We start from the raw sequence: 72089 nt of genomic DNA on the forward strand, positions 1-72089 counted from the left end.
TTAACCTTTCTAGTCGAATTCATTGTCATTGACATAGAAGAGGACTCAAACGTTCCTCTAATTTTAGGTCGACCATTCTTAGCGTCCACCGGGGCGTTATTTGATGTAAGAAAGGGTAGAATGACACTTAGTAATGATGAGAAATCGATCACCTTTATGATTCGAAAGTCTAAATATCCACAAACCAAAACCGTTGAACCGACAAAAACGATTGGTAAGAACCATGTTGTTTTACCAACTCCAACGGTAATGCTTAACAATAATAGAATGCCTAAGTGTGGGGAAAATGAAGTAACACCTAATGATGACTTGATAATAAAGAACCCCATAGTTGATACGAAATTAAATGACCCCGTTATTAACAGTTCAATGAAGAAACTTTTTAAACGGGTTATTGATGCTAAAAGTAAGGGGAACTTTAAGTTATATAACCGGTTAGTATCCAATCTGTCACCTAAAGAAAAGGCGAAGCTAGTTGAATTTGTGGATATTACGGAAAAAGCTGGTCACTGGCTTAAAGCAAGAGTCACAGATATGCAAGTTGATTATGGTCCAAGAGAAATTGACGATGAAGTTAATCACAATTTCGACACCACATCTACCTAAGTGTGAGGAGATTCAAATATTCTAAAAAGAAAATGCTGTTTGGAGTTAGTTGTTCTGTTCTCGTGTAGTTCCGAGAATGGAATCCAATTGGTCTTTTCCACTAGCAGACACTAAAGAACTAGTTTTCTCCCCCCATTCTGAATTTTTTTGTTTTTTAGGTTTTATATGAAATTAATATGTTTTCTTTTTAAGTTTTGTGTGAATTTAAAAACAAAAATTTACTTTATTTCATTAAGTTGAAAAAAAAATGATTTCTAAAATTCGTCGTGAGTTGAAGACTAGGTCGTTGAGCCGAAATTACTTTACCCGAGGGCGGGGCGAAAAATTTTGTCATCATTATTTTTAATTTTATTGATTTAAAGTATGCAAAAAAAAATATTTGATTTTATAAATTTTTGAACGTGGGGTAATATACCCAACTTTAAAAATATGTATATATGTTTGTATTTTATCATGTAAACAACAGGGTAAAACAACGCACTTTCAAAGACTAACATTAAGTTCAGCAAAAGCTACTGATTTTGACGACAAGATGCAAAACAACAAATGTGATATAATAAATGAAGGAATGAACGATGAGGCGCGCCATCTATCATTCGACGAGCTTTGTAATTACAAACTGGGTATTTTTAATCACTTTCCTACACTAATCACCCTCTTGAATTTATAATTATAGTCTGATTTCATGCAAATGAGGGCATTGCATGATCTCAAGTGTGGGGAAGGGTTATAAATTCTCTCGGGTTTACACTTAGTTTAATTGCCAAATTTTGTGAAAATTTGAAAAATTTTCAACTAAATGAACTCAAAATCATGTTTGTACATATTTATGAACGATAAAACTAGGTGATAATACCGAAGTTATTGTTACCTCGGAAAGGACATAAATTGAGAAACAACCCAAAACGCTTGAATTCATTTATAATGGAATAGAAGAGAATAAAAAGGCAAAGAAAGAAATAAATAAAAGCTGAGTGTGGGAAGAATTCACCAAGTTCTTTAAAACATATATCACATATCTGTACAAGATTATTGCAGGTACTTTTGTTTTGGACGATAATAATCAGTTTTACCCGATTTATTGTAATACTTTTGAAAGAAAGATGGATCTACACGACGAATCAATTCCATCATTAAAAAGGAAGTAAAGTCTTCCGAAAAAAACACGCGCTTCTTGATTTAGGTCAAGAAGTTGTCGTCCAGACCAGCTGTAGGTTGACGAAAAATCTAGAAAAGTCATCTCTAAAATCAGCAGTGTAATGACCCAACCCGTTAACCAACCAAAAACGCGGAAAAAAAAATTTAAAACTGATCTGGAGGGTGTGCGGCGCGCACCACTGCCTATGCGCAGCGCGCACAAGGCCTGAGACAGTTCTGATCAAAATGTCCATTTTTCGCGAAAAGATCTTCGACTTCCCGACACTTTTAGACCATACGCTTTTCACAACAAACTTATATATGTAAAACTAACACGAATCAAACATAAAAATGACGTTTTACAAGCGGGGCCCACACGACCCAAAATACAAGTTTAATACAAGTTTAGAGTTTCGACCACCAAAAAGTTTAAGTTCCAAACTACACAATGAGCATGGCGTTTGGGATTAAACTACCCAACTGCCGGTCAAACTCCAAGAGCTACTAAAGCCAAAAGCGTCCCCTAGTATCAAGCGGGATCTCTAGTCCAATACGATGCCCTTACCCTTGTCCAAAACCGAACCTATAAAATGGTAAACAACGAGAGGGTAAGCAAAGCTTAGTGAATGCAATAATTATACGAATACATATATAATTATACCTACTTGCATACACTTACACCAACCGCAAACATGCTATTAACACAATTAGCTTATCGTCACATTAACAAGCTATAATCTCCAATACCACAAGCTAGCAACAACCGCATAATAATATAACTCGAAATGATATAATATGCTTACAACACAAGTAACCATGGTCGACCAATAGTACAAGGGAACGGCGCTTCTCGAAAACGCCATCGGTGTTCATAACATCCATTAGGGCACTTAACACCTCGCACCACTAACCCCTAGGGTGGCACCTTAACACCTCGGTACATCACCCCGAGTGGCATCTTAACACCTCGATGCAACACTCATTATTTTACGGAGTGGTGTCTTAACACCTCGACACTACACTCCTAGGTGGCATCTTAACACCTCGATGCTACACCCGAGTGGCATCTTAACACCTCGATGCTACACCCTTCACGTGAAACGTGGTGTCTTAACACCTCGACACTACACATTTCACGCTACAACAAATAGATACATTATATACCTACGCATATAATTATTCCACTCACCTTAACAATTAGATGACGATTTCAACCTCCACAAGCTTCAAAGCAAAGTACCTAATATAATAAGTACTTGATCAACACACAAGCTAAGTGGACTCAATACTAACACTTACACATGAGCATTTAATGACTTAATGTATTAAATCGCTCATTTATACCAAAACCGCCCAATTAAAGTCAAGACCACCACTAATCACTTTAAAGCTAGTGATTAAGGTCCAACAACACCAACTAATACATAATTAGGGTAATTCATACCCATCTTTCCAAACTAGGTCAATTTATTACCCAAATAACCATTTTAAGACGACACACCCATTTCGGGTCATCCACTAACTAACCAACACCCATTTACTAAATAACTAGGTGTGTTAGCAATTAACTCACCAATTAGGGTTCATAAACATCATTTAATACTTTGAAACCCTAGACTAGTCACCAATTAGTATTCAAGACTCAATTTTACCCAAGAGCACCCAAAATCACCAATAATGGGTTTTGTGTTCATCATTTACTCAAACCCTAACCCTTACACTAAATCAAAGTAAGGAAAATAAAATTAGAACATACCACAACTACCACAACGAAGCTAGAGATAAGATGAACGACTTTAATGCTTGAACTTTAACCCAAAACAAGCTCCTTCCTCTTGGATTTAAGCTTTCTCACACTTGAATCACACTCTCTCACTAGGATTTAAGTGGATGAAGTTTGGTGGTTAGAAATGGAGTAATGAGGCTCAACCAAACTGATCTAGGGCCTTTAATTCGTCCATAAGTGAATTTACCAAAATGCCCATCAAAATATCTGATTTAAAAAGCTGGAACCCGGCTACAGTAAGGGGTGCGCGGCGCGCTCCCTTTAGTGTGCGCGGCGCGCACTAGGCTCAGCTCACTCAGTGACTTCTGTTTAACAGCACAACATCACCCACACTCTATGTAACATATTTACACTGCTGTACAAACTGATTAGGGTCTTACAACTCTCCCCCACTTATTCGGATTGCGTCCTCGCAATCCAAGCCGCATGACAAGAGGGAAGATATACCAACACGAACTCTTCGGGCTCCCAAGTAAACTCGGAACCTATACTTCGATGCCATTGGACTTTAAAAGCCCTCACCTCTTTATTTCTCAATTTCTTAACCTTTTCATCGAGTATAGCAACCGGCTCCTCAACATACTCCAACTTGTTATTTAGCTCAATCTCGTCTAACGACACCCAAGATGAATCATCCGCAAGACACTTACGGAGATGGGAAACATGAAAGGTATTATGGATCCCCGCAAGTTCTTCGGGTAATTCCAAACGATACGCGACTTCACCAATACGAGCTAAAACTTTAAAGGGACCAATAAACCGAGGAGCTAACTTTCCCCGTTTTCGAAATCGAATAATACCCTTCCATGGCGAAACCTTAAGCATCACCATATCGCCTTCTTGAAATTCGATCGTTCGTCTACGTTTGTCGGCATATGACTTTTGTCTATCTTGAGCCTTTCTCAAATGTTCCCGAATAATATCAATCTTGTTATTCGTCTCTAAAACCAAATCGGTACTCCCGATTTCTCTTTGACCCACTTCTCCCCAACAAATGGGAGTTCGACACCTCCGTCCATATAGCATCTCATAAGGTGGCATCCCGATACTAGTGTGATAACTATTATTGTACGAGAATTCCACCAAAGGCAAATGCTCGTCCCAACTACCACCGAAATCAATAATGCACGCCCGTAACATATCTTCCAAAGTTTGATTCGTACGTTCGGTTTGACCGTCCGTTTGAGGATGATACGCCATGCTCAACTTCAATTGTGTACCCATATCCTCATGAAACTTTTCCCAAAATCGAGATGTAAAACGGGTATCTCGATCCGAAATAATAGATATAGGAACCCCATGTCGAGCGACCACTTCCTTGATAAACAACTTAGCCAAGGTCTCCGACGATATCGCTTCTTTAATGGGAAGAAACAAGGCACTTTTCATCAACCGGTCAACTATCACCCAAATCGTATCAAATTGGGTTCTCGCCGTCTTAGGTAACTTTGTTATGAAATCCATGGTAATGTGCTCCCATTTCCATTTCGGAATTTCTAACGGTTGCAATTTACCATACGGATTTTGGTGTTCAGCTTTTACTTGCAAACACGTGACGCATTGCTCAACATACTTCACAACATCACGCTTCATGCCCGACCACCAATAATCTTTCTTCAAGTCAAGATACATTTTCGTCGCGCCCGGATGAATGGAATATTTTGACTTATGTGCTTCATCAAGTAGCACTCGTCGGTAATCACCCATCTTAGGCACCCACACCCTTCCTTGGAAAGACAACAAACCACGCGGACCCATAGTAATAAACTCCGATTAGCCCACGATTCGCTCTGTATACTTGTTGTGAACATAAGCCTCTATTTGAATCTCACCAAGCTTTTCAAGAAAATCGTTGGTAATAATCAAATGTAACGATCCAACTCGTATCGCCGGATGTTGACTTTTTCGACTCAACGCATCCGCGACCACATTCGCCTTACCCGGATGATAAAGTATTTCACAATCGTAGTCTTTCACCACATCCATCCACCTACGTTGGTGATAATTCAAATCTCGTTGATTAAAGAGATGTTTCAAACTCTTATGATCCGAATAAATCGTACACTTGACACCATACAAGTAATGGCGCCAAATTTTCAACGCATGCACAACCGCCGCCAACTCAAGATCATGAGTCGGATACCTCGTTTCATGTTCCTTTAATTGTCGAGAGGCATAAGCGATGACTTTACCTCTTTGCATTAGAACACACCCGAGACCATTTAAGGAAGCATCACAATAAACCACCATGTCTTCAACACCTTCCGGTAACACTAACACCGGAGCTTGACACAACTTCTCTTTTAACAATTGAAAAGCAATTTCTTGCTCGTTCTCCCAAACAAACCTCGCATTATTCCTTGTCAATTTCGTCAACGAAGAAGCGATCTTAGAAAAATCTTGGATAAACCGACGATAATAACCGGCCAATCCGAGAAAACTTCGGATTTCCGTAGGCGTAGTCGGTCGTCCCCAACTCTTCACCGTTTCGATCTTCCCCGGATCTACTTGAATACCGTTTTCGTTCACAATATGACCAAGGAATTGAACTTCCCTTAGCCAAAATTCACATTTGGAGAACTTTGCATACAACTTCTCCTTTCGTAGCGTCTTCAATACTTCACGCAAATGATGTTCATGTTCGTTCATACTTTTCGAGTAGACTAGTATGTCGTCAATGAACACTATTACCGACTTGTCCAACATAGGTTGGCACACTCGGTTCATAAGATCCATGAATACTGCCGGTGCATTCGTAAGACCAAAGGGCATAACTACAAACTCATAATGCCCGTAACGCGTTCGAAAAGCCGTTTTCTCTATGTCTTCCTCACGGACCCGCATTTGGTGATAGCCGGACCGTAGGTCGATCTTAGAGAAATACGTTGCACCTTAAAGTTGATCAAATAAATCGTCAATCCTAGGTAATGGATAACGATTCTTGATCGTCACTTTATTCAACTCACGGTAATCAATGCACATACGCATACTACCATCTTTCTTCTTCACAAATAACACCGGTGCGCCCCATGGCGAAGCACTCGGTCGAATAAAACCCTTCTCGAGCAACTCTTGGGTTTGATTTAACAACTCTTGCATTTCCGTTGGTGCTAAACGATAAGGAGTTTTAGCAATGGGAGTAGCTCCCGGAACCAACTCAATACGAAACTCAACTTGTCTTTCCGCCGGAACACCCGGTAATTCGTCCGGAAAAACGTCTTCGAATTCACTAACAACCGGAATTTCACGAATAGGTGGTGGCTCATTGCGAGTATCAACAACATGAGCAAGGAAAGCCATGCCACCGGTAACAACAAAACGACGTGCCCGTGCAAAAGTGCATATCGGCACCGATCTCCTTCGCTTATCACCATGAATAATTAACTCTCTCCCACTTAGGGTCTTCACACGAATAAACTTATCATGGCATGCCATATCGGCTCTATAACGATCGAGCCAATCCACACCAACGACAATATCAAAGTCGCCCAAGGTCATTGGAATAAGATCAATTTTAAAGGTTTCGGCACCAAAAACAACATCACAATTTTCACACACATCAACCACTAGCACCGTCTTGCCGTCCGCTATTTCGACTTCTATCAGACGACTTAACTTAGCTAACGGTCTATTAAGTTTAGGCACAAATTTAGGAGACACAAACGACAAATTTGCACCGCTATCGAAAAGAATCCTTGCCGGATTAGAATTAACCATGTAAGTACCTGAGACAACTTCGTGCGATTGTTTGGCTTCATCATTGGTCATCAAATAGTTGCGACCCCTAGCCGTACCCGCCGCCTTCTCTAACCGCTTCACATTGTCGTTTCGCAAGTCGGGACACTCCGGCTTCTTATGCCCTTCTTTGCTGCAATTAAAACAAGTGACTTTGTTTCCGGAAGATGGTTTCGGACACTCACGAGCCATATGACCCGGTTGCCCACAATTATAGCACGTATAAGAAAACCCACCGGTAGTGCCCTTCTTTGCACTATTGACACTTTCGGCCCCCCTCTTGCTCTTGCTCTTCTTGCTTGAGGCGTTAGAGTAACTAAAACCTTCAAACTTTCTTTTGGAAAACATGAAATCACTCTTTCTTGGAACCTCCGGCTCAAAACCCCGAGCCAACTCAAACAATTCATTAAAAGTCTTAGCCATACCCCGAATAATCTTCCCCTTGTACTCATCATTCAAAGTACGGTAGAAATCCTTCATGAGTTTATGATCATCACCAACATATTCCGGGCAAAAACGAGTCTTTGCCAAGAATGTAGACTTGAGGGTAACCAAATCCATGAAACCTTGTTGCAAATGGTGCAACTCGTCCCGGATTCTATCGAGGTCGGAAGAAGTTCGGTATTCTTTGAAAAACTCTTTCTTGAAGTCTTCCCAAGTCAAACCCATACATTGTTCTTCACCATACAAGTTGATTTTATCGTCCCACCACAACTTAGCTTCTTCGCGTAACATGCTAGAACCATACCTCGTCTTCTTTTCGGGAGGACATTCCGCGGTACGGAATGCTCCCTCAATATCGGAGATCCAACATGTACTTTTCAAGGGATCTCGCACCCCATTAAACATCGGGGGTTGAGCATCCTTGAAGTTCTTGTAGTGGAAGTCCCGCCTTCCTTCGCCTCCTTCACCGCGAGGATAGATATTCCTAGCGTCAAGGGCCTCTTCGATAGTGGCCTTCATTCGTTCATTTATCAAATCGGTCACCTGCCCATCGACCGAATCTTGAAAGACCTTTCGGACGTCCGTAAGAAAATCCGCTTTTAACTTTTTAAAGACGGCCTCAACCTTGGCCGAAAACTTGGCGTCCTCGCTTGTACTTCCGTTATCATGATCGGGACCGTTTCTCGTCTTCATTCTATAAAACGAAATAGGTTAAACCACAAAAACGAAAGGACAATTACATGTGTATATACATATATGCCACACTACTCCATCTCGCTCAACAATCGTCGTACATTGCTTGTTTAACACGATTTGCGCCCGTAACAATGGTAGCTAATCATTGTTACGCGAGCACGTCGCATTAACTTGCTAGTACAACGTCCATCTCGCTCGATGCCCGCTAAACATACATAACAAATAGCGCATGATTAGTTTACATAAACCTATGCACAAACCAATCCCGATCCGACCCAAAGTCCTACAAGTCCCGCATAACGCACACACAAAAAGTCTAAGTCTAGGCGCCTATCTCAAGTCACCTAAATTCCTTAGACCATGCTCTGATACCACTTGTAACGACCCAACCCGTTAACCAACCAAAAACGCGGGAAAAAAAATTTAAAACTGATCTGGAGGGTGCGCGGCGCGCACCACTGCCTATGCGCAGCGCGCACAAGGCCTGAGACAGTTCTGATCAAAATGTCCATTTTTCGCGAAAAGATCTTCGACTTCCAGACACTTTTAGACCAAACGCTTTTCACAACAAACTTATATATGTAAAACTAACACGAATCAAACATAAAAATGACGTTTTACAAGCGGGGCCCACACGACCCAAAATACAAGTTTAATACAAGTTTAGAGTTTCGACCACCAAAAAGTTTAAGTTCCAAACTACACAATGAGCATGGCGTTTGGGATTAAACTACCCAACTACCGGTCAAACTTCAAGAGCTACTAAAGCCAAAAGCGTCCCCTAGTATCAAGCGGGATCTCTAGTCCAATACGATGCCCTTACCCTTGTCCAAAACCGAACCTATAAAATGGTAAACAACGAGAGGGTAAGCAAAGCTTAGTGAATGCAATAATTATACGAATACATATATAATTATACCTACTTGCATACACTTACACCAACCGCAAACATGCTAGCAACACAATTAGCTTATCATCACATTAACAAGCTATAATCTCCAATACCACAAGCTAGCAACAACCGCATAATAATATAACTCGAAATGATATAATATGCTTACAACACAAGTAACCATGGTCGACCAATAGTACAAGGGAACGGCGCTCGCGAAAACGCCATCGGTGTTCATAACATCCATTAGGGCACTTAACACCTCGCACCACTAACCCCTAGGGTGGCACCTTAACACCTCGGCACATCACCCCGAGTGGCATCTTAACACCTCGATGCAACACTCATTATTTTACGGAGTGGTGTCTTAACACCTCGACACTACACTCCTAGGTGGCATCTTAACACCTCGATGCTACACCCGAGTGGCATCTTAACACCTCGATGCTACACTCTTCACGTGAAACGTGGTGTCTTAACACCTCGACACTACACATTTCACGCTACAACAAATAGATACATTATATACCTACGCATATAATTATTCCACTCACCTTAACAATTAGATGACGATTTCAACCTCCACAAGCTTCAAAGCAAAGTACCTAATATAATAAGTACTTGATCAACACACAAGCTAAGTGGACTCAATACTAACACTTACACATGAGCATTTAATGACTTAATGAATTAAATCGCTCATTTATACCAAAACCGCCCAATTAAAGTCAAGACCACCACTAATCACTTTAAAGCTAGTGATTAAGGTCCAACAACACCAACTAATACATAATTAGGGTAATTCATACCCATCTTTCCAAACTAGGTCAATTTATTACCCAAATAACCATTTTAAGACGACACACCCATTTCGGGTCATCTACTAACTAACCAACACCCATTTACTAAATAACTAGGTGTGTTAGCAATTAACTCACCAATTAGGGTTCATAAACATCATTTAATACTTTGAAACCCTAGACTAGTCACCAATTAGTATTCAAGACTCAATTTTACCCAAGAACACCCAAAATCACCAATAATGGGTTTTGTGTTCATCATTTACTCAAACCCTAACCCTTACACTAAATCAAAGTAAGGAAAATAAAATTAGAACATACCACAACTACCACAACGAACCTAGAGATAAGATGAACGACTTTAATGCTTGAACTTTAACCCAAAACAAGCTCCTTCCTCTTGGATTTAAGCTTTCTCACACTTGAATCACACTCTCTCACTAGGATTTAAGTGGATGAAGTTTGGTGGTTAGAAATGGAGTAATGAGGCTCAACCAAACTGATCTAGGGCCTTTAATTCGTCCATAAGTGAATTTACCAAAATGCCAATCAAAATATCTGATTTAAAAAGCTGGAACCCAGCTACAGTAAGGGGTGCGCGGCGCACTCCCTTTAGTGTGTGCGGCGCGCACTAGGCTCAGCTCACTCAGTGACTTCTGTTTAACAGCACAACATCACCCACACTCTATGTAACATATTTACACTGCTGTACAAACTGATTAGGGTCTTACAAGCAGGAAATCCACGGACCTCAACATCAAACAGGGTCGCCAAGTGGTCAGATTTATCCTAACCATGAGAAGGATTTATCTCGTACAATGGGGGGCACCGTGCAAATTAGCTTGATAAGACTAATGAATCAAATCTCCAGAAAGGATAATCTCCTTAAAGATCAAAAATCAGCTTTTAAGACTGATATTACTCAATCCTAGAGATTGACCTTAAATATTGAGAATTACAAACTCATGGAATTCAATGATATCTAAACTCGAGCTTGAACGAGAAAATATTTTGATCAAAAATAAAACCGATTTGTTTTCTGAAAACCTATTTTCAATGCGTTCATTACCATTGAACGTAAAATCCTGAGAATTCATCAGAATTCATTAGGTCACCTGAACCAAATCGGGTGTCAACCGTAAGAAACGGTGGTTGCATAGCATGGTCGGAGACAGGACCTTGTGCCAGACCAAAAAATCATAGGATGATCTTTACTATTGCTCCTACAAAGGATAGTACTAGCGTCCGACACGTTTTAAGACCATAATCAAATGCATGTCATTAGACATTGCCTTAACAGTTTCTTGTTCATCGCTTTCCTTTACAACCGGACGGTAGTTTGCCGAAAGGTAATATACGGGACAAGTAAACTGGACGTGTTGCTTTCCCAATACAAAGTTAGCAAGTGGGTAACACAAAACCACAAGTGTTGAGCTAAAATTTTCAAATCTGAAACCCACACAACCCACAAAAATATTTTGCAAACACCAGTGAAGGGTTATTCCGGAAAACTTATCTAGGGTAAAAGCTAGATTAAATTTTCAAAAAGATCAAATGTTTTCATAAAGATCCAATTTCCTTAAGGATCTACATTTTCATAGTCATGTGGAACTGTAAACCGCCTTTCAAATGTGCACTTTGCTTTGGAAATCGAAAGTAAATCGGCTATTTGATTGCAAGTGTCGTTGACCTAAACCCGAGGCAACTGTGGATGACACACCCACCTTTAACCATGGTTATATCGTTACTATCATTGTTTATACCACCATATCAAAATCACTAATGTACAAAGTGTGATGAATAAAAAAGTGATTCATGTATGTTTTTATTTCAAGTTCTGTATTGCTTGAGGACAAGCAACGCTCAAGTGTGGGGATATTTGATAAGGCTAAAAAGGAACATATATTTCATAGCAATATCCCTTCTAAATAATAGGTTTTCATATGTAATTGTATTATATTTTCATTGTAATTGTTTAAATAAATAAGTACGAAGACAAAAGGCGAAAACGAAGATTTGAAGACACAAACGTCCAAAAAGCTCAAATGTACAAGATACAATTCAAAAGGTTCAATTTATTGATGAGAAACGTCTAAAAATGACAAGAGTACAAGTTACAAAACGCAAAGTACAAGATATTAAAATATACGAAAGGACGTTCGAAAATCCGGAACCGATACCCGAGCCAACTATCAACGCTCGACGCAACGGAGCTGAAAGTACAAGTCAACTATACACAAGAATATAATATAATATTTAAATAATTCATAATAAGAATAATAATAAATAATAAAAAGTTGTTAATTGAGCATAGTTAAGGGGTCATAAGTGAAAATTTCAATTCAATATTTGCCTATAAAAGGCAATTCATTTGATCGATTTATGTACACATTTTCTTCTTTCTTTCTCTTTACATGTAATATATATATTTATAATTATAATTTTAATTTTAGTTTAAGTTTAATAATAATTGGGTTATTGTAAGGAATGTTTTATGGGTTTTAAAGTCGAAACTCTGTCCGTGTAACGCTACACGATTAATAATCACTGTAAGTTATGTTCTTCCTTTTTAAATTAATGTCTCGTAACTAAGTTATTATTATGCTTATTTAAGCCGAAGTAATCGTGATGTTTGACTAAATATTAAGATGGGGTTATTGGATTTTGTACCATAATTAAGGTTTGGGCAAAAGACCGACACTTGTGGAAATTGGACTATTGACTATTAATAGATGGGGGGTATTGTCTAATTGAGTGACAACTCATTAAAGTCTGTCGAACCTATCTTCAAATTAATTATCCTAATAATTAATAATGATTATGGTTGTCCTATTTAGTGACGTTCATATGGAATCTATTATAATCATTTAATTAATTATTCGGGTTGGGTAATTGATTATTCAAACTGATCAAGTGGGTAAATTAATATTCATATCTAATCAAAACAGGGGTGGATTACATACAGTGATAACTGGTGTAATTGTTGACAAAAGTGATAACTGCGTCACAGTTTAAATCCTTAATTAGTTGGAATATTTGACTTCGGGTATAAGGGTAATTTGACGAGGACACTCGCACTTTATATTTATGACCGATGGACTATTATGGACAAAAACCAGATAGGTATCAAATAAACCATGACAAAGGACAATTAACCCGAGTAACAATTAATTAAAATCAAAACGTTAAACATCATGATTACGGAAGTTTAAATAAGCATAATCCTTTTATTTCATATTCTATCGCAATTTTATTTATTGTTATTTTATTTATCGTCATTTATTTATTTTACGCACTTTAATTATTGTCATTTATCTTTACGCTTAAAAATATAAAATCGACAAACCGGTCATTAAACGGTAAAAATCCCCCTTTTATAATAATATTACTACTTATATATATATATATATATTTAAATAAATATAGTTTTATAAAAATATAGTACGTAATCACTAGCTCCCTGTGGAACGAACCGGACTTACTAAAAACTACACTACTCTACGATTAGGTACACTGCCTATAGTGTTGTAGCAAGGTTTAGCTATATCCCATCCGTAAATTAATAAAACTTGTGTAAAATTTTGTAGTATTTTGTATTAAAAATAATACTATTTCTATACCCCCGCTACCACATCAAGAGGTCAAGTACCTCACTATGTAACCAACTATTGTGAATCGTTTGTAATCGATATGGACATTGTCCGGATGGATTAGGACGGGTCATGAAATACACCTACTCATTTCACTCTTTTGTGGTAGCTTCACTCGTACTCTTCACATAAACACATTGTCTTATCCATCTTACTTAATGACAATAAAATTCTAATTTCCAACTCATAAGAGTCATGAAAACATACTTATTGTCAGCCATGACCATCCCAATCAAATTTCGGGACGAAATTTCTTTAACGGGTAGGTACTGTGACAACCCGGAAATTTCCGACCAATTTTAACCTTGATCTTTATATGTTTCCGACACGATAAGCAAAGTCTGTAATGTTGAAATCTCAAAAACTTTGAACTGTGTTCATGTATTCATTTACCCATCGACTGCTCTTGACGATTCACGAACAATTATGTGTAAAACGACCCGGATTTTTCCGTTAATATATATGAGATTAATATTTACACAATTAAATGTTTCGAACATGTTAAGCAATCAAACTTGTTAAGACTTGATTAATTGAAACGGAATTTATGTAAACGTTAGACCACTCTTTTATTCTTACGATTCACGAACGTCATAACTTGTATTAATTATATATATATGTGTATACATATATATATATATATGTATATATATGTATGTATATATATATATATATATATATATATATATATATATATATATATATATATATATAGAGAGAGAGAGAGAGAGATTTAACTTGAAAATATGATAATTAAATATTTCATTAAGTATATTAACAAAGTATTATATATATATTTTTATACTACTAATTTAAAGAGTTTTTGAACAATATATATGTTACTATTTAAATGACATAATTAACTTATGTTATAATGTATTTATATATAAAGTATTACGAGTGTAAATACATCCTTACAAGTATTAAATACACTTTATAATATACCAGTACATATAAAGGATAACTATACTCGTATTTTCGTTCAATTTCCTCAAGAATTCTACTCGCATTCATGCGGTATTTTTACCCGTATTATACACAGCTTCTAGAAGTATTTACTATTGGTATATACCAATAGAAATCTGTAATTATTTGTGTAATATGTCATCCATGACCTAATCAATTTAATATGTCATCCATGACTTAATACATTTTAACTTATCTTAGATATTTTCAATAAAAACCAAATTTTCAAGCCTATAAATAAGCACCATTTCTAACTCATTTTTACACATTCATTTTCCAAATTTTACTTCCAATTTTCACACACACTTGCAAGAACTCTCTCAAGTTTTGTTCTACTACTTCTTTCCAGCAACTTTACATTCTAAACTTGAGATAAAAACTCTACTTCAACTCTTGTTCAATTCATATGTTTATAGCTATCTATATAAGAGTTTATAAACTAGAACATAGTTTAGTTGATTCTAAACTTGTTTGAAGAACTAATCTAATCTTTCTAACTTAACTCTAATAACACTTATTTATATGTATTATGATGTTATATTAAGTTAATATAAGAACTTATAACTTGTACATATGAAGAACACCTTGAAACTTAACATATACCGTTTAATCTCCATTCGGTAAAAAGCGGGCTGTTTTGGGTTGGGAATTAAAAACCTATCTTAGACTTTGAGTTCGAGGATAAGACTTTGGAAATATGTTAATTTATGTAAATAAGACTTCCAATATTTTTTTTCATGATTTTAGACAAAGTGAAAGTATTTTATCAAAAATCATATATTGGGTGGGTGCCGGGATTCTTCCAAATCTGTCCACCGGCACAAAAAGAGGGTAAAACTCTGAATATTAATACATGGGCTGAACTTTTCAAATTGTTTTTGAAAAATTAACTTCTTAAGGAATCCATAGCAATTTGATTCACTTTAAACGGAGTTGTAATTTATATTTGGCGAGCAAAACAAAATCTGCTAAAATTAACGTTGTATGGACGAAATTTATATTGTAAAAACTATATTAACCATATCCTTGCTAACTTTTCTTATATCCTATATATATTTGGACATGTTATCATTAGTATAACAAAATATTATAATCTTAGTTAATTCCGAGATTGTATATATATATATAATAATCTTGGTACATTCCATGACAATAAGTATACAATACGTTTTGATAAATTCTAAGACAATAAGTATACAATACGTTTTGATAAATTCTAAGACAATACATATACAATACGTCTCTGGGTTGATGCAAAGACAATACGTATACAATACGTCGTGGGGGTAATTCTAAGATTATATATATACCGATTATTGGACTGTTGAACATTTCAGACTATTTTGGACTACTAACAAAGGACTACTAACATAAAAATATTAAAAATTAATATATAAGTATTCTATGAACTTGTTTTATTTTATTCACATGTCGTATTATTATCTGAAACATTATTATTGTTATAGGTTCGTGAATCCAAGAACGACGGCCATATTTTTAATAAGCTGAAAACTTATTATTAATATACTTTTACTACCGTGAGTATATAGTCCCATTTTTAAACTCTAAAAATATTTTGGGATGAGAATACATGCATTTTATATTTTACGCTATGGACACAAGTACTTAAAATATATTCTACGTTGAGTTGTACCACCTTGCATATCTTCCCTAATAGCTTGATAACTAATATTTACATGTTGTAAGAACATGTAAGCGCGAATCCTATTGATAGATCTATCGGGTTTGACAACCCCAACTGGGCTAGTTTCTCTAGTATCGTAAACAGTTGCATAGTACTTCGTTTTTACTACACTTGGTACAGTGTAGGGAGATTTCATAATTTAGGGAATATGCTACATTTATGGTTAAGTATGATTACCGAAGCGCTCAACAACTTATAGAATACTTTTATACACTTGCGAGTGTACATATATTTATAACTATGAAATCTTGTGGTCTATATTTATATCGATGCTAAACTTATATATCTCACCAACCTTTGTGTTGACTGTTTAAGCATGTTTATTCTCAGATCTTTAAGAAAGTCTTCCGCTGTTGCATTATCTGAGCAAGCTGTGCATGGAGTCTCATGCTTTTGTTTAAATGAAGTGTTGCATTCAATAAAACCTTTGTCATGTATTATATTCGACAGTTATGTCATGTGTGTAGTATTTGGTAACTGATGTATCATGGGGATTATTTCTTAAATAATCGTCCACTTGTTTAAAACATGCATTATGTATAATAATGGTGTGCTTTTTATGAAATGAATGCAATATTTTTTTAAAACGTATCATATAGAGGTCAAATACCTCGCTATGGGACCAATGAATAACGTACTGCATTTATAGTAATATGGACGGGTCGTTTCAGCTTGCCCTTCAGTCTGCTACAGAAGGTACTATGACCTACCATGCAACTAAAGGTAAAGTGTTGAAAACAGAGTGGAAGACCTTTGCTGCTCACCCTGTTTAGTGTTTGGAACAGACTTTAGTAAGATACCTTCATCTTATTTCTGAACGTATTGATTATGGGATTGAAGATTCAGATACTAAGGCGATTAAGATATTGAAGGAAGGTTTGCCAGAGAAGTGGGATACGATAATAGACCAAATTCAGACTAAGTCTACGACCTCATCTCGTCCGTTAACTCTGTCTACTCTCACTTCCAAACTTATGGAAAAGGAAGTCGAATTAGAAGCTAAAAGAAGACCTCTTGAAACACCACAAACATCCTACTTTATATAAAGCTCCTGAAATTATCTTCAAGTCATGCTCCATTGCAGACTGCTTTTATTTCATGTAACGCATCACATAATTCTCCATAGCAGGTTCAACCAACAAGTCAGACTATAGACTCAACACCATCAAGTCAAACTATAGACTCAACACAGTAGGTTTAACCAACTGTACCGAAGACAGACAACATCAGGAAAAGGCCTCTTGAGCTTATTCAAGAAGACATGGCATTGGCTGCTTTAGTCGTGAATTCTTATAATAATATGATAAGTCAGATTCTTAATGGTCACCTGAAGAATGAGGATTACGAACAAATTGATGAAGATGAGCTCGAAAGGATGGATATCTTATGAGCTATGAATAGTGTGGTTAAAAAGGCTGAAAGTACTTGAAAATGACAGGTCACAAGAATTTGAGTGTTTCCAAAAACACCAACTATACCCCATAAAATAAAAAAATGCTCATTATAAAAGTAAGTAAAGATATACATATTTTCCGCGAAAGAAATATCTAGTGAACCTCCTTACTCACAAGTAACTTCACCGGCATCCAAAACGACAGTTACACAAAAACCACCGCTTTCAACCGCCACCGCCACCGCCACCGACGCGATGATAATCAAACTTCCAGAAGCATCTATAACTTCCTCTTACTATCACTACTCATCTTCTGCTAAAACCTCTCCGTTTCAATTGAAATCAATATCAATTAACTATCAACGAATACCTAAATTTACGTGCTGTATCGATAATGGAGATGCTTCTACTAATTCTCGTTTGCAGAATAATAAAAGTAAGCAGTTACATCAAACTCTGAAATTGTTTATTTCTATTTTAGTATCCGGCCCGTATCAAATTATATCTAGATATCTCTGGTATCAAAATTTCATTTATTGCTTTTGTATGGTCATCGGTGGCTATTATCTAATTTTGTGTAAAAGTCTGATACATTTTCATAAAATTAAATAAAAAATAGTATTGATTTGATTTTGTTTTTGTAAGTCATCCTCTTTTTTATTATAATGAGCTATTGAGCTGCCGAATAAGTTCTTATAAGTATGCATGTTGTTAATGTGTTAGATATAAATATGCTGTGTTCATTAAACATTTATTGTTAATGTGTTACATATAAGGTTGTGAAGAGGTGATCATGACGTTTGTTTGAGAAAATTGCAGGGCCGTTGAGTTTGACGGGTATTACTGGTTCGTTAAAGGATGGAGCTGGAACTCGAGTGGCTTACCAGGCATGAGAATATTGTATACTGTGTGGTTTGTTTTAGCTTCATGATAATGTCATTAACAAATTGGTTAACAGTAAATAAAATTATAAATAATGTATTCCTGTTATATGAATTGAGCTCTGTTTTGAAGGGTGTTAGCGGGGCGTACAGTGAATCGGCTGCAGAGAAAGCATATCCAAACTGTGAAACTGTCCCCTGTGAGCAGTTTGATATCGCCTTTCAGGTGAGACCATATTTTCAGACGCTCTTCTTTTGTCTAAGATTTTGATTTGAAAAAAAATCCAAATTGACACATGTATATGAATATGAATCAAAATTCCCACCTTTTAAGCATCAGTGATCCTCATTTAGTTTCCTTGATACAGGCGGTTGAGAACTGGATTGCAGACAAGGCAGTTTTGCCTATTGAAAATTCTCTGGGAGGTAGCATCCACAGAAACTATGACCTTTTACTTCGTCACAAGTTACATATTGTTGGAGAGGTGCAACTTTCTGTCAGACACTGTTTGTTGGCCAATCATGGTGTTAAAATTGAAGATCTGACAAGGGTTATTAGTCATCCACAAGTACGTTTCACATGTTCACTTTTTCTAATTTTAGCTTAATAACTGATATAGATATGCAATGAATATTTGCAGGCACTTGCACAATGTGAGCAAAGATTGACTGGGCTAAGAGTGGCTAGGGAAGCTGTTGATGATACAGCTGGTGCTGCACAGGTAACTGATACATCACATTTGGAGGTGACAAAATGAGCGGTTGGGCGGGTTGGGAACTTCTTAAACGATATGTTATTACCTTTTTTCAGTGCTGATTATGCACTTTTCAGTTTGTTTCTCTGCATAAACTTAAAGACACAGGTGCAGTTGCTAGTATAAATGCTGCCAGGATATATGATTTGAATGTTCTAGCTGAAGATATACAGGTTCTAATTGCATACTGTGATATGAAATACTTTCACACAGATCATTTGTTTAGATTTGTTATGGTTTTAATGTTTGTAGGATGATTCAGACAATATCACTCGCTTTCTAATGCTGGCAAGAGATCCAGTTATGGCAGGCACTGGTAGACCCTTTAAAGTGAGTGATTTTTTCAACCATACTATACAAATAAGACATCATTTTCTAATAGCAGAGTTATTTAATATTTGTCTTTAATTATATACAGACAAGCATAGTTTTTTCACTAGATGAGGGTCCTGGTATGCTTTCCATGGCGCTTGCTGTGTTTTCAATGAGAAATATCAATCTGACAAAGGTAATATTCAATGGGGGATGATTCTCACACACTGTTTTTTGATACTCACACACCCTTTTACCCTATTATTAGGGAGGAGTTCAAGTAAATTGGTGTGTGAGGATCAAAAAACAGTGTGTGAGAATCATCCCCCATATTCAATCTATACTGCATTTTAGTGCTGGCAGAGTGGTGGGTCGAGTTAGGGGTCAAAACGGCCATTTATATGGTCAAAACCTGCAACATATTTTGAATTGATGTGATAGACATGGCTACAAATACTTTGACTTCCCCCTAAAAGACAATTTTAGTGGCTACAAACAATGCTTTATTATAATAATAGTTATAGTGATTTATTCTTTTAGATATAGTGTGTTAGAACTTAGAAGTTTGTATACGTTAAATTGGTACTTTGGGCGACTGTAAGCCATTTGACCCATTTCCCTTAAAGCTAAATTTTCCAATTTACTCACTTGTATCTTTATAGATAAAAGATAACCCAAATTGACCCATTCATAAGTAATGGGTTAAGATGGTAACTCTGCTATATACTGTATAAATAATGTTGAAGTTCAGTTTTGCACCTGATGTAAGACCGTTTGCTTTACCACTCTTATCATCTTTGTTTGTTTTCATGTGATTAGATTGAAAGTCGTCCTCAGCGGAAACGTCCTCTTTTACAGCCTATTGGAAACCCTGATGGTTCAAAGTAAGTTTAATACAACATCTTGAGGGGAGACCATGAAAACATTTTTTATTAATGCCGAAAGTCAAAGTCTAAACAAGTTATCTACATGAAACTAAATGCTAATCTAAACATATTAAGAAAAAAATAAAGGGCAAATTATCCAAAAAAAAAAGAAATGAACTATCGGCCTCTTTTAGATTCTTGAAAGCAACTATCACAATGAGTATAATTGAAATCAACTTTCAATTTTGTCGCAGTTCTAGTAATATTGTACATACATGTCACACTTTTCCTGAATTTTGAGGTAACATTTTACATTTTTACTAGAATTATGACAATTGAAAGTTGGTTTCTATTATTGATTATTTCTAAGAGTTGCTTTCTAGAGTCTAAAATCAGTCAATACTTCGTTTCTATTTTATTAGATCATTTCCCCAAAAATAAAGGGAGGAAATGGTCCGGTCTGGCTGGTTGGGTAACAGGTCTTGACTCTTGACCATATATTTGATATTTATAGAACTCAACATAGCTGTGATTTTCTTTATGTGATGCTAATAGGGCAAGTTATTTGTGAATTGAATCTACAGGCATTTCGATTACCTCTTCTATTGTGATTTCGAAGCCTCTACTGCTGACCACAATGCCCAAAACGCTCTTAGACATTTAAAGGTGATAGTAAACCTTTCTCTTGTCGACTTTTAAAACCACTAACACAAAGATCATTTATATTCTGGCAGGAGTTCGCAACATTTTTGAGAGTTTTGGGGAGCTATCCCATGGACATCAACTTGTACTAAAAAGTTTGGAGTAATGCGGTCAACCTATTGACTGTCCTATTTAGGAAGCCACTTGATAAACATCGATTCAGATGACTTTCATACACTGTAGAAACCAGCCCGAATAGTTATGAGGGTGATATCTGATCAACTGCTAGTGAAATCCATGCCTTGTTTTTGTGGTGAAGTTTCTTTAGTTACTTGGCGAAAGAGGGTTTTGTTTTGCCAAATAGTTCAACTTTAAACTATTGAAGATAGGATATGTATAGTTTTAATAATAGAAGTTTTGTTGTTTCAGCACATTTTTGTAGGTTTTTGTTTTGGCAATATATTAATTTACATAAACTTATCGATCCTTTTCAGATTTACTTCATAAAATATCAGACAGTGATAGCTTATCTTTTACTCAACATTGATAATTAACAAGTATTGGTTTAGCCCCCGTTGTGGCGGCGCCCTAAAAAAAATAACAAAAAAAAAGTTAAAAAAAACCACTACCAAGACTCGAACCTGAGACCGTCAGGTAGCAATAAGATGCACCAAACCACCCGAGACACTTTTGATAACTTTTGATATATGATTAGAAATGATATTTATCTATTCGAACATGTCCTTGCATAAAATGATCAGTTTTCAAACCCCCGACTACCCATTTAACAGACATGCGCTTAACTACTCCAAAAATGCTTTTATGTTATAATTAGCGCATTATTTATTTATTATGTAAAAAATTCGAATTTATTGAGGTAAAATATTGTGATGAATAGTAAATGACATGTTTTTTTTTTCCCGGCGAAAATATATATATATATATATATATATATATATATATATATATATATATATATATATATATATATATATATATATATATATATATATATAAAGATCTTAAAGATCCGGTGGAACACACAAACGACAATGATTGAAATTGAAAGGGCTCGCTCATATCGTCCTACACACAGGACGAGTACAATGATTGAAAGAGAGCGATCACATTGAAAATGTAAAGACATTACAAACGTATAACCACCAAACCTCAATCTAAATACAACATAAAACCCGGCTCGTATCTAACCCCGCAAATACCACTACTCAAAAGCCGCACACAAATATGAACGCCAGACACTCCAGCAGCACCTAACCCGAGGCCTGCAAATCAAAGTAAACTCCCGTACCCGAAAAACCTCTAATAAACTCCGAAATCAGAGAACCACAGGCCCATCGAATAAGATCAAATCCCCGTTCGAGTAGCAGAAAGGACCCCGAGAGAAACACTCCAAAATACATCAATTTTCCGAGGTCAACTAAGTCAACACACGTCGGCAACGACACCGAATCCACCCGAACAGACTCGGCTAGGGGAAAAGTATGAACATATCAGTGTAGCGACAACCAAACAGTACTAAACGCGAAATCAAACCAATAGAAGCCAAGCCATCTTCACCGACTTTTCGAAGGATTTACAAATCCGTGGACCCCAGAAACCAGCTCCCGCCGGCAACCGCAAAGAGTCACCAACAAAAACTAACTCGCGGATTCCAGCACTCGCGGGCCACCGATAGCCTCCTAAAGCCGCCTACAGCCAGAAAGCAACCTGAATTTCTTTCTGTCGCCGGCAACCTCAAGAAGCCGTCAGGCGGCCTACAAACACTAACCAGCCACTATACGTTAGCCAAAAGCAACCACCGAGGACCGGCAAAGGTTGTTAGCGAGGCGAGGCCGCCGGCAACCACCACCACCTCGTTAATCGCCGTCAGTAGCATACGGCAGCAGGTCAGTCGTCGGAAACCTCCGGAAACCACCGGAATCCACCGGAGTCCACCGGATTTCAACAAATACACACCAATCGACGACCAAACAACCACAATCGACCAACAACCTTTGATAATATTAGTAATAGTAATTGATTACCATCAAAATTGCTTAATCAACATCATGATTTACATTACATTACATGCAATAATATATGAACATGATAAAGCAACTCCTTGCAATGCCGACACCCAACACGATAAATGTGACCATAAAAATATTTGGTAAACAACATTTAAAACTGAAACTTTTAACAAGTTTTTCTCTCTTTTCTAATCATTCAAACTTTAGTGGCCAAATTATAAAATTTAAAAACTTTTGTAAGCTATACATACAGTTTCACACTTTCACAGCTATACATGTATCGTTAGAAATCACTCAGTCACAACATTACTGATAATGAACACAACATCAAAATCCTTAAACCCGACTCAAATCAGCGAAACCCTAATCAAGATCCTTTCAACAAACACCATTTCCACCTCTCTAATATCTTCAATATCCGAATTCACCTCACATTTGACCCCTGCAATCATCCACTCAGTAATTTCATCCAAAACCCTAAAATCAAACCCTCAAACGCTACTAAATTTCTTCAAATTCACCCAAATTAACACCCCCAATTTCACCAATGGATCCCCAGTCACACTCCATTCATTCTTCATTGTTCTCCAAACACTTTTTGCCCATAACAAGTGGTCTGATGCCAAAAACCTTCTCGTCAATTTCATTGCGGCCGACGCTCGCCGCCATCTCCTCCGTACCATTGTTCGTCCGCCACGTGACGTTGTTCGACCGTCGAAAGCGCTTTATGATACAGCCATTGGTGCATATGTTCAAATGGGGTACCCTCATTTAGGTATGATTGTGTTTAGAAGGATGAAAAGGTTGAAACTTTGCCCTAAGTTAATTACTTGTAATACATTGATTAATTCATTAGTTAAGCAATCGAATTCGCGTTCCATTTTGTATTGTAGAGAAGTTGTTAATGATGCTATTAGACTTGGGGTTGTTCCTAATGTGAATATGTACAATATCTTGATTAATGGTTATTGTTTAGAGAATAAGTTTAGTGATGCTAAGGATTTAATGAATAAAATGAGGGAATCCAATATATTGCCTGATAATGTAACTTATAATACTTTGTTAAACGCGTTATGCAAGAAGGGTCTGTTAATCGAGGTTAGGGAATTGTTGTTAGATATGAAGAATCAAGGGCTGATTCCAAATCGACATACTTATAATACTTTAGTTCATGGTTATTGTCAAAGGAAAGGGTGTTTAACCGAGGCTGCTCAAATATTAGATTTAATGACACAAAATAACTACTTGCCTGATATTTGGACTTACAACACGTTAATTAGTGGACTTTGTGATGAGGGAAAGATTGAAGAAGCTATTAGAGTAAAAAATGATATGGAGGAAATGAAAGTGTTGCCTGATGTGATTACTTATAATACGTTGATTGATGGTTGTTTTAAGTGGAAAGATAGTTCTGAGGCGATAAAGTTGCTTGATTTGATGAGTGAAAGCGGAGTGGAAAAAAACGAGGTTACATATAATATATTGATCAAGTGGTATTGTAAAGAAGGTGATATGGATAAAGCTAGTGAAACTATGAACCATATGCAAGCTAGTGGATTTTTTCCTGATAGTGTAACTTATAATACTTTGATTAACGGTTATTCTAAATCGGGTAATTTACGAGAAGCGTTGAATGTTATGAAAGAAATGAATGGGAGAGGTTTAAAAATGGATACGATTACCGTTAATACCGTTCTTCACGCGTTGTGTCTCGAAAAGAAAATGGATGAAGCATATGAGTTACTCAAAGATGCTAAAAGACGAGGTTATATTGTTGATGAGGTAAGTTATGGAACTTTAATAGTTGGGTACTTTAAAAATGAAAATGTGGATAAGGCTTTAAAACTTTGGGATGAAATGGAGGAAAACGAGATCGTTCCTAGTGTTATCACATATAACTCGATCATTACCGGGCTCTGCAAGGTTGGTAAAACCGATAAAGCAATTGAGAAATTGAACGAGCTTCTTGAAAATGGGTTGTCACCAGACGAAACGACGTATAATATGATTATTCTTGGGTATTGTTGGGATGGAGATGTTGAAAAAGCTTTTGATTTTCATAATGATAAGGTTAAGAACGGTTTTAAACCCGACGTTTATACGTGTAATATTCTTCTTCACGGGCTTTGTAGTAAAGGGTTGGTGGAAAAAGCGTTGAATCTTTTTAATACATGGTTAACGAACGAAAAAACGGTAGATGCGGTAACGTATAACACATTGATATCGTGTTTGTGTAAAGATGGAAGATTTGAGGATGCGGAGAATCTTGTTAATGAAATGAAGAAAAAGAATTTAGGTCCGGATAAGTATACATATAACACATTGGTATCAGTTTTAGGTACGCTTAGTGATGCGGGGAAGCATATAGAGGCGGAAAAATTGACGTCGAAGATGGTTGAGTGGGGGGGTTTATATGATGAAGTAGGCCCGCGTGATGATGTGGAATTGGGTACGAGTTCGATTGCATATTCGGATGATATTGATAAGCTTTGTAGTGAAGGAAAGTATCGAGATGCGATGCGTGTTTTTGGAGAGGTGTTGGAAACGGGTGCGGTTTTGAAGAAGTCAACTTGTATCAGTTTGATGTGTGCGTTTGTTAAGAGAGATATAAGACCAAATACTGTTTGATTGCAGAACTTAAAGAAGGTATGCTGTAAATAAATATGTACTCTCTATTCTGTTTTTTAGCAGTTGAAATATTTTTTTAATTATAAATTTCAGTAGCAAGTAGTAGATATGAGTTGATCTTTCATATTCTTAACAGATTCTTGAAAAATTGTGATGAAAATCAATTATTTAATGTGAGCTCTGTTCTTGTTTCATTCTTATTGCTGAATGTAGTACGTGTCCTTTAAATTCTTATGAAAATTGCACATAATAAGAATGAAATATTGTCAGTCGGGACCTTGTATGGACTCATCGTCAAGTCAGAGACTAGTCATTGACTAGTCGAATGTTGACCATCTTTGACTTTAATTGTTTCTGACCTACTTTGGCCGATTTTAATCGAATAAATGCAACTATGGACTAATAAATCTGACTTTTGATAACTTTGACCGGAGTAATTTGCTAAGTCGGCCTAGTTTGACTTTTACAACCATATGATTCTGATAGCTGACTTATAAATTCAACAATTTCACAAAAGTTTGTTTCTATTCTGTGCAATATGGCCTTATTTTTATCGTGTTTTTCAGTTTTTTTTTTATGTATTTCTTATTATAGTTATAATATAATATAATATAATATAATATAATATAATATAATATAATATAATATAATATAATATAATATAATATAATGTGATATGATAATGATATTTGGCCATGACAACTCCTTGTTCTGCATTCATACAGAAATACTTGTACAACGTTGAGTAGCTTTTTTTTTTTTTTTATTCCCACATACATAAGTGAAACCATATCCCATAAATGTACTATTGCTAAGTTTATTGGGATATTTATTTCAAACTTAGTCTCTCTGTTTATTTCATTTTCATACCCTTTATAGATCTATCTCAAAGTATTTTCTCAGATCAAAACCCATATCCATCTTCAGACAATACTTTTTACAACTTCCACCGTAAGTTTTTTGCAGGTGCACTCAAAGACCTTTTGCCGCCAGACGATGCTAGATTCGAGAACAAATTTCGCTTCTTGGTTAGCCCATCACCAGATTTTGTTTTCAAACTGCCTTTTTTTCCTGACCCTAATGGACTCGGAGCAGGTTTCGATATCAACGACTTGGTTGAAACCTTGTGGTTATGGCTCGTTTGTGAGGAAACAATTCGCTTATTGTTTGCGGTTTCTGTTTCCCATGGTCTAATCGCATTCCATCGTTCTGACCAATTCCATTCCCAATCATCAAAAACTGTTGAATTTGCAGATTTTTGTCTGTTCCTCCATGTTTGCTGTTGAAATAAACATCAATCTTTAGGAAATGTTTACATGTATGTTAGTGTATAAATTATGGTTTTTTTTTACTGTTAAAATGTGTACCTGACGAACAAATGCGTAAGCTAATGCCTTTTCTCTTCTTTCAGCGGTATCCTTCTTGTTTCGTAATCTGGCTTCTAATTGTTCCTTAGATATAGGACTTAGATCAAAGTCTCTTTCCTGTTTATAAACGAGTCAAAAGTAACAATTTTTATTCAAGAACCGATAAAAAGACGAGCTGGGGTTAAAAATTTCTTTTGACACTTTGTTTGATTTTGAACTGATAGCGCTTTCGTGGCTTAAAGTTGTGATCTTTTTTTTTGCAGTAGTATTTTTAATGGTTTTCAATGGCATTAATTGTACGAACTCTAACCTTGTCAAAAGTAACAATTTTTATTCAAGAATCCATAAAAAGACGAGCTGGGGATAAAAACGTCTTTCTACACTTTGTTTGATTTTGAACTGATAGCGCTTTCGTGACTTAAAGTCGTGATCTTTTTTTTTCAGGAGTATTTTTGATGGTTTTTTAAGGTGTTAATTGTATGAACGCTAACCTTTTCGAAAGTTTTTTCACGCTTTTGTTGTAGCTGTCGTTGGAGAGCTTCGTTGACTTCAGCCATTCGAATCTTTCTGTTACGAACCTGAGACTGCACTCGGGACATTGTTTGAATGGTCATTAAGGTAGATGTCGTTTGACGTTTGACTGCTTGACCTTTTATCCACAAACGCAATCTTCTTTGTGCTCTCATTGTCCGGACAACCCTTCTTGCCTGAAAAGGAAAGCACTTTATAAATTGGAAGGATCTAGAGATAGCAATCTCTGCCCATTTGTGTATGTATTGGTCGATATAGATTATGCTTTATCACAAACGGGTCATATGAAAAGAATAGTTGAAAATGTATCAATGTTATATAAAAGATAATTACCTGGTACCCACGATACGCTGACTGAATTTTGATAGCACTGATTTCCTCCTTCGATTTACCTATGAAACGAGGGTTTGATGTAATGTAATTGACCTCGACAGGTGCGGGTGATGTTGTATCTACATCCATGGGAACCGCGTATGAGACTGGATCCACATCTTTGATCTGCTCGGTTTCGGGGTATTTGAACTCTATCTCCTCTTTGGGATAATAGTTTTGTGTAGGGTTAGCCAATGTAGCTTGTGTTTGATATTGCCATGTTTTTTTGGGATTTGATTTTGATTTATGGGATCTCTGTTACAATCCAAGTTGTAAATAAAAGGAATTTCATCAATCAATCAAAATCAAATTTGTATGAAAAAAGAACTGAAACACAATTTATGAAAAATGAAAGAAACATACCTTGTTTTTCTTGAATTTGGTACAAGAAGGGGTAACAGCTTTCTTCACTGCTGAAAACCAACTCTTCTTTCCCATTTTTTTCCTCAATTGATCTTCAGAAAATGTAAGTAGAAATTAGTGGAATTGTAATTGTAAATTGTATAAAAAACATTAATGTGTTTCAATATGCTAAAGGTTAAAAATTTATTGGATGGTCCGAAAACAAATGTTAAACAAAACCTACAAGAAATACACATGCACATAAAATAAAGTTTTGTTAACGCATGCTCTTGATGAATCCGTAATTTTCTTAAATATCAAAATTTGTAATGAACACACGCATATAAAAATATATATATATTAAAGGTTGTTGTAATTAAATTATTGTAATAGTACCTGCAACAACCACCAAGAAGATTCAAACCTTGTCTTGTTCTTCCTTTCAATTAATTAAATAAAATTAATTGAAAGGAAGTGATCGAAAAGGAAAACCGTGTTGTTGCGAAAGAATTTGAGATGTGATCAAGAGATCTTGAAAAGATTGTGGGTTGAAGGGGTATGGAAATGGTGGAATATGGTATGGAACAAGATGAAGAAATAGCATGAACAAAGCCTATTTTTGGAGTCGAAAAAGGTGGTGGTATCGACAACATACATTTCCATTATTGGAATCACCATATTGATCGCATATTTTGAAGCCTTACATTACATTTCTTAATTACTCCTTATAATAATAATAATAACTTAATAATATATGATATATGATACCATGCATTTAAAATCAATTTATTTATTGTTAGAAAAAATGCTAATTATAACTCAAATGTTTATAGTTAGAGTTAACACATGTAACTTAACAAGGACGAGGTCAGCTGCGCACTGAAGGCTGCCCTTTGACGAGTACATAAAACATTTTGTAATACATAACTACTCCGTATATGTTTTCAATAAAAAAATATTAACATTAAAGAACCTAATAATCTAAAAGACAGCAATTTGTTTCAATTTTTTTTTATTTTTTTATTTTGAAAAGCCAAGAAAATTTTTATTAAATATAAAGAATATTACAAGAGTGAGAGCCAGAAGCTGGACCCCCAATATACAGGTTCGAAGCAATGAAACAGATTATACAAACTATAAGCTGGAGACTAATTACAAAAAGGAGAATTACTCGGGAAATTCTGGTATACAAGAAAAGATGTTCCTATTTTTGGATAACCCATATTGACAGCGACAACTTGAAATACAAGTTGAGGTAGAAATCGAGATGCAGTGCTGAAACAACACAACGACAAAGCGTCCGACTTTACCTCACTTAGCCGCCGATTCAAAAGGATAATCCGGAGTAGAAGCATTAAAAACCTGTAACTAACCTATTCCATCTTTGGTCGCATGGTTAACATCAAAAGACAACAGGGATGACAGGCAATTTTGCCAATCTAAATAACATTTTTTCCATCGACAGTTGATCCAATCAAAACAATTTAATTGTATGTCGGAGGCTAGCTTTGGAGCGCTTTTTTTGTCTTTCCCAAATACATGCTCGTTACGTTTTTTTAAATGAAATAACTCGTTACCCAAACTGTAGCTTACCAAAGTAACAGTCATGTTGAAGTTATAAAATTCGGATTTGTAGCTTTTGTTGAAGTTTTAAACCTCTCTTACAACTGTATACAAAATGTACAGTAGTTATATTTTTTTTCTTTTGATAACATCCTACTAATGATATACTATATGTCTATATGATATAATATAATGTAGGTACATAAATAAAAAAAATGTTAAAAGAACATTATTAAGTTTTATGCTGAAAATTTCATTTAAGGATGTGTAAAGTTTTCAAATGAATAATTGAGATTTATAAATAGTGGCTCATTTGGAGCATTCGTTAACTAATGGAAGTTTCAGGGCATATTTGAAATTTAAATATTGTTAAATTTGATTTGATTTGAAGTTAACAATGATGAAATTAAAATATTTTTTATATATAGTTAGATAATTGAGTTGAAATTTGCCGTATTTTAATATGGTGACCGAATCTCTATCTCTACTACTCGGTAAAATATTATTGAAATTGAAATCTAAATCAAAATTAACATACTCTACAAAATATCACGTGATTTGGACATTTTTAGTGAAAGTTAGCCGGGCCGGACTTGACTATATGCTCTACAAAGACAGGTCTAGAGTTGACAATCTTATCCTTGGCCGGCTAATTCTAGTCGCCTTATATTCTAATGATTTGTTAATTTACACATTTTAATTATAACTATGCAACTAAAAAGAAGTATGCATTATGTTATTTTGTGTATGGATGGAATACCATTATTAATTTTCTTTGTGCATTGTTATTTTTTGCTTTTGAAGTTTCATATCATCTTCATCTAAACTACCTTTCATAGAGACTAATGTACAAAGACCCTTTTTAGCTGAAAAATAAACGAATGTTAACGCTTATTCATCTACTTATACTGAGTAATTCTTTCTCGTTCATAAAAGTTCAAGAAGTGTAGTCGTACTATGATAATCACATTGCGGTTTAAATCGATCAATTGGTTGATATTCATGTTCAGGGGCAAAAATATGTAGGGGCAGGGGGCACCTGCCCTAACCGAATTTGTAACTTTTAGTGTAAAAATTTTGAATTTATTCAGTTTGTTCTCGGTTAATTTTTTTGCTCAAAAGTGGCCATATTTTAGTGCAAAAGCCTCCATATATTGTCCAAAAGACTCCTTATTTTGCTCAAAATTTTTCTTATTTTGTCCAAAAGCTTCGTATTTTTTCGAAAAGTCTGCGTATTTTGCTCAAAAGACTTCATAAAAAAAGTTTCTAAGCTTTTAAAGAAAAAATTGTCCCCACTGAAAAAATTGATGCTTCAGCTTTTTTTCATGTTCTTTACCAAAATCCTGGTGCATATTGATGTTTTGAATCTCATAAATTTATTTTGTACTAGTTATGAATAAAAGAGGTTTATGACATGCATAACGCTTACTTAAAAAATTCTCTTCAAGATGTGATTTTAACTTCAAGTTTAGTACACATATACAAGGGTAAAATTGTAAATGTGCCATTCTCACTTAACACTTTAGCTAGAAAATATTAAACAGGTCATTTTCATATTACATACGTAGTATATTTTATGGCCGATCTTAGAGGTGTCAATTCAAGTTGGGTTGAGTCGGTGGGTTTGAGTTTGCAGTCAAACATAGTTAACAAATTAAACTAACCCGATCTTATAAATACGTTGAGTATTACAACCCGGCCTTAAACCTGCAAACATTTCTAACTAAAAATTTAGGAATTAATGTGCAGTGTACAAAATATAAAGTCCAAAACTTAGTGGCTGTTTACCTTTGTATTAAGTCATATTTTTATCTGTCTCTGTTTCTGAAGGGATGTCTGAAAGGATGTCGGATTTTATGTCTTCAAAAACATACTAATTTTCAGATTAAGTAACAAAAAACAACAATTTTACTTATTGAATTAAGAATTATACAGAAATAAATCATTAAGTGAAAAAAGTAAACAGACCCTTAATCATATTCATATACTCCATCCGTCTCAGATTTATTGTCCTCAGACAAAAAATACATAGTTTACAAAAAAAAAACCTGTTACATGTACTTTTTGTTAACTTTTTTGTCTTACCCCTTACGTTTTACCTATCTTTTTGTCCTACATGAATAAAGTAGGGGCACAAAAGACTTTTATCACATTATTCTTTTTCATTTATGGGAATGGACAATTAATTTGGGACATCCCAAAATAGAATAATGGACAATAGATATCGGACAGAGCGAGTATCACATTATATATATTTAAATAGCATTTCACAAATACCAAAAAATAATCCATCCCATAAAAATGAACAGAAAATGAACATAGTAGATACATTTGCTCTTTGTCTAATGAGGTTGTATCAACCATTGACATTTGAATATTTTCTACATAATTATTTAAACTTTAGGCATTAAAAGTTTAAAACACGTATCATTTGTCACATCTATGCTTGTTGAGCTTATGATCTAACTTTGACAATGGTACTTTTCACATGAGTCACCACCTTCATTTTCGCTATCGTTGATGCCACCAAAACATCCCAAGAACCTGATCAACCTTCGAGTTTTTACCATTGAACGTTTATGATTAAAATGATCATGATCACGTTTATCGTTATGGTTATAATAGTAAAATTTGGAAGATTCAAATGTATGTCGTCTCCTTAAATCTCGTATATGCAAATCCTTATGGAACCTACTTGATCCAAACCCAAACATAAAAAAATACCACTTTGATCTCCTTTTTGCAACCATGATCGATGACACTTTTCTCTCTACACTCATTTCATGACGCATAACATGCTTATTGCTTTCGATTTTTAGCATGTTATGGGGAGATATACGAACGATTTTCCCACAAAATACGACCGGATTCAACGAATAAGGAGATGTGATCATCATCTCACTTGAAAACTCAAAATCTTGTTCATCATCGTCGCTTAAACTTGGTTCTTCAACTTGATATTCGACGCTTTGATCGTAATACATGGAAATATCAGAAAGAGAGTGTCTTCATCGTTTTCATACGAACCTTGTACCAAACAAGGATCGGTGTCTTTCATTGACAAAAACATTAACTCATGTAATGTTATTGGGTTTTTTGGTGTGTGGAATTTGTAAAATAGTCAAATTTATGGTTATAGAGGAAACTTGTTAGATGCATAGTTCTTATATGCACTTCATGTGTTATGATATCATGGTAGTTTAGTAAATTCACCAAAATACCTAGATGTGCCAAGTGGCAAATAAGTCCAAGTTTTGGTAGACTTACATATATCTTTGACGTTTCTTCTATTATTATTCCTTTGATTTTATTCCTTTAAATTTTGTTGTTGTTGCATATATGAGAATTATATTTATATTTATATTCATATATTTATATATAGTTATATATAAGTTATATAGAACGTTGACTAGGCCATGTACTTTTAAAAATGTCGATCCGACATAAGGTACAACTATTCATTTCATTTCAAGACGGTTATATAACCTCTCATGCTTTACTTCTGTTTTGTATATCTTAGTTAAAAATCCATGGAAAGTTTATATTCAATTTTTTAATATAAAACAGAAAATAACTTCAAGTAACCATCCTAAGATAGTAGCTGAAGTTTTGATAGTTAAAAGTTAAAACCTCACTAATAGTTTTGAAATGGTCAGAAGGAGTCGAAAATAGTCACGGCGTAACTCGATTGGACAACGTAAAAAGGTATATGCTTTCTCTAATTAACCTGAAAATGAAATGAATAATCCTCATTGTCACCTGATAAACATAAAATAGTTTGAAGTGACTTTTGAGGTTGTACAAGAATTAATATTGAAAATTCCATTCCATTCTATTATGAAAAATCGGATAAAATGGTACAAAAGTGTTCAATAATATGCCTTCAAAAAAATCGTAATAGCAAAAATGTCTCTGACCACGCATCACACATCATTCTTGTAGCTTGGTGCGTGATGCGTGTTGTGAAGATATTGACCGGGACATTTATTTTTCACCGCGAATGCTCACCACACACCACGCACGGTGCGTGGTGTTTGGTGCTGGGCAAGAACTTTGAATAATCTTATCTTTTGACTCGTAGCTCCGATTCAATCAACGTCATTTTTAAGTATATTTTTTCGAGATCTATCCGTTGGAATGCTTCAGAATTGACAAAAATAATTTTGAAATTAGACCTGATATGATATTGTGATTTTTTAATTAACCTTGAGATTACTCAATTTGCGAAATGTGACGTTTATTTAAATTAATTGAGGGGTTTCGCGTACATCTAGTAAAGATTGGTGATAAATTTGAAGGATCACGATTTATAATGTTATATAGCAAGTTATGAGCGGTGTCAGTATGTTAAAAAGTCAAAATCAACGAAACGTCAAAATTGAAGGTCTTCGAGGGTGAATTTCGAAAAAAAAGAACTTGGGATATGCCGCGTTTGGCTATTTGCTTACAAATAGACTTCGAAAAAGAAATACACATATTAAGAAAAAAAATTGTGACTAAGTTGGAGTTGCGAGTTAAAAAATACGAACTTTACAAAGTTCTACCCAAGAAGACCTAAGCACCACGCACTAAGCACCGTGTGTGATGCTTGGTGCGTTGTGCGTGTTTGAAAGGATAAATAGTTTTCTCGGTCATTATCTCGACAACACGTATCACGTATCAAGCTACAAACATGATGTGTGGTACGTAATGCATAATCATGGAGCATTTTTACAATTATAATTTGTTGAGGGCATACTCTTAAACACTCTTACAAATGAAGTCACGTTGACGAGTTTCCCTTCTATTATTGGTGTAAATAAACATGAATAACATGGTTCTGATGAACTTGCGTTCATAGTTCAACAGTTCACCTCATGTCCTTGAGTTATGAGATAGGGAGAGGTTATGTGTTCGATCGTTAGAGATGTCTCTGATTTCTTTTAACCAATTGAACACTAATAGTGGTGATATATATTGACCCTATAGGGAGGTTTTATCGGCCCGCTCGATGGGATAAAGGCTCGACCACATGCCCGTATGGATTTTGGTTCGATGTCCCCTGGTTAGCGGTTCGGAATTCCGCACGAATGTATACGTCAAAATGACAAATGAGAGTATTCGATGTTAAAATTGTCATTAAAAAAAATTAACATGGGCCTAATAGTGGTATTAATTAAAGTGGGCAACGCTCAATAAAAAACCCGGCCCGTTTATTTATTACTATCCATCTCCATTCATCTGTATGATATCCATTCATCATCTGGATGATTGCTCTGCTTCATCTTCACTGAATTAAGGCAAAAACAAAACTAAAAATGATGAGCGTTGCATTAGCTGCTTGCTCTACAAATTAAGCTAATTTATTTCTCCCTCAGTCCACAATTCTGGTACACACTTTCTTCACTACATATTTATGTATCCATTGCTCTCTGATATGTTATACGACTTCATTATTATATGCAACATTTTTATATTTCCTGAAAGATGTTACTGTATATTTTGTTTGCGACTCTTACCTTGTGCGAGATTTGTATATTTTGTTTGAGACTTTATATAAATTTTGTCAAATTTTTTTATGAATCTTCTTATTCAAGTGTTAAAATGTTTAAATTTAATAGAGTTTAAAATAAGTTAAGTTGGTATTTGCTGTGTTTTTTGATTAATGTAAACCCCTTGTATATGATTAATACAGTACTAATTTTGAATTTTCTTTAGTTTTGAAAGAATTTGAAGCCAAATGTAAATTTGCCCAATTCTACTTGGAAAACCATTTCAGGTTCTTATTCAGAATGTATCATTAGTTTATCATGAAAAGGACTAATCATGTCATGAATATGTTGTAGGTGCAGGTTAAGTCTACGTAAAGGTTGATATTATTTGATACGATAAAGTACTCCAACAAACAGTATTTGTTAAACACCTGAACAAATTAATCGAGGTGTTGACTGAGTGAGTAATCAATAATGGCAATCTGTATGCTCCCGCCGCCATCGATAAGATATCATAGTTTTAACAAAACAAGGATAAGTCGGAAGTTGGTAGTACGAGGGGTGGTGTACGAAGAAGGGAGACTTGAAAGACCAAACTGGGCTGGTGAAACCCCTGTTTCGCGTCTTGTTGGTGCCCTCATTTCATTTAAACCTCTTTTTTCTTTGCTCAAACTTGGTGCCAGACAAGTTCTCATTAGGTTAATACATACCATTTTCTGTTTTTCGCTTGTTTTTCTTTGTTTGTTAATTATTGTATTTGTATTATTATTTTATATAGTACCGCCGAGAAAAGTAATGTACCATGGAGAGATATGACGAAAGAAATTTTGGAATCGGGTGTTTACAAGGAAATGGGGAGCGTTGAGAATCCGTCTGTGGTGTACCCTGACTGTACGTTTCCCTAACCACCTTTGATGCTAACTCATTCGTGTATCGAGAATTCAAGATTTACATTTCGTAGAACAGAATTTGATGGTTGCACTTGTGAAACAGATTATCTCAATCCTTTCCATGCATATGATGAAGGCAACCTTTCTTGGCTGGTAAACTATCTTTCTTTTTTCTTCAATTTTTTTAAACATACAATTTCCATCAAAATCCAATTTCATTTTGTTGCATTCTTACATTTATTGAGCATATAGTATCCCACCGACACATAATCGTTATTGTTAAAGCTTTTCTTATGCACTTTCTGCCAGAACTTCGTAAAGTTTGGATCTTGATGTAATGTGTAAATTTATTTTTATTTTTCGTAATAGGCATTAACATTTAACGCGTTTTCTTTGCCATCTTTAGGCTGCTGCAGAAGCTGAGGCTGCGACGCTGTCAATAGCCAAACGGGCAATACCTGAAGCTTCTACAATTACAGAAGCAAATGAAATAGTTCGTGGAAATTGGCTTAATGTTATTGAAAAACATCATTATCAGTATTCAGGGAACTTGAAAATTAGAGACATACTTGATGTCGGTTGCTCTGTCGGTTTTAGCACAAGATGTCTTGCTGATAAATTTCCCTCTGCTAAACTCACTGTAAGTATCGTTTCCACCTTAGTACACAATAAAATTAAATAAAAATGAATAAGTACCGAAACACCCCTGTGAAAATAACTGTGAATGTTGCTGTTCACAGGTGTAATTTGGTAACTAACAATCATGCTGAATAGTATAGTAGATAATTACAACAAAATGGGCTAGTTGGGTAAAGTTCTTTTGTCTTACTGATTGGATTGGGTTGGCCTGGACAACTTTTATATATAAACAATCACTGTGTCAAAATGGGTTGTGATGATCGCTAGTATATTGGTCAATATTGTAACTTCTAGATGTGACATCACGGTGATGGTATTTTATCATCTTGTGGCGCAGGGTTTAGATCTATCGCCGTACTTTTTAGCTGTCGCTAAATATAAGGAAAAGAAAAATCCTCCGAGAACAAACCCGTTCCAGTGGATACATGCAAATGGTGAAAGCACAGGCTTGGATTCACAATCATTCGACATTGTTTCAATTGCTTACGTGGTATGTCTTATTTCGTACAATAAACGTCGTCCACTTTTAAAAAAAGTGGATTTCAGATTTCGTGATGAAACCACACATCTGATATGTGGCAATTATTCAGTTTCATGAATGTCCACAAAAAGCTACAATAAATTTGGTAAAGGAAGCTTTTCGGCTGCTTCGTCCCGGAGGAACTTTTGCCGTAACAGATAATTCGGTACGTCACCTCTCCTGAGTATCATCCTATATTCCTATGTATCTTTTTGTTACCCCAACCATCAAATCAAAAACTAACATTATTATAATATCTATATTTTTTTCAGCCAAAGTCTAAGAAACTTCAGGTACTAAATCTTTTCACACTTCATCTTCTAGTTATTGTTCGTTCTCATTGTTTGCAGCAAACGAATGTCGATTTGTGTAACTGAATACGCGTATGATATGTTAATAGGAACTGTCGCCTGTTCTTTTTACGCTAATGAAGAGCACTGAGCCATTTCTGGATGAATACTACTTGCTTGATTTGGAAAAAGCTGTGAAGGATGCTGGATTTGTGAATGTGCAAACAACTCTTACAGATCCCAGGCACGTGACCTTGACTGCCACAGTGCCATATTGACTTATCCTGTTTTTGTTATGATAGAGCATCAAGCTCATTGGCATTATTATTATTATAAAATTTGAGTTCTAAAATGATAGTTTGATAGATTTGTGTTGTAAAGGAACTAAATATATTGTTGATCATCTTTTCAAGTTCGGAAGACCCAACTGTCACCAAGATTTGTAAAGAAATACAAAGTATAATAAAAGAAGAGAAAAGAAATAAGATCCTCTCAACTCGGATGTAAAGATAGGGAAAAAAAATTACATTAAATTATCAGCCGAGTTCATATCAAATAGTTTTAAAAAAAATTAGGAACACAAATCTCTTTTGTTAATAAAATTTCAGCCGTTCCAGGAACAAATGTAAACAAATGGAGTAATTGAAGAATCGAAGGTATAAAAACAATTTAGGTTATTTTTAACTAAGTCAAAATTTCTGTTAAAATACATAATATAAAGACCGTTTCTAACCGCTCGTCACTCTCCTCCGTCAGATGATGTGTAAATAGCTGACGAAAATTGACGGCCACTAACGGGGCGTCAGTTAGCTGCTGCTTCTTCCGTTAGTCAGTTTTGTGACGGATTTGTTTATATCCACGAGTTTTGCATTGTCCAATCACAAAATTTCCATTTTTAATTAATTTTTTTTTGTTCCCACCCCATTTTCAATCAGATTTTACCACATCACACTACCCAATATTTAAAGCAAAAAACTGATACAACGGTTAAAAAATGTTAGAAACTGTCATTGCCAAATCATATTCGGATTGTACTTTTTGGCCAAACTGCCCGTGATATCATCGTCACGATTGGAAATGGTCTACAATTTAGGTTATTTACATTTTGTGAATGAAGTGTAACAATTTAGGTTTATTTAACTTCGTTAAAATACAAATTGTACATATGAAAAGTTTAACTCAGTTAGATAGATGAACAGTTTAACCAAATATTCTCTCCTGAAAAATCTCCTTGCCGAACTCCCAAAGAAGTAGTCACGTTTGAGATTTGCGTCTAGATCACGTGTACCAATATTTTTCATAATTATGCATTTCACCCCTTATACTATTAAAAAATAGCAATTCTATTTCAACATTCATATCTGTATTTCTATCATTTTCATCTTCTTTTTCTTGATCAACATACCATATACAAGATAATTCATTCTTTTACATCAAGATTTGAACATATTGTATTGAACATACTAAAGCTAAATAGTAAATATCGACACCTTAATCTTTTTTAATGAACCATCAAAAATTGAACAAAACATGACAGATTTCGCAAATTGTAACATCTTTTAATTTAACCCCAAATGGCCAAATGGGTCCAAGTAGCTTAAACCTTATTATTTAGAGGGTAAACTGTAAACATTTATAAATGTGACTGACCCGGCCAACTCGCACATCTCTTATATAAGCCGTACATCTCCACATAAACTTGCACTATTTACTAATTACTACTCTAATTTGTTATTGATATACTTTGTTTACATCAACAGCAGCAGCTAAGGTTTTTAATAATTCTCACATCAAAAGGTTACATCTCTTTACAAATCAGTATTAATTAATGTGATCATTTTAAGTGTTTATGAGTTTGTAATATATTTTTCTTTTCAAAAGCTTCGTTTTCGTCTCAATGCTCCTATACTTATTATTTATACTAAATAATCCATATGTGTAGCAGTGTATGTACTTAATTTCTTTTCATTTCTAAAATGGTGATTATTACGGAGTATATTTTATTAGTAGATAGATAGATGTGGCTGGTGAAATGAAAATCATAATGATTTATTATGTAATATTCAGCTAAGTACTTTTTAAATTTGTAATGCAGACTAATATTTGATCATGGGAAAGGAAAAGACTCATGTCAGCATTGTGGTTATTGGCCACGTGGACTCAGGCAAATCAACCACAACAGGTCATCTGATCTACAAGCTTGGAGGTATCGACAAGCGAGTAATCGAAAAGTTCGAGAAAGAAGCTGCTGAGATGAACAAACGCTCGTTTAAATACGCCTGGGTACTCGACAAGCTCAAGGCAGAACGTGAACGTGGTATCACAATCGATATCGCTCTTTGGAAATTCGAGACTACAAAGTATTATTGTACTGTTATTGACGCTCCTGGACATCGAGATTTTATTAAGAACATGATCACTGGAACATCTCAAGCCGATTGTGCTATTCTTATTATCGATTCCACAACTGGTGGCTTCGAAGCTGGTATTTCGAAAGATGGTCAGACACGTGAGCACGCGCTACTTGCTTTCACACTTGGTGTCAAACAGATGATTTGTTGCTGCAACAAGGTTAGTTTATTACTGTTCACATTTTAGAAAAAGATTACGCAGTTGGTCCCTATGGTTTACCCCCAATTACGAGGGTGGTCCCTCTGGTTTACCCTAGATTACGTGGTTGGTCTCTCTGTGGTTTGCACAATATACGCCGGTGGTCTCTGTCACTTTTAAGGTTAACCACATGGACCAAACATGTGATTTTTTCACTTTTAAATTTTATAAAAGATAAAATTTCACGAATGGTCCATGTGGTTTGTATCAAAAATCACATGTGGTCCCTATGGTTTGCATTTTTCGTCAAGGATGGTCCTGTGGGTAAACCACATGGATCTTCGGTGATTCAAAATGCAAACCACAAAGACCATTCGTGATATTTCTGAAAAAAGTACAGGGACCACCGATAATTTCTGAAACAAACCACGGAGACCATTTGTGATATTGTCTTCATAATATTTAAAAACTTTGAGCAGAAAAGATGAATTTTGTTGGTTTTATTTTGTGATGATTAAAGTTTTGTTTCTCTTATTTTAGATGGATTCTACAACTCCGAAGTACTCGAAGAACCGTTTCGATGAAATTGTGAAGGAGGTTTCATCTTATCTAAAGAAAGTTGGTTACAATCCTGATAAGGTCCCATTTGTCCCGATTTCTGGTTTTGAAGGGGACAATATGATCGAGCGGTCAACAAATCTCGACTGGTACAAGGGTCCCACACTTCTCGAGGCTCTTGATGCGATCAACGAGCCTAAAAGACCATCTGACAAGCCTTTACGTCTACCTCTTCAGGACGTGTACAAAATTGGAGGCATTGGGACTGTCCCAGTGGGCCGTGTTGAAACTGGAGTCATTAAGCCCAATATGGTTGTCACATTCGGCCCAACTGGGCTAACCACTGAAGTTAAGTCTGTTGAAATGCACCATGAAGCTTTACAAGAGGCGTTACCAGGTGACAATGTGGGATTCAATGTGAAAAATGTTGCGGTTAAAGATTTGAAACGTGGGTATGTTGCGTCTAATTCGAAAGATGATCCGGCTAAAGGTGCAGCTAACTTTACGTCTCAAGTTATTATCATGAACCATCCGGGTCAAATTGGGAATGGTTATGCCCCTGTTCTTGATTGCCACACTTCACATATTGCGGTCAAATTTGCTGAGATTTTGACCAAGATTGATAGGCGGTCGGGTAAAGAGCTTGAAAAAGAGCCCAAGTTTTTGAAAAATGGTGATGCGGGTATGATCAAGATGGTTCCAACTAAACCCATGGTGGTCGAGACGTTTTCTGAGTATCCACCACTTGGGAGGTTTGCGGTCAGGGACATGAGGCAGACGGTTGCAGTTGGTGTTATCAAGAGTGTGGATAAGAAGGAACCAACTGGAGCTAAAGTGACTAAAGCAGCGGTGAAGAAGGGTGGGAAATGAACCGTGCGGGTTAACAAGATGGTTTGTGTAGTTGGTGTTTTTCATTTGTTTTGTTTCGTGTTGTTGTCATTGGCTAACACTTGGTCTGAGAACTGGGTGTTGGATAGGCGGTGGCGAGTCTAAACGTGTGCTGCATATCGTAGTTAGGTTTAAATAAGCAGCTAAACATGTTTAAATTTGGTTGTTTTAGTACAATGAATTTTAGTTCAGTAGTGTTTCTTACATTTATAATTGGTATTGGCATGTTAATCTTGGTTATGAAGGTTTATTGTTTGATAACTAGATTTGAAATGCTAGTACTTAATAGATCTTGATTCTTAAGCATGTTTGATAACTAGATTTGAAATCCCAAGCAACACTTAAAACCCATGGAAATTTGTTCCACCATTTTCATGGCGTCACTTTTCCTTTTTACGAGTTATTTATTTATTTATCATTTTTTTTTTCATCTTTGTGGCCGGAGGTCCGTTAGAAGCAATCTCTTTATCCGTCGAACATAGAGAGGGATGACTTTCTCTACCCTTGTGAGTGTTTCACTATGGGTGGTGAAATGACCTCTCTTTGTTCTAGGGTAGAGGAAGGATTGTCTAAGTCTCACCTCCCCATACCCTACATGTGTGTGATTGGTTATTGTTGTTGTTTAACAGTACAAATGATGATGGAAATTTGGGCACTGATTTACTAGTGTACCAAGCAAAAATTTTGCATACGTTTCATCACGCAAATCTCCAAAAGCGGGTAGATTATGCACAAATTCAAAAAAGTAACTACACAATTATAGTTGGAAACTGTTAATTCGAGCCAAAAATTTCACATAAAACGGATTTATGTAGACAGAACCATTAATAATGAACAATGGAAAGAGTATAGTATAAGGAAGCATACAAGCATGGTAAATACTTGGATTCAAACATGGCTTGGCTAACATAGAAAAGGCCAAAAGGAGCCTGCAAGTCTGTAACAGTAACAATATAATCACCATAACAAAACAAAATACCTGTTTCTAAAAGACAAACTCTCAGCAGGATAAGTATCATTTGTATCCAAATTTATTCCTAAACGCTCAATACTTTCAAAATGCATCATGTCTATTTCATCGAGAAGGATCCCAAAACCAAATCGAAGTGGATCATACTGATCTCACAAGTTCTTGAGAGCCGAATCCTGGGTTGCTTTTGTTGTTGGTGTTAATCTTGCTAAAAGTGCCTTGTTATGGCAGTGATCAGCATCAACAAAGTAAAACTCACCATTCGCCTTAAATGTCACAAAAGGTCTATTAGTTTCCGGTAACCTAATATCAGAAAACTTTATAGTTTTGGTAACGAATGTTGCTAGCCATGTCATCATGTCCACCTCAAATGTGTCTGAACCAGGCTGCCACCTCAGCTTGTGAATATAAGGGCTCACAAACCAATGAAGTGCTAAAGTGGTGGAAGCACTCAAGAATATAACAGAAGAAGCAACTGCACCTTTCAAGATCACATTCATATCGGGTGAGGTCATAAAGGTAATTACGGGTCCTAATGATACAGAGAGGCAGCAAGTAGATAAAGAGAGAAGCTTCACTTTCTTGATGGTGTTTGATATCGGCCCATGGTAGACCACTTTTGAATCTTGATCATCCTTTTCTGATTCCACGCCTTTTGCAGGTCCAATGGTGATCTTGCTGCTATCATCTGCAGCAGCAGCAGACTTAGACGCCCAACGTTTCTGCACAGCCGGAAGATGTGTTGCAGGGTTAAAGAAGGGTGTTGCAGTGTGAGTTTTCTGAGTTAGGCATCTTCCGAGTTTGTGCGGGTAAAACCCTGTAGCAGTCACAAGTTGTGAAAGAAGATCAAAATGTGGTGTAAATATGCAAGATCACAAAGAAAAATTTATAAAATTTATTCAGGTAGGGATAAGACATGTAACTTTGTGAAACACTTAATCATAAGGTATTTAAACGAACAAATAAAGCAAACATGAGTCATTTAATATAGCTTGTCAGGGGTCTTTAAGGCCGAGGAAACGATCTAAATATCGGTGGGAACCTCAAAATGTATCATAAATTATAAGAAGACAACTATTTACTAAAATATATTTCTACTATTTAGAAAACAAATGTCGCTCCAATGGAACCATAAGATATAAGATAAACCAATATTTCTCAAATGATAACAAGAGCATTTGAACTATATTACAAGAATATAATATAAACGCTCGGGAAGATATCACATTATCACCGAAATCAGAGAATAAAATCCATAACAGTAACGCAAATTAGCATCACATACAAAATTATTCATTCACCACCATAGACCATACACAGGCTCCCTACATACCCATAATCGCGTAACAGAATTATCAATACTATCAGATACAAATTTGAACTCTCCCTTGTTTAGCGCGATAATTAACCAGAAATGAGTATTTCAGCTCAACTATACAAACTAAAGATGCAACCATAATGTACTTGCAATTGTAACTATAAAACCCTAATTTACGAGTACGCTACTAGAACAGATCTAAAATGAAGATAGCAACTTTCATATGTAGAATTTTACAGTCAGATGTGTATCAATAGAAGGAAAACTATCATACAATGTGTGATTACATTTTAAAGATCAAAATAAATAACAAAGTGATATATTATATGTAATCAGTAAATTAGGGTTTTACAGATATGATGACAGAGTTAAAGAAACCTGTGTGGATTTTAGATGTGTTGAGATGGTAGCGTGTCTGTGATCGGGCCAGTTGAAGAAGAATTGATCTTGCCATTTTAATTTTGAGAAACAATTTTAGCTGTGTATCTCACCGTTTGATGCGATCTTGTTTCTTTCATGGTTATCTAGGGTTTTGTGGGACTCTAAGAGGGTTTCAATTACAAATTATTATGGAAGGATTTGTTAACCAAACACAAAACGGGCATTTGGTCTAGTGGTATGATTCTCGCTTAGGGTGCGAGAGGTCCCGAGTTCAATTCTCGGAATGCCCCCTATTTTTATATTTTTCAGTTTTTTTTTTTTTTTTTTTTTATTTTTTTTTTTTAATTTATAATATCTGTATGCTCCTCATCAGCTAAATTTTTTGGCTTTCTTCTACAGTTAATCAGTAACTACCATCTTTATAGGTTAATAAATTTACTTCGGAATTTTGTGACAAACTCTCAAATTCTCTATGGAAATACATATGGGTATGTTTGGCGCAAATTTTTATGAGACTTTATCTCTAATGAAAAAGCATATATTTAATTAAAAAAAATAAGTTTTACTACAGGTTTAAGCTTTTAGACGGAGATAAAAAGCTAAAAGATATTATAAGTAGCGTTTAGCTTTTAACTTTTAATTTTTTTTTATCATTTTACTCTTTTTTTATCAGATTCGGCTATTCTACCAAACAGTTAAATACATCTAAAAACCTAACAGCTACCAACTAAAAGCTATCAGTTAAAATCTAGTACTAGCTACCAGTTAATTTTCCCAAAACATACCCATAAAACGTTGTAAAGCAAAATAGTAAAGAAAAATAAATTCTTTAAAGTTTGAGTTTTTGAGTTAACACGAAAAATGAACATTTTTGTTGTACCCTAGTGGAAGAAATTAAAAGAAAACAAACTTTTTAATTAGTTTGATAATGATGATGAATTTCGTAGAAGATGAAAGATAAAATATTGTTAGAGTCATATCCCTACTGTGTGGACGACGATGAATGTTGTTATTCTAACGAGATATGAGAGCCCCGCGTTGTTGTGGACAAGTTGTTACGTCAAAAATTAACAAATGAAATACGCATTTCATAAGAAAATTTAGAAAAAGAAAAGTGTTTTATATAATCAATAATACATTTAAAAACGGGAAAAGTGTTTTTATTGCCTTAAAAATACTAAACAACAAAAAAAAATAGTTGACCACCGAAAAAAGGAAGCAGCCGAGTCAGGTATTGTGAATGGAGGGTTAAAAACGATGTTGGTTTCAATTAAAATGACGTTAAGAGATGAAGAAGAATCAGGTTCTTTGAAGGCTAATAAAGCGAGTACGTCGGAAGCTAATGATGTGAGTTTTTTAGTTGCTTCTGAGAAAGGCTTCTGTCAAAACTTGGAGGAATATTCCACCATGTGAAGGTACACGTATAAATAGTAATTCGACGAACGTTATCATTTATCAATTTCCGTCTCGAAGTGGTGAATATGTTCTTATAGTTAGTGTTGTTATTCTTTTGAGATATGAGAGCCGCGCGTTGTTGTGGACAAGTTGTTACGTCAAAAATTAATAAATGAAATACTTTATCAACCTTTGACATGAATAAAAACTACAATATAGTTACTCCGTATGTAATAAGTGTTTTTTATATAATTAGAAAATTATCACATAAATTTATGTGCTTAATGGTTAAGAGATAGTTCAACATCTGAATAGTTAAGTATTAAATATTGAATTCTTCAACACAATATGTCATTCAAACGTCATAAACAAACGCATTGAATATTAGATAGTTCAAAAATTTAGCGTTAAACCAATCAATTAAATACTCCGATTGACAATTAACTTAACTATAGAAAGAATAAACAAATAGTCAAGCGACAATTAACTGTAGAAAAAATATTCTTTATTACCCCATTTTTTTATTTCTTTTTTCCATTTTCCATTTTCCATTTTCCATAGGCACTACACCAAACTGTACACTTCTACTCCGTATGTTTTCAAAGATTCATAGTCATCAAGACTTCGATGTTCAACATCAACTACTCATTTCTTTAGGATTCACCGGTCGGAAACTTTCCTTAGGATTCACCGGAGACGTCTACTTTCTACGCCGGCAAGGAGTGATCAAGTAAGTAAAGAACAATCGCTTTGTTTTTCTGTTATTTTTGTAATCATGTTGTCGTCTTTAATTACTATGCTCTTGTATAACTACAGTTACTATTGTGATTCTATATTTATTCATCAAAGATTGAAATGGAAGAATTGAGGATTGAGGAAAATAATGTGGATGATATTGGGCTTAAAGTAGATGATTTGTTCACTAAGGTTGAAAAGGTGAGACTTGGATCTTGTGTTTTAATTGATCTATAAGTATGGTGTATGTACAGTTTGTAGTTACTAACAATTTCAAATTGTTTTAATTTGAGTTTAACTTAATTATGATTAAAGCTTGTGCTATGTATACCTTCACCTGGAGATGATTCAGCATATTTTCTCTGTTTTTTGGGTAATGTTAAACACTATAATTATGTAATTGCCTGATGTTTCCGTTCGTCTCTTTACTTCGCTTTGACCCAACAAAATAAATTTAATTAGTCAATTTGGAATTTAGGGATAAAACAGTAAGAAGATTATCTTCAGAAGATGACATGAAATGAAAGTTGTGATTTTTACAATGAATTGTATCATACTTAAAATTCTGATTAGTGAGCTAATCTGGCTCCGTTGAACTTACATTGATTAGCTTTATTTATGGCTGTTTCAGCTTGAACAAAGAGTAAATGAGATAGAGCAGTACTACTTAACTGCAACCCAAAAACAATCTAGCGGTTCTCAAAAAAGCTCGTTTCTGAAGGATAAAGAAAAGGGAAAACATATTCCAGGTTTTAAGAAACATCAACAAGAAACAGCACGCAGAGAGGCTGCTGCTGCTAAGAGAATGCAGGAGATTATGCGACAATTCGGTTCAATTCTACGCCAGGTCAATAGTCGTACACCCGTACTTCTCATTTCTTACATCCTGATTTATGAATTAAGTTAGGTGTTGTTTGTTTCTTAAGATGTTTTTGTTAGAGATCTGCGGACCATGTCTGTAGAGAAGGTGTGGCCTAACGGTTTTTATGCTGAATAGTGACTGTTTGTTTTTATGTCTCCAAATTAACTTATCTTGTTTGCAACACTTATAAGCATATATCTAAGTCTTCAAGTTTGCAAACAGAATAAGACATTATTTTAACATATGTCTTCAGAAAATCAAACAGTTTGCAGTAAAAACATTTGTGGGGACGCAAATATAAGACATAATAAGATTTGTAGACTGAAAAAACAAGCAACACCTTATAATTTATGTGTCAAGTTACAGATTACACAACACAAGTGGGCATGGCCATTTATGCAACCTGTAGACGTTGAAGGTCTTGGATTGGTTGACTATTATGAGGTAGGTCCACATTTGTTATTCTTTATGTCTGAGATATTCGATTTTTTTACTGCATTGATTTCTTTAAAAAGATGGTGTGTGTTAGGTGATTGATAGGCCCATGGACTTGAGTACGATTAAAAATCAAATGGAGGCTAAAGATGGTACTGAATACAAACATGTACGGGATATATATTCGGATATGAAGTTGGTTTTTCAAAATGCCTTGAAATATAATGAAGAAAAAACCGATGTTTATATGATGGCCAAAACTTTGTTGGACAAGTTAGAAGAGAAATGGCTTCAATTCTTACCAAGGGTTACCGAAGAGGTAATTATTATAGTTTGTACATGACCCTTTTGTAAAATTTGTTGTAAATTATGATAAGATAACTAGAATAATACCGCAACTAATAATATGTCACTACAAAGGCTAATGTTACTAATTTGTACATTGAGGAGATATGGTAGTGTTTATTCTGGATACAAATTATTTATGTATGGTCTACGAGCAGGAAAAAAGGCGAGAAGAAGAGGAAGCAGAAGCACTGTTGAACCTACAGCATGCTCAAGACGCAGCTCTTGCTAAAAAGGCTAGGGATATAAGTAACGAGGTAAACGAGTTTTTTTTTAGGCGACAATATTGTCTGGTTGGGTAATGGGCAAAAATGAGTGGGTTTAAACTGGCCTTTTTGGTATAATTTGAAACGAACTAGGTTAGGTATGTTGATTAGCAGGCAGAAACGGATTTTTGTGCAGTTGAAATAAGCCGAGTCAGGCTAGCTTGACCTACAAAAACCTTTATATCCATCTTTTTTTAATAATCAATGAATTATGTATGATTTTTACAAAAAACAATATATGATTACAAAAAAGAGGTCATGAGTTCGATCCTTAAGGATGACATGATTTTCTTTAAAACAATTGAACACCAATAATGGTGGTATATATTGACCCTATAGGGAGGTTTTACCGTATTCGTTCACGGACCTCTACCCAGGAACACTGCCCGAATGGATGTGTTCCCGGGTACCGTCGATCGGGTTCAGGTTTCCGCCCGAACGTGTGTGAAACATGCAAATGATGAGGGTCGTTGAAATAAATGATCTACTGATGCCAAAAAATAGCCGTTAAAAAAAAAAAAAAAATTCATATTTGAAGTTGAATACAATGAATAAAACGGTTGTATACCTGTAAGCAATAAAACATAGTTTGGGTGATTTTGTACATGTTTGACCCAATCCACTAATATGAAATGCTGAACTCTTAGCTAATATTTATTAGACTTGTTTGTAATGAAACACAACCAAAACCAGCCCATTCATGAATATATGAGTTAAAAATGCCACCTCCTGACCATTAGGTTTTGTATGATAAGTTGCGTTTTTGAGAATTCGTGTCTAATATTATATTTTCACTATTTTTTAAATCAGCTTTATGAAACGGATATGCACTTGGAGGAACTAAGAGAAACTGTGGCTCAAAAATGCAGGTTTGTTTCCTATCATTTCATCTCTACTCTCATTTATGTTTGTATGTATATTTGTATCTGTATACATACACAAAATATGCAAAAACAAGATTTTGATGTTATTGGTTGTAGTCCATTTGTTTTCATTCCTTTCCATCACAGGGGTATTTTAGCTATTATACTTTGTATTATTAACTCCAATATTGCATATCTTTTTGACAGTTCATCTTCCTGCTAAGCATGAATTTCTTATTTTACAAACATTTAAAACTGATTTTACAGTAAACTCTTTTCAGGAAATTGTCGATTGAAGACAAAAGAAACATTGGGATAGCGTTAACTCAGTTGTCTCCTGAAGATCTTAGCAAAGCACTTGAAATTGTAGCTCGGCACAATCCAACTTTTCATTCGGCTGCAGTTGAGATCGACCTTGATATCAATGCTCAGGTCACCATTATCTTCATTTCATCTTTACTCGTGCACATATATTATAAATAAAATAATTTTTTTTCATTTACCAATTACCACACATGTTCTCCTAATCTTCTCATTACCACGAACACTGCATCATTTATCTTTTCTCGTGTAGCTCGCGAAAAATGCGTATTAATATCATTTAGGACATTAGATCATTAATGAAAATTGCATATTCATTCAAGATTTGACCCGTTATCGTAAACAGATAAGGTTATCCCTGATTATGTTATCCCGTGACCCTTTCCGACCTTTTTTCTTGACCACCCTAAGATAAGCTGCTAGTGAGGTTCGAACCTGAGACCTCTTGTGAGGATGGCTATTTGACCCGTTACTTTATACGCCCATTTTGTCATCTTTAAACTTGATAGCTTAAATTTGGTGTGTGATGCATGTTGTGCAGAGTGAATCAACTCTATGGAGGCTAAAATACTTTGTGAAAGATGCTCTACAAACTCATAATAAAACTGATGCAACCATTGGAGTCAGCAACGAGCCTGCTAACCGTCACATGAGCCCCACCAAAGTAACCAACACTAGTAAAACCATTGCGTCCAAACGGAAAAAAACAGATATGTAATGCCCTTGCAACGACTGCAAATAGAAAGAATCAGATTCGGTCATCTTAAAATATCCTACATTCCTGCACACATAGAAACATAAACGGTCGACTCGTTGGACGAAAAACTTGGTTAGTGTTATGTGTACAGAAAGAATGTGTCAAGGTTTGTAACTAACACTATGTAATTACTAGATGTATGAATAGATAATATGTGGATTTATATTAGATATAATATAATATAATATAATATAATATCATCATTTTCTTTATTTTTTGGTTTGCTTCATGCATCATTATGGTATTTGCTATAAGTTGCCCCATAGTAATAATTAGAAATATTTTGCAGTTTCTACTTCTATTTTTGTTTCGACTTTGTAACTTTATCAGCGAGCTTGTGAATTTATAGGGATTTTGTAACTTTATAAATATATATATATATATATATATATAATAATGGAGTTTTTGAATTTCCTTTCTTATTTAATTTGAATATTTTGAATTTATAATTCCTCAAACCGTATTTTAGTCGTGTTATATTATTTTAACAATCCACCGTGTATTTGTATTATAATAATAATACTAGTAGTAGTAGTAGTAGTAGTGGTGGTGGTGGTGGTGGTGGTGGTGGTGGTGGTGGTGGTGGTGGTGGTGGTGGTGGCGGCGGCGGCGGCGGCGGCGGCGGCGGCGGCAGCAGTTGAAAGGACCCGTTCATATACATTATAAACGATTCACAATAGTTGATTTCATTGCGAGGTATTTAACCCCTGTATGATACATTTTGCAAATATTGCATTCGTTTTTAAAAGACAAACTTTCTTTACATCGAAAGTTGACGGCATGCATACCATTTCATAATATGTCCAAACTATCAATGACTCAATAATAATCTTGTTGAACTCAACGACTCGAATGCAACGTCTTTTGAAATATGTCATGAATGACTCCAAGTAATATCTCTAAAATGAGCAAATGCACAGCGGAAGATTTCTTTCTTACCTGAGAATAAACATGCTTTAAAGTGTCAAACAAAAGGTTGGTGAGTTCATAGGTTTATCATAACAATCATTTCAATATTTTAATAGACCACAAGATTTCAGATATTTAATTGTACACGTAACCCGAGTACAAAATAGTACGCATAACCTGCGAATTAAAAATCATTCATATGGTAAACACCTGGTAACCGCCATTAACAAATGCATCTAGAATATCCTCAAATATACAGCTACACTCATCTGTATATAAAATCGAAGTACTAAAGCATCCATAACCTGGATGGGGTTTGTTAGGCCCGATAGATCTATCTTTAGGATTCACGTCAATTAGGGGGTCTGTTCCCTAATTCTTAGGCTACCAAGCTAAAAAGGGTGATATCCGGTATAATGATTCAACCATAGAATGTAGTTTCAAGTACTTGTGTCTATTTCGTAAAACAGTTATAAAAGCAGCGCATGTATTCTCAGTCCCAAATATATATATATTGCAAAAGCATTTAAAAAGGGAGCAAATGAAACTCACAATACTGTATTTTGTAGTAAAAATACATATGACGATATTGAACAATGCAGGGTTGGTCTCGGATTCACGAACCTATATCAAGTATATATATTAACACATATAGTCACATAATTACCTATATAAATCCTAAATCTAAACCGTTCGTGTTAAAAACTCAATCTAAACCCTATAAATCCTAAATCTAAACCCTAAATCTAAACCCTAAACCCTAAATTTCTAAACCCTAATATCTAAACCCTATAAACCCTAATATCTAAACCCTAATATCCAAACTCTAATATCTAAAACCTTAACATACGCTCGAAAAAACTCAATCTAAATCCTAAATCTAAACCCTAAATCTAAACCCTAAACCCTAAATTTCTAAACCCTAATATCTAAACCCTATAAACCCTAATATCTAAACCCTAATATCCAAACCCTAATATCTAAAACCTTAACATACGCTAGAAAAACACGATAATTGTTATATATTACTTCTTCGAGCGTTTTCCCGCCAAAATAAAAATATTTATCACAAAGTGTCTCTACTAAATGTTCATATTTTCATCCCATCTATAATGTTCGTGAACAAAGTTTTTTCAAAAAACGAAAAAAAAAGTTTTTGCTACCCCCCGCTTGGTTACTTCCCTCTTGATCCTACCACTATATATATATATATATATATATATATATATATATATATATATATATATATATATATATATATATATATATATATATATATATATATATATATATAAGTAATAAGTAAACTACCTCAAAGAAGTAGTCCTTAAAAATAATGCCCAAGTCCGGGTTTAAACCCGCGACCTCCTGCTTAACCCACAACACCCTAGACCATCCCTCTATTTCTGTTTTTCAGAATAAATATACAACTGATACATATATAACCCGTATTACTATCTTGTTTCTTATTTCTCCTTCAATTTCAATAATCCAGTCTAACACCATACTTGGATCACGGCCCAACACATATCCACGGCCCAATAACTATTAAACTTCTAGTCCAACTGAGTAAATAAACTAAGCCCGAGTGGTTAGCAAATTTTTATTTAATATTCATCATCGTTATCATTAGAATGAAACAGAAAAATCCGAGCAGTAATCTAGTGGTTTTTGTTGAGGTCCATTTTTGAGTCATGAAGGGTAATAGCAATAGGTATAGCAGCAGTTGCAGTGATCGAGAGGTTTGTTTGTAAAAGAAAACCGAAAGTATAACTGTTGCCATAGTTTTGGGTGTTGGAGATCGACAGAAAAACAGAAGTATAGCTGTAGCAGCAGCAAGTAATCGTATGGTAGCAGTTTACGATGGTGTGTTCAATGGGGATCAAAGTTTGGGGTGTTGGTGATTGGAAGATAATAAAGTTTGGATGATAGTTCCCGGCTATTAATCACAAAAGGATTCATTCCAACAATACAGAAACTGTTCGGTCTTTATGTTCTTGGGGATAATGGATCTCTTAAAGGGTTGTTGATCGATAAAGGTAACAACCCAATACCTAAAACAAGTTTACGGTCCAGCATATACATGGCCCAACAACGAAAATTAGTTTATGGCCCAATTAACTTGTTTCAAATTTGAATGGAATGAGAGGTTGGTGGAAGTGGGTCATCTGTATAAAGGCTGTCGGCCATGAGCTGATAAAGGGTTCCATTTGTTTACTTTGATAAAGCTCCATTAATATTCTATATCTATGTTGACAAGGCTTTAATATATTCAATCAATTTCGTTTCATTATGTGTTCAACAGAAGGAAACGATGCAGCAACCCATACGCGTTTTATAGCAGTTGTAACAGCAGTGTTCGGTTCGAATGAAACATAAAAGAAACCGACATACAAGGCTGAACTCCACGTAGTATAATGGCAGCTGTAGACAACAAGCATGGTAGCTGCAAGGTGGAATGGTTGGGTCGTTTTTAAACAGAAATATAAGGAATGTATTTGCAGTTTCAGCGACGGGTTGGATGATGGTGGTTTGGTGGTTTGGTGTTTGTCATCAAAACAGAAACAGAAATCATAGCGAGCCTTTGTGTGTTTGAGGAGAGAGAGAAGGTGGCCGGAGTGTTCTTGTGGTGGTGATTCGAAAGTGGTGATTTTGTGGGCTTGTTTTGCGAACATAAAAATAGAAGCATGAGCATGTAACAGGTGGTTAAGGGCGAGTTCGTTGTGATTAATGGAGGTGGTTGTTTTAATGGTGAAGGTGTTGGTGAGTGTGATTGTTCTTGAGTCGTGTAACAACAAAAAAATAAATTAAAATAAAAAGAGTAATCTTACATGGTGATGGTGAAACAAGGAGTAGCAAACAAGAATATAGGTATGCATATATGAAGTCGAGATGAGGGTGATGAAAGTGGTTCATGGTTATCGTAGGTGGTTCAAGGTGGTGATCATGGTGGGTTGTGTTAGTCGATTAAAAACAGAAAAAGGATGCAATAGAATAGCGATTGCAGCGATGGTTGTTGGTTGGTTTACATTTGATAAAAGAAGAGATAGATAGATGTTAGAGAGGGTGAGTCTGATGGCAACGAGGGTGGTTGTTCGAATTGAAAAGGGAAACAGAAAGAAGGTGTAGCAGTGGTTTATTTGATTATGGTCTTTATCTTCAGTTCCAATTTGAAATGAGCTGTAGCAGTTCAGAAGGTAAAGAGATACATGGTTGTGTTGTGCTGTTGATCGATAGAAATAAAGGGAAGAAGATAGGAAAAGAAGAACAAAATCAATAGATAATGCAGATGCGTTTGCTTCTGTGAATGTATAAAGAGATAGGGAGATAAAATAGATGGGATGGTTAGATTAGATGGTTAACAGAAAGAAGGCTAGTAAACAAAAGGGAGACAGGTTGATTCCATCAAACAGATAAGAACAACAATAAAATAAAATAAAATATATAAAAAGTTTGATGTGGCTCGTGATGGCTAACTGAATTCATTCTAGATTTTGAATTTAATTTGTATTTGAAGCTTTTAAAAATTTGAACCAAGAATAGAGGAATAAACAAGTTCAGCTTCTTTTTCTTTTTAATTTCTAAACGAATTGTAGGGAATAATTTAAGTAGGTGATTAATTGACTTGTGCAGTAACAAAAATTGATAGATAGTTGTTTGTATCTTAAATTGAATAGACACTTTCTCACAAGTGAAATAGAACATAGGGAAATTAAGAAAAGTTGATTATGATAGAATTGGATTTAGTAACATATATCTATATATGATATAATCTGTATATATATTTATATATAATATATCTGTATATAACCATTTTTATATTTATAGATTATAATCAATTTCATTAATAATTATAACTGTAATAATAATACTCTTATTATTAATAAATTACAATCATTTTTAGTCAATATAACATTATATATATCAAATTTTATATTTATATATCATATTATCAATAATCCTAATTAATATTTAAAATAATAATAATATTACTATAACAACTTATAATTTAATATATTATATATTTTTAATTATGTGATATATAATTTTTAATTCTACCCTATATATATATATATATATATATATATATATATATATATATATATATATATATATATAAATAAATTACAATATTCATGAAATTTTAATTATGTTTAGAAGTCCTATATATATATACATCTTTATTATCTAATATTATTTTATTTAATTCTAATGTTTCAATTGTATTTTATTATTTTACATTATTATGTATATTTATACCTATTTCTATATATATATATATATATATATATATATATATATATATATATATATATATATATATATATATATATATTTCTGTACAAACAATTGTTCGTGAATCGTTGGGAATAGTCGAAGGGTAATTGAATATATGAACATAGTTCCAAAATTTTCGAGAATCAACATTATTGACTTTGCTTATATTGTTGGAAACATATCAAGATTAAGTTTAAATTTGGTCGAAAATTTTCGGGTCGTCACAGTACCTACCCGTTAAAGAAAGTTCGTCCCGAAATTTGAGTGGAATCATCATGGCTAACAATAAGAATATTTTCCTGACGAATATGAGCTGATAAATAGAGTTTTATTACTATTGAGTAATATGGATAAGATAATTCGACTACTCGAAAAGTACGAGTGAAGCTATCACAAAAGAATGAAATGAGTAAATGCAAGTTCGTCTTAACCGGTGACGTAGTCACGGTTGATTTCTGGAATTCAAGGGATTTAAAGATAATCTTCAAAATCTAAAAGATTTGATTCTTCGGCGAGTAAGGAAATTAAGATCTCTATAATTAAATACGGTGATCTGCCTCGATTACTCTGTCTGATATGTCCATTATAAATTAAACTCTCCCGTTCCATTATTCTCACCATTCCTATACTTTCTTTCTTAGTTCATATATCCAAAAGATTTTGAAAATGCTTAATCCTGTTCTAATACTTGATATTTTCCTAATTATCATTTCTATCATCCTTCTTTTCAATCTTCCACCAGTAAAATCTGTTTACTTCTACTATTACCTTGACACTATTCTTAATTATACCGTGTCTTTATATTGCTATTCGTATTAATATCCATGGTTTGTAACCTCCGTGTTGTTATTGGGCTTTATATTTTCTCTTATATTTTGGAGCTCTTTTGAAACAACCCAACCCGTATTCCATACGATAATTTTTTTGTTGTTGTAGTGATACACATTTACGCGCCAATAAAATATGTAAACTAATCCACAAGTTCCATTTAAACGTTCAACAATTTAAATGTTTATAAAAGGCACGAAGGCCATTAATTAAGTTCAATACAAGTTTGACCCACTACAACGATAGTTTATAATTCAAACGACCCTTTGAGCATGGTTTGGGACTAAACTACCCAAAATGTTAGGCCAACTTTCAAACTTCAACAAAACATCATCAAAGGCCACCTAGTGCCCGATAACCCCCTTGCCCTTATCCGCACCTGCAACTAAAAAGATAAACAACGAGAGGGGTAAGCTAATGCTTAGTGAATGCAATAATTATACATGTTCATATATAACCTACTTACTTGCAATCACTTACACAATACCGCGTACAAGCTAGCTATTCGACAAGCATGCAAACATCATGCATAAACTACAATCCATAATTCATAAGGAGCTAACAACCGACAATAGCATATAGTTCATAATTTAATATGCTAAATACACATTCACACAACCATGGTTAACCACTAGCAAAAAGGAATGGTACTCAAAATTCCCATCGGTGTTCATAACAACCGTTAGTGCACAACACATATATCACCAACCCTTGGACAACACATATCCGTTCATAAGATCATTAGTGTACAACACATATAACACCAACTTGGACAACACATATCCATTTAATAAACCGTTAGCGTACAACACATATATCGCTAATTTAGACAACACATATCCGTTCATAATTCGTTAGTGTACAACACATATATCGCTAACTAGGACAACACATATCCTTACGTACAAATAAGCACATCATATACGTACAAGTATACTTATTCCACTCACCTTGACAGAAGGATGATGATTATGCACGTCCGAGCTTCAAGGCAATGTACCTAATTCATTAAGTACACATTCAATACACCAACTAGTGGAATTAACCACATTACACTTACTTGAGCATTTAATGACCCAATTCGCATTAAATGACTCAACCACACCAATACCGCCCTTAAATGGCCAAGACCCGAATTTAACCACTAAAGCTAGTGCATTAAAGTCTACTAACTTCAATTAACACAAACTTAGGGTAATTCATATCCATTTCACCCAAACTAGGTCAACTAGTACATTTTGACCCATTTTAAATTACTTAGCCTCTCAATCAAGCTAAACTTACCCACTAACACTTCTTTCATAAATCTAAAAGTGTATTAGTGCCTAGCAACACCATTTGACACTTACAACCCCAAATCACAAGACCAAAACCCTAGGTTGTGGCTATTAGGGTTTCATTACAACAACATAACCCAAATTTACCCATTTTACCCTCAAATGGGTCATACAAATCTCTAGTAACCAAAACCCTAGCCATTAACCAATTAAAACTTAAATCATAAGGTTAGAACTTACCGAGACTACCAACGCGTAGCTAGAGACACAAGGAACAACTTTAATTCTTGCTCCAAAGATCAACCCTCAATCCTTCACTCTCAAATCTCACTTTTAATCCAAATGGGTTTTAAGTTTTGGGAGAGAAATTGGAAAGAAAAGAGAAAAGAAATTAAATGAAATGGATAAGTGGTTGGGATTTAATGCTCCCCATCAGATTTATACGCCAAATTACCACTTTGCCCCTTAAAGTCATTTAATTTGAGCTAAAACCGGAATCTGTCCAGCAGATTTGCCGCGGCGCGGCCCAAATGTCGCGGCACGACGTATCGAAGGAAAAACAATGTAGTGACCCGAACTTTTCCATGTTTATATATATTAATTGAGATTGATATTTACATGATTAAATATTTCCAACATGTTAAGCAATCAAACTTGTTAAGACTTGATTAATTGAAATATGTTTCATATAGACAATTGACCACCCAAGTTGACCGGTGATTCACGAACGTTAAAACTTGTAAAAACTGTACGATGACATATATATGGTTATATATATAGTTAACATATTTTTATTATAAGTATGTATCTCATTAGGTATTTTAACAATGAGTTATATACATAAAAATGAGACTATTAATTTAAGAAACTCGAAAACGATATATATAACGATTATCGTTATAACAACGTCTTACTAGGTACATATGAATCATATTAAGATATTGATACACTTGGTTAATTATGTTAAATGATAAGTAAATATATTATTAAGTGTATTAACAATGAAATACATATGTAAAAATAAGACTACTAACTTAATGATTTCGAAACGAGACATATATGTAACGATTATCGTTGTAACGACATTTAACTGTATATACATCATACTAAGATATATTATATAACATAATATCATGATAATATAATAATTTAACATCTCATTTGTTATAATAAACAATGGGTTAACAACATTCAACAAGATCGTTAACCTAAAGGTTTCAAAACAACATTTACATGTAACGACTAACGATGACTTAACGACTCAGTTAAAATGTATATACATGTAGTGTTTTAATATGTATTCATACACTTTTGAAAGATTTCAAGACACTTATCAAAATACTTCTACTTAACAAAAATGCTTACAATTACATCCTCGTTCAGTTTCATCAACAATTCTACTCGTATGCACCCGTATTCGTACTCGTACAATACACAGCTTTTAGATGTATGTACTATTGGTATATACACTCCAATGATCAGCTCTTAGCAGCCCATGTGCGTCACCTAACACATGTGGGAACCATCATTTGGCAACTAGCATGAAATATCTCATAAAATTACAAAAATATGAGTAATCATTCATGACTTATTTGCATGAAAACAAAATTACATATCCTTTATATCTAATCCATACACCAACGACCAAAAACACCTACAAACACTTTCATTCTTCAATTTTATTCATCTAATTGATCTCTCTCAAGTTCTATCTTCAAGTTCTAAGTGTTCTTCATATATTTCACAAGTTCTAGTTACATAAAATCAAGAATACTTTCAAGTTTGCTAGCTCACTTCCAATCTTGTAAGGTGATCATCCAACCTCAAGAAATCTTTGTTTCTTACAGTAGGTTATCATTCTAATACAAGGTAATAATCATATTCAAACTTTGGTTCAATTTCTATAACTATAACAATCTTATTTCAAGTGATGATCTTACTTGAACTTGTTTTCGTGTCATGATTCTGCTTCAAGAACTTCGAGCCATCCAAGGATCCGTTGAAGCTAGATCCATTTTTCTCTTTTCCAGTAGGTTTATCCAAGGAATTTAAGGTAGTAATTATGTTCATAACATCATTCGATTCATACATATAAAGCTATCTTATTCGAAGGTTTAAACTTGTAATCACTAGAACATAGTTTAGTTAATTCTAAACTTGTTCGCAAACAAAAGTTAATCCTTCTAACTTGACTTTTAAAATCAACTAAACACATGTTATATATCTATATGATATTCTAACTTAATGATTTAAAACCTGGAAACACGAAAAACACCGTAAAACCGGATTTACGCTGTCGTAGTAACACCGCGGGCTGTTTTGGGTTAGTTAATTAAAAACTATGATAAACTTTGATTTAAAAGTTGTTATTCTGAGAAAATGATTTTTATTATGAACATGAGACTATATCCAAAAATTATGGTTAAACTCAAAGTGGAAGTATGTTTTCTAAAATGGTCATCTAGACGTCGTTCTTTCGACTGAAATGACTACCTTTACAAAAACGACTTGTAACTTATTTTTCCGACTATAAACCTATAATTTTTCTGTTTAGATTCATAAAATAGAGTTCAATATGAAACCATAGCAATTTGATTCACTCAAAACGGATTTAAAATGAAGAAGTTATGGGTAAAACAAGATTGGATAATTTTTCTCATTTTAGCTACGTGAAAATTGGTAACAAATCTATTCCAACCATAACTTAATCAACTTGTATTGTATATTATATAATCTTGAGATACCATAGACACGTATACAATGTTTCGACCTATCATGTCGACACATCTATATATATTTCGGAACAACCATAGACACTCTATATGTGAATGTTGGAGTTAGCTATACAGGGTTGAGGTTGATTCCAAAATATATATAGTTTGAGTTGTGATCAATACTGAAATACGTATACACTGGGTCGTGGATTGATTCAAGATAATATTTATCGATTTATTTCTGTACATCTAACTGTGGACAACTAGTTGTAGGTTACTAACAAGGACAGCTGACTTAATAAATTTAAAACATCAAAATATATTAAAAGTGTTGTAAATATATTTTGAACATACTTTGATATATATGTATATATTGTTATAGGTTCGTGAATCAACCAGTGGCCAAGTCTTACTTCCCGACGAAGTAAAAATCTGTGAAAGTGAGTTATAGTCCCACTTTTAAAATCTAATATTTTTGGGATGAGAATACATGCAGGTTTTATAAATGATTTACAAAATAGACACAAGTACGTGAAACTACATTCTATGGTTGAATTATCGAAATCGAATATGCCCCTTTTTATTAAGTCTGGTAATCTAAGAATTAGGGAACAGACACCCTAATTGACACGAATCCTAAAGATAGATCTATTGGGCCTAACAAACCCCATCCAAAGTACCGGATGCTTTAGTACTTCGAAATTTATATCATATCCGAAGGGTGTCCCGGAATGATGGGGATATTCTTATATATATGCATCTTGTTAATGTCGGTTACCAGGTGTTCACCATATGAATGATTTTTTATCTCTATGTATGGGATGTGTATTGAAATATGAAATCTTGTGGTCTATTGTTACGATTTGATATATATAGGTTAAACCTATAACTCACCAACATTTTTGTTGACGTTTAAAGCATGTTTATTCTCAGGTGAATATTAAGAGCTTCCGCTGTCGCATACTTAAATAAGGACGAGATTTGAAGTCCATGCTTGTATGATATTGTATAAAAACTGCATTCAAGAAACTTATTTTGTTGTAACATATTTGTATTGTAAACTATTATGTAATGGTCGTGTGTAAACAGGATATTTTAGATTATCATTATTTGATAATCTACGTAAAGCTTTTTAAAACCTTTATCTATGAAATAAAGGTTAGGGTTTGTTTTAAAAATGAATGCAGTCTTTGAAAAATGTCTCATATAGAGGTCAAAACCTCGCAACGAAATCAATTAATATGGAACGTTTTTAATCAATAAGAACGGGACATTTCAGTTGGTATCAGAGCGTTGGTCTTAGAGAACCAGAAAATTTGCATTAGTGTGTCTTATCGAGTTGTTAGGATGCATTAGTGAGTCTGGACTTCGACCGTGTTTTCTTTAAAAATGATTGCTTAACATTTTTGTTGGAAACTATATATTTTTAACATATGAATATTATGTGATATATTAATCTCTTAACGTGTTTGATATTATGTGATAGATGTCTACCTCTAGAACAAGTCCCATTGACTCACCTAATAATAATGAAGAGTCAAATGTAAATTGGAATGATTCGTGGACTGATTCACAAGTTCCCGAAGAGGAACCGGAAGAAGAGTCGGAACCGGAAGAAGAATCGGAACCGGAAGAAGAATCGGAACCGGATGAAGAAATAGAACCGGTGGGGGAAATAATAAAACGGTTAAGTAAAAGAAAATCCTCAACCAACCGACCAAGGTTAATTATGGTCAATGGTGTTTCCGCCAAGGAAGCAAAATATTGGGAGGATTACCAATTCTCCGATGAATCGGATTCCGACGAGAATTCCGATGATGTTATAGAAATTACCCCAACTGAATTTAAAAAGGCAAAAGAAAATAATAAGGGAAAGGGCATAAAAATAGAGAAATCTAATTCCAACCCCGATGAACTTTATATGTATCGTCAACCCCCGAAGTCCTTAAGTTGTAACAATGACCCGGGAACCTCTAAACCACCAGGTTTTTCTAAACCAATGTGGATAACGACGGCTCGTATTAGGGGAACATCATATATCCCTAGAAACTTGGCAAAACGAACCAAAACCGAAGAAGAAGAAACAAGCGAGTCGGAATAAGATAGTTGTATTTGTGTGGTGTAATATATGTAATATAGTGTGCTTATGCTTTATGATATATGTAAAAATTGCTTGTATTAATAAGTAATTTTTTATGAATCTAACTCTTATCTATTTTACAGTTTCAAAACACAAAATGGATAGACAACCCAATATTTTAAGAGACCTACCCGGAGACATGATTGATGAAATCTTGTCTAGAGTCGGTCAGAATTCCTCGGCACAACTATTTAAGGCGAGATCAGTTTGTAAGACATTCGAAGAACGTTCCAAGAATGTCTTGGTTTATAAGAGACTTTCGTTTGAAAGATAGGGGATATCACATTGGGAAACCCATAAGTTACGATGTGTTTACTTTGACGCATATATTGCGGGGAACCCAAATGCTATTTTACGCAACGGGTTAAGAAATTATTTTGACTCAATATATCCGAATATTGGACTTCGTGATTTAGAAAAAGCGGCTAACATGCAACATAAAGAAGCATGTTATGCTTACGGATTAGTAATGTTCGCTTCTCACCAAAGTGAGAACAAGAACATCGGGCTACAACTATTAAACAAAACGTTTCCACAAGTGACGGAGTCGGTAATTGGGGTAAGAAATGAGGTTTTTAGATTGTTACGGGACTGTTGGACATTACGTAACCCTCGTCCCTTTGACGATGTTACAACACGCTGTCTTATCAACAGCCATAACGGTTATGTTCCACAAGACCAAGGATGGGAAGTAGTCCTAGTAAAACCAGAATGCATGACTTGTTTCTGGACGTATGAATTACGTGTCTTTATTGCCTTTGCTGAACGACTTGTGTACTAGCTAGAATTATCTTCACAACTATCTTGTATCAAAGTTATTGTGTGCTATATTTCATGCTTTATGTAAAATAAGCGGTATTGTAAGTTTGTAAAATATTGTATAAAAGTTTGAACGCGAAATATTATTATAACCAGTTTTTCATATAGAATTGTAGTAGTTGAATTGTATATTAGCTACTAAGTATGAACTTAACGGGTAGATACTACCCGAATTTAAACTTATAAAACGCTAATATGAAGAAAAAGCTTTTATAAATGAGTTCATATTATGCTACGAAATACTATTAACTACTCTTAATATTCTGTATGATTAACTTGTTCCATTTGACTATTTTGAAGGCAATGGCACCGACTACTCGACACACCGTGAATATGAATGAAGAGGAATTCAGTACTTTTCTAGCTTCAAACATAGCCGCAGTACAGGCTGCGCTACATACCAACAATAACCTTGGATCTAGCAGTACAGGAAATCGTGTAGGATGCACCTACAAAGAATTCACTGCCTGCAAACCTTTGGAATTTGATGGAACCGAAGGACCGATCGGATTGAAACGGTGGACCGAGAAGGTCGAATCGGTGTTTGCCATAAGTAAGTGTACTGAAGAGGACAAAGTAAAGTACGCTACGCATACCTTCACAGGTTCTGGGTTAACATGGTGGAATACCTATCTAGAGCAAGTGGGACAAGATGATGCGTACGCACTACCGTGGCCAGCATTCAAGCACTTGATGAACGAGAAGTACCGTCCCAGAACCGAGGTCAATAAGCTCAAGACAGAACTTAGAGGGTTACGAACCCAAAGATTTGATATTACCACGTACGAAAGACGATTCACAGAATTGTGCCTATTGTGTCCGGGAGCATTCGAAGATGAGGAAGAGAAGATCGACGCGTTTGTGAAAGGATTACCGGAAAGAATCCAAGAAGATATAAGTTCACACGAGCCCGCCTCTATACAACAGGCATGTAGAATGGCTCACAAACTAGTGAACCAGATTGAAGAAAGAATTAAAGAACAGACTGCTGAAGAGGCCAATGTGAAGCAAGTCAAAAGAAAGTGGGAGGAAAACGGTGATAAGAATCACCAATACAACAACAACAACAATTACAACAATAATCGCAACAATTATCCCAACAATCGTAACATCAATCGCAACTACAACAAACGGCCCAACAACAACAACAACAACAACAACAACAACAACTACAACAATCATCCCAACAACAATAATAATCGCAACAACAACAACAATCAGAAGCAGTTATGCCAAAGGTGTGAAAAGTATCACTCGGGGTTCTGCACCAAATTTTGCAACAAGTGTAAAAGAAATGGTCATAGCGCGGCGAAGTGTGAGGTCTACGGACCAGGGGTTAATAGAATGAAAGGAACAAATGGTGTCGGAACGAGTAATGGCGGAGCAAGTAGTGTCGGAGCAAGTTATGCCAATGTAGTTTGTTATAAATGTGGAAAACCGGGCCACATTATTAGAAATTGCCCGAACCAGGAGAACACGAATGGACAAGGCCGCGGAAGAGTTTTCAATATTAATGCGGCAGAGGCACAGGAAGACCCGGAGCTTGTTACGGGTACGTTTCTTATTGACAATAAATCTGCTTACGTTTTATTTGATTCGGGTGCGGATAGAAGCTATATGAGTAGAGATTTTTGTGCTAAATTAAGTTGTCCATTGACGCCTTTGGATAGTAAATTTTTACTCGAATTAGCAAATGGTAAATTAATTTCAGCAGATAATATATGTCGGAATCGAGAAATTAAACTGGTTAGCGAAACATTTAAGATTGATTTGATACCAGTAGAGTTAGGGAGTTTTGATGTGATAATCGGTATAGACTGGTTGAAAGAAGTGAAAGCAGAGATCGTTTGTTACAAAAATACAATTCGCATTATACGAGAAAAAGGAAAACCCTTAATGGTGTACGGAGAAAAGGGCAACACGAAGCTACATCTTATTAGTAATTTGAAGGCACAAAAACTAATAAGAAAAGGTTTCTATGTTGTTCTAGCACACGTCGAGAAAGTACAAACTGAAGAAAAGAGCATCAATGATGTTTCCGTCGCAAAAGAATTTCCCGATGTATTTCCGAAAGAATTACCGGGATTACCCCCACATCGATCCGTTGAATTTCAAATAGATCTTGTACCAGGAGCTGCACCAATAGCTCGTGCTCCTTACAGACTCGTACCCAACGAGATGAAAGAACTGCAAAGCCAATTACAAGAACTTTTAGAGCGTGGTTTCATTCGACCAAGCACATCACCGTGGGGAGCTCCTGTTTTGTTTGTCAAGAAGAAAGATGGTACATTCAGGTTGTGTATCGACTACCGAGAGTTGAACAAACTTACCATCAAGAACCGCTACCCACTACCGAGAATCGACAACTTATTTGATCAACTACAAGGCTCGTCTGTTTATTCAAAGATTGACTTACGTTCCGGGTATCATCAAATGCGGGTGAAAGAAGATGATATTCCAAAGACTGCTTTCAGAACACGTTACGGTCATTACGAGTTTATGGTCATGCCATTTGGTTTAACTAATGCACCAGCTGTGTTCGTGGACCTTATGAACCGAGTGTGTGGACCATACCTTGACAAGTTTGTCATTGTTTTCATTGATGACATACTTATTTACTCAAAGAATGACCAAGAACATGGTGAACATTTGAGAAAGGTGTTAGAAGTATTGAGGAAGGAAGAATTGTACGCTAAGTTTTCAAAGTGTGCATTTTGGTTGGAAGAAGTTCAATTCCTCGGTCACATAGTGAACAAAGAAGGTATTAAGGTGGATCCGGCAAAGATAGAAACTGTTGAAAAGTGGGAAACCCCAAAAACTCCGAAACACATACGCCAGTTTTTAGGACTAGCTGGTTACTACAGAAGGTTCATCCAAGACTTTTCCAGAATAGCAAAACCCTTGACTGCATTAACGCATAAAGGGAAGAAATTTGAATGGAAGGATGAACAAGAGAAAGCGTTTCAGTTATTGAAGAAAAAGCTAACTACGGCACCTATATTGTCATTGCCTGAAGGGAATGATGATTTTGTGATTTATTATGACGCATCAAAGCAAGGTCTCGGTTGTGTATTAATGCAACGAACGAAGGTGATTGCTTATGCCTCTAGACAATTGAAGATTCACGAGCAAAATTATACGACGCATGATTTGGAATTAGGCGCGGTTGTTTTTGCATTAAAGACTTGGAGGCACTACTTATATGGGGTCAAAAGTATTATATATACCGACCACAAAAGTCTTCAACACATATTTAATCAGAAACAACTGAATATGAGGCAGCGTAGGTGGATTGAATTGTTGAATGATTACGACTTTGAGATTCGTTACCACCCGGGGAAGGCAAATGTGGTAGCCGATGCCTTGAGCAGGAAGGACAGAGAACCCATTCGAGTAAAATCTATGAATATAATGATTCATAATAACCTTACTACTCAAATAAAGGAGGCGCAACAAGGAGTTTTAAAAGAGGGAAATTTAAAGGATGAAATACCCAAAGGATCGGAGAAGCATCTTAATATTCGGGAAGACGGAACCCGGTATAGGGCTGAAAGGATTTGGGTACCAAAATTTGGAGATATGAGAGAAATGGTACTTAGAGAAGCTCATAAAACCAGATACTCAATACATCCTGGAACGGGGAAGATGTACAAGGATCTCAAGAAACATTTTTGGTGGCCGGGTATGAAAGCCGATGTTGCTAAATACGTAGGAGAATGTTTGACGTGTTCTAAGGTCAAAGCTGAGCATCAGAAACCATCAGGTCTACTTCAACAACCCGAAATCCCGGAATGGAAATGGGAAAACATTACCATGGATTTCATCACTAAATTGCCAAGGACTGCAAGTGGTTTTGATACTATTTGGGTAATAGTTGATCGTCTCACCAAATCAGCACACTTCCTGCCAATAAGAGAAGATGACCAGATGGAGAAGTTAGCACGACTGTATTTGAAGGAAGTCGTCTCCAGACATGGAATACCAATCTCTATTATCTCTGATAGGGATGACAGATTTATTTCAAGATTCTGGCAGACATTACAGCAAGCATTAGGAACTCGTCTAGACATGAGTACTGCCTATCATCCACAAACTGATGGGTAGAGCGAAAGGACGATACAAACGCTTGAAGACATGCTACGAGCATGTGTTATTGATTTCGGAAACAGTTGGGATCGACATCTACCGTTAGCAGAATTTTCCTACAACAACAGCTACCATTCAAGCATTGAGATGGCGCCGTTTGAAGCACTTTATGGTAGAAAGTGCAGGTCTCCTATTTGTTGGAGTGAAGTGGGGGATAGACAGATTACGGGTTCGGATATTATACAAGAAACTACCGAGAAGATCATCCAAATTCAACAACGGTTGAAAACCGCCCAAAGTCGACAAAAGAGCTACGCTGACATTAAAAGAAAAGATATAGAATTTGAAATTGGAGAGATGGTCATGCTTAAAGTTGCACCTTGGAAAGGCGTTGTTCGATTTGGTAAACGAGGGAAATTAAGTCCAAGGTATATTGGACCATTCAAGATTATTGATCGTGTCGGACCAGTAGCTTACCGACTTGAGTTACCTCAACAACTCGCGGCTGTACATAACACTTTCCACGTCTTGAATTTGAAGAAATGTTTTGCTAAAGAAGATCTCACTATTCCATTAGATGAAATCCAAATCAACGAAAAACTTCAATTCATCGAAGAACCCGTCGAAATAATGGATCGTGAGGTTAAAAGACTTAAGCAAAACAAGATACCAATTGTTAAGGTTCGATGGAATGCTCGTAGAGGACCCGAGTTCACCTGGGAGCGTGAAGATCAAATGAAGAAGAAATACCCACATCTATTTCCAGAAGATTGTTCAACACCTTCAATAGCTTAAAATTTCGGGACGAAATTTATTTAACGGGTAGGTACTGTAGTGACCCGAACTTTTACATGTTTATATATATTAATTGAGATTGATATTTACATGATTAAATGTTTCCAACATGTTAAGCAATCAAACTTGTTAAGATTTGATTAATTGAAATATGTTTCATATAGACAATTGACCACCCAAGTTGACCGGTGATTCACGAACGTTAAAACTTGTAAAAACTGTACGATGGCATATATATGGTTATATATATAGTTAACATGATATTATGATAAGTAAACATATCATTAAGTATATTAACAATGAACTACATATGTAAAAACAAGACTACTAACTTAATGATTTTGAAACGAGACATATATGTAACGATTATCGTTGTAACGACATTTAATAGATATATATCATATTAAGAGATATTCGTACATCATAATATCATGATAATATAATAATTTAAAATCTCTTTTGATATTATAAACATTGGGTTAACAACATTTAACAAGATCGTTAACCTAAAGGTTTCAAAACAACATTTACATGTAACGACTAACGATGACTTAACGACTCAGTTAAAATGTATATACATGTAGTGTTTTAATATGTATTCATACACTTTTGAAAGACTTCAAGACACTTATCAAAATACTTCTACTTAACAAAAATGCTTACAATTACATCCTCGTTCAGTTTCATCAACAATTCTACTCGTATGCACCCGTATTCGTACTCGTACAATACACAGCTTTTAGATGTATGTACTATTGGTATATACACTCCAATGATCAGCTCTTAGCAGCCCATGTGAGTTACCTAACACATGTGGGAACCATCATTTGGAAACTAGCATGAAATATCTCATAAAATTACAAAAATATGAGTAATCATTCATGACTTATTTACATGAAAACAAAATTACATATCCTTTATATCTAATCCATACACCAACGACCAAAAACACCTACAAACACTTTCATTCTTCAATTTTCTTCATCTAATTGATCTCTCTCAAGTTCTATCTTCAAGTTCTAAGTGTTCTTCATAAATTCCAAAAGTTCTAGTTTCATAAAATCAAGAATACTTTCAAGTTTGCTAGCTCACTTCCAATCTTGTAAGGTGATCATACAACCTCAAGAAATCTTTGTTTCTTACAGTAGGTTATCATTCTAATACAAGGTAATAATCATATTCAAACTTTGGTTCAATTTCTATAACTATAACAATCTTATTTCAAGTGATGATCTTACTTGAACTTGTTTTCGTGTCATGATTTTGCTTCAAGAACTTCGAGCCATCCAAGGATCCATTGAAGCTAGATCCATTTTTCTCTTTTCCAGTAGGTTTATCCAAGGAACTTAAGGTAGTAATGATGTTCATAACATCATTCGATTCATACATATAAAGCTATCTTATTCGAAGGTTTAAACTTGTAATCACTAGAACATAGTTTAGTTAATTCTAAACTTGTTCGCAAACAAAAGTTAATCCTTCTAACTTGACTTTTAAAATCAACTAAACACATGTTCTATATCTATATGATATGCTAACTTAATGATTTAAAACCTGGAAACACGAAAAACACCGTAAAACCGGATTTACGCCGTCGTAGTAACACCGCGGGCTGTTTTGGGTTAGTTAATTAAAAACTATGATAAACTTTGATTTAAAAGTTGTTATTCTGAGAAAATGATTTTTATTATGAACATGAAACTATATCCAAAAATTATGGTTAAACTCAAAGTGGAAGTATGTTTTCTAAAATGGTCATCTAGACGTCGTTCTTTCGACTGAAATGACTACCTTTACAAAAATGACATGTAACTTATTTTTCCGACTATAAACCTATACTTTTCTGATTAGATTCATAAAATACAGTTCAATATGAAACCATAGCAATTTGATTCACTCAAAACGGATTTAAAATGAAGAAGTTATGGGTAAAACAAGATTGGATAATTTTTCTCATTTTAGCTACGTGAAAATTGGTAACAAATCTATTCCAACCATAAATTAATCAACTTGTATTGTATATTATGTAATCTTGAGATACCATAGACACGTATACAATGTTTCGACCTATCATGTCGACACATCTATATATATTTCGGAACAACCATAGACACTCTATATGTGAATGTTGGAGTTAGCTATACAGGGTTGAGGTTGATTCCAAAATATATATAGTTTGAGTTGTGATCAATACTGAGATACGTATACACTGGGTCGTGGATTGATTCATCAAAATATATTAAAAGTGTTGTAAATATATTTTGAACATACTTTGATATATATGTATATATTGTTATAGGTTCGTGAATCAACCAGTGGCCAAGTCTTACTTCCCGACGAAGTAAAAATCTGTGAAAGTGAGTTATAGTCCCACTTTTAAAATCTAATATTTTTGGGATGAGAATACATGCAGGTTTTATAAATGATTTACAAAATAGACACAAGTACGTGAAACTACATTCTATGGTTGAATTATCGAAATCGAATATGCCCCTTTTTATTAAGTCTGGTAATCTAAGAATTAGGGAACAGACACCCTAATTGACGCGAATCCTAAAGATAGATCTATCGGGCCCAACAAGCCCCATCCAAAGTACCGGATGCTTTAGTACTTCGAAATTTATATCATATCCGAAGGGTGTCCCGGAATGATGGGGGATATTCTTATATATGCATCTTGTTAATGTCGGTTACCAGGTGTTCACCATATGAATGATTTTTATCTCTATGTATGGGATGTGTATTGAAATATGAAATCTTGTGGTCTATTATTATGATTTGATATATATAGGTTAAACCTATAACTCACCAACATTTTTGTTGACGTTTTAAGCATGTTTATTCTCAGGTGATTATTAAGAGCTTCCGCTGTCGCATACTTAAATAAGAACGAGATTTGGAGTCCATGCTTGTATGATATTGTGTAAAAACTGCATTCAAGAAACTTATTTTGTTGTAACATATTTGTATTGTAAACCATTATGTAATGGTCGTGTGTAAACAGGATATTTTAGATTATCATTATTTGATAATCTACGTAAAGCTTTTTTAAACCTTTATTGATGAAATAAAGGTTATGGTTTGTTTTAAAATGAATGCAGTCTTTGAAAAACGTCTCATATAGAGGTCAAAACCTCGCAACGAAATCAATTAATATGGAACGTTTTTAATCAATAAGAACGGGACATTTCACCAATTGTCGCGGCGCGGCCTAAGGCTGTATCTGAACAGCTCGACCAACTTAAACAAATTTCGATTTTATTTAATTTGTACATTCCAAACCCGCTTCCTATATTCACCTAGCCTTCAACAATAGTCTCACAAGACAACGCTAACCAAACCCATGTTTAAACTTATACATGCACACATTATCAAGTATACATATATGTATATATATATATATATATATATATATATATATATATATATATATATATATATATATATATATATATATCTACACATATATTCATGCGTTTACGCATAAGCTAACGAGTTATAAACGTACAAATGATTAAGTAAGTACCTTTCGATACGTACGGGAAAACGGGATGTTACAACTCTGCCCCACTTGAATCGGAGCGCGTCCTCGCGATCCAAGCCGCATGACAAGCCGGAAGATAGACCAAGACAAACTCTTCGGATTCCCATGTAAACTCGAAACCCTTTCGATGTCGCCATTTCACTTTG

The 72089-nt window shown here is 34.9% G+C and overlaps 7 protein-coding genes and 1 non-coding gene across 12 annotated transcripts; 6 read left to right on the forward strand and 2 right to left on the reverse strand.

Moving 5' to 3' along the window:
- The first annotated feature begins 18048 nt into the window (after nt 1–18048).
- On the forward strand, nt 18049–21719 carry LOC139865616 (arogenate dehydratase 2-like). Of its 3 annotated transcripts, none has more exons than XM_071853687.1 (11): nt 18049–18246; nt 18630–18697; nt 18825–18917; nt 19060–19260; nt 19333–19413; nt 19524–19619; nt 19699–19776; nt 19865–19954; nt 20578–20642; nt 21209–21290; nt 21359–21719. In XM_071853687.1, exons 1-11 carry the CDS (start codon nt 18066–18068, stop codon nt 21416–21418), a joined length of 1095 nt encoding a protein of 364 aa, XP_071709788.1. In that variant the 5' UTR covers nt 18049–18065; the 3' UTR covers nt 21419–21719. The 3 variants fall into 3 exon arrangements, with proteins under 3 accessions (XP_071709788.1, XP_071709789.1, XP_071709790.1); XM_071853688.1 differs by having other exon boundaries at nt 18108–18246; nt 18630–18722; XM_071853689.1 differs by having other exon boundaries at nt 18108–18246; nt 18630–18710.
- A 1892-nt stretch (nt 21720–23611) lies between these two features.
- Nucleotides 23612–27303, forward strand: LOC139869222 (uncharacterized). The gene is made up of 2 exons (XM_071857541.1): nt 23612–25942; nt 26891–27303. Exon 1 carries the CDS (start codon nt 23612–23614, stop codon nt 25922–25924), a length of 2313 nt encoding a protein of 770 aa, XP_071713642.1. The 3' UTR covers nt 25925–25942; nt 26891–27303.
- Nucleotides 26645–29076, reverse strand: LOC139865966 (protein IQ-DOMAIN 3-like). Its single transcript, XM_071854084.1, has 6 exons — nt 28933–29076; nt 28558–28649; nt 28156–28449; nt 27783–27998; nt 27292–27408; nt 26645–27203 (listed from the first exon to the last, which is right to left on the reverse strand). Exons 2-6 carry the CDS (start codon nt 28630–28632, stop codon nt 26862–26864), a joined length of 1044 nt encoding a protein of 347 aa, XP_071710185.1. The 5' UTR covers nt 28633–28649; nt 28933–29076; the 3' UTR covers nt 26645–26861.
- A 6269-nt stretch (nt 29077–35345) lies between these two features.
- On the forward strand, nt 35346–38366 carry LOC139867252 (uncharacterized). Of its 2 annotated transcripts, XM_071855596.1 has the most exons (9): nt 35365–35468; nt 35925–36268; nt 36349–36461; nt 36564–36613; nt 36867–37100; nt 37437–37589; nt 37690–37785; nt 37892–37912; nt 38020–38366. In XM_071855596.1, the coding sequence occupies exons 2-9, from the start codon at nt 36045–36047 to the stop codon at nt 38185–38187; spliced, it is 1059 nt and encodes a 352-aa protein (XP_071711697.1). In that variant the 5' UTR covers nt 35365–35468; nt 35925–36044; the 3' UTR covers nt 38188–38366. The 2 variants fall into 2 exon arrangements, with proteins under 2 accessions (XP_071711698.1, XP_071711697.1); XM_071855597.1 differs by lacking the exon at nt 35925–36268 and having other exon boundaries at nt 35346–35468.
- A 1652-nt stretch (nt 38367–40018) lies between these two features.
- LOC139865924 (elongation factor 1-alpha-like) lies at nt 40019–41887 on the forward strand. 2 transcript variants are annotated; one of them, XM_071854034.1, is made up of 3 exons: nt 40019–40480; nt 41000–41297; nt 41508–41887. In XM_071854034.1, exons 1-3 carry the CDS (start codon nt 40019–40021, stop codon nt 41885–41887), a joined length of 1140 nt encoding a protein of 379 aa, XP_071710135.1. The 2 variants fall into 2 exon arrangements, with proteins under 2 accessions (XP_071710135.1, XP_071710134.1); XM_071854033.1 differs by having other exon boundaries at nt 41000–41887.
- Nucleotides 41888–43023: 1136 nt separating this feature from the next.
- LOC139867603 (uncharacterized) lies at nt 43024–44693 on the reverse strand. Its single transcript, XM_071855972.1, has 2 exons — nt 44572–44693; nt 43024–43692 (listed from the first exon to the last, which is right to left on the reverse strand). The coding sequence occupies exons 1-2, from the start codon at nt 44645–44647 to the stop codon at nt 43028–43030; spliced, it is 741 nt and encodes a 246-aa protein (XP_071712073.1). The 5' UTR covers nt 44648–44693; the 3' UTR covers nt 43024–43027.
- Nucleotides 44694–44792: 99 nt separating this feature from the next.
- Nucleotides 44793–44864, forward strand: TRNAP-AGG (transfer RNA proline (anticodon AGG)). Its single transcript has one exon. It is a non-coding gene; the product is annotated as a tRNA-Pro (tRNA).
- Nucleotides 44865–46534: 1670 nt separating this feature from the next.
- LOC139866492 (transcription factor GTE6-like) lies at nt 46535–50727 on the forward strand. The gene is given in 10 exon segments (XM_071854742.1): nt 46535–46699; nt 46786–46905; nt 47336–47551; nt 47933–48010; nt 48096–48320; nt 48505–48603; nt 49423–49481; nt 49757–49907; nt 50338–50496; nt 50498–50727. Coding segments are annotated over 9 exon segments (1134 nt in total). The 5' UTR covers nt 46535–46699; nt 46786–46824; the 3' UTR covers nt 50564–50727.
- The last annotated feature ends 21362 nt before the right edge of the window (nt 50728–72089 follow it).

This window comes from Rutidosis leptorrhynchoides, chromosome 9, assembly GCF_046630445.1.
Source record: "Rutidosis leptorrhynchoides isolate AG116_Rl617_1_P2 chromosome 9, CSIRO_AGI_Rlap_v1, whole genome shotgun sequence".
Classification (NCBI taxonomy): domain Eukaryota; kingdom Viridiplantae; phylum Streptophyta; class Magnoliopsida; order Asterales; family Asteraceae; genus Rutidosis; species Rutidosis leptorrhynchoides.

What these genes read in the sequence shown, in the direction of transcription:
- LOC139865616 (XM_071853687.1), top strand. Translation starts at nt 18,066, where the DNA reads ATGATAATCAAACTTCCAGAAGCATCTATAACTTCCTCTTACTATCAC. An exon ending in GCACTGGTAGACCCTTTAAA is followed by an intron (nt 19,777 to 19,864) that starts GTGAGTGATTTT and finishes AATTATATACAG; the next exon opens with ACAAGCATAGTTTTTTCACT. An exon ending in ACGCTCTTAGACATTTAAAG is followed by an intron (nt 21,291 to 21,358) that starts GTGATAGTAAAC and finishes ATATTCTGGCAG; the next exon opens with GAGTTCGCAACATTTTTGAG.
- LOC139869222 (XM_071857541.1), top strand. Translation starts at nt 23,612, where the DNA reads ATGAACACAACATCAAAATCCTTAAACCCGACTCAAATCAGCGAAACC.
- LOC139865966 (XM_071854084.1), bottom strand. Translation starts at nt 28,632, where the DNA reads ATGGGAAAGAAGAGTTGGTTTTCAGCAGTGAAGAAAGCTGTTACCCCT. An exon ending in CAGCGTATCGTGGGTACCAG is followed by an intron (nt 27,999 to 28,155) that starts GTAATTATCTTT and finishes TTTCCTTTTCAG; the next exon opens with GCAAGAAGGGTTGTCCGGAC. An exon ending in GTGAAAAAACTTTCGAAAAG is followed by an intron (nt 27,409 to 27,782) that starts GTTAGCGTTCAT and finishes GTTTATAAACAG; the next exon opens with GAAAGAGACTTTGATCTAAG.
- LOC139867252 (XM_071855596.1), top strand. Translation starts at nt 36,045, where the DNA reads ATGGCAATCTGTATGCTCCCGCCGCCATCGATAAGATATCATAGTTTT. An exon ending in TTGCCGTAACAGATAATTCG is followed by an intron (nt 37,786 to 37,891) that starts GTACGTCACCTC and finishes TATTTTTTTCAG; the next exon opens with CCAAAGTCTAAGAAACTTCA. An exon ending in CAAAGTCTAAGAAACTTCAG is followed by an intron (nt 37,913 to 38,019) that starts GTACTAAATCTT and finishes ATATGTTAATAG; the next exon opens with GAACTGTCGCCTGTTCTTTT.
- LOC139865924 (XM_071854033.1), top strand. Translation starts at nt 40,019, where the DNA reads ATGGGAAAGGAAAAGACTCATGTCAGCATTGTGGTTATTGGCCACGTG. An exon ending in TGATTTGTTGCTGCAACAAG is followed by an intron (nt 40,481 to 40,999) that starts GTTAGTTTATTA and finishes CTCTTATTTTAG; the next exon opens with ATGGATTCTACAACTCCGAA.
- LOC139867603 (XM_071855972.1), bottom strand. Translation starts at nt 44,647, where the DNA reads ATGGCAAGATCAATTCTTCTTCAACTGGCCCGATCACAGACACGCTAC. An exon ending in CACATCTAAAATCCACACAG is followed by an intron (nt 43,693 to 44,571) that starts GTTTCTTTAACT and finishes TGACTGCTACAG; the next exon opens with GGTTTTACCCGCACAAACTC.